This window comes from Humulus lupulus, chromosome 7 (genome assembly GCF_963169125.1).
Source record: "Humulus lupulus chromosome 7, drHumLupu1.1, whole genome shotgun sequence".
Classification (NCBI taxonomy): Eukaryota; Viridiplantae; Streptophyta; class Magnoliopsida; order Rosales; family Cannabaceae; genus Humulus; species Humulus lupulus.
Genome location: NC_084799.1, coordinates 122968 through 195056, shown reverse-complemented (window position 1 = coordinate 195056; position 72089 = coordinate 122968).

Sequence of the window (72089 nt, the reverse complement as noted above, 5' to 3'; positions counted from 1 at the left end):
CAAAAAAATTAGAGCTTGTTAGAGAGAAATATGAGTGAATTACGAAATCGCATCGGAGCCCTAGGCAGCTGCCTAGGAGATTTGGCCTGAAAGGTCAATTTTTTTGTTTGGTTGAATTAGAACCCCAATTCATGGTCAATAATAGCCCTATATAATATTATTGAGATGGGAAAAGATTCAAAAAAATTAGAGCTTGTTAGAGAGAAATATGAGTGAATTACGAAATCGCATCGGAGCCCTAGGCAGCTGCCTAGGAGATTTGGCCTGAAAGGTCAATTTTTTTGTTTGGTTGAATTAGAACCCCAATTTATGGTCAACAATAGCCCTATATAATATTATTGAGATGGGAAAATGTTCAAAAAAATTAGAGCTTGTTAGAGAGAAATATGAGTGAATTACAAAATCGCTTCGGAGCCCTAGGTAGCTGCCTAGGAGATTTGGCCTGAAAGGTCAATTTTTTCGTTTGGTTGAGTTAGGACCCCAATTCATGGTCAATAATAGCCCTATATAATAATATTGAGATGGGAAAAGGTTCAAAAAAATTAGAGCTTGTTAGAGAGAAATATGAGTGAATTACAAAATCGCTTCGGAGCCCTAGGTAGCTGCCTAGGTGATTTGGGCTGAAAGGTCAATTTTTTCGTTTGGTTGAATTAGGACCCCAATTCATGGTCAATAATAGCCCTATATAATATTATTGAGATGGGCAAAGATTCAAAAAAATTAGAGCTTGTTAGAGAGAAATATCAGTGAATTACAAAATCGCTTCGGAGTCCTAGGTAGCTGCCTAGGAGATTTGGGCTGAAAGGTCAATTTTTTCGTTTGGTTGAATTAGGACCCCAATTCATGGTCAATAATAGCCCTATATAATATTATTGAGATGGGAAAAGTTTATAAAACAATAGAGCTTGTTAGAGAGAAATATGAGTGAATTACGAAATCGATTCGGAGCCCTAGGCAACTGCCTAGGGGATTCGGCCTGAGAGGTGAATTTTTTGTTTGGTTGAATTAGGACCCCAATTCATGGTCAATAATAGCCCTATATAATATTATGGAAATGGGCGAAGATTCAAAAAAATTAGAGCTTGTTAGACTGAAATATGAGTGAATTACGAAATCGCATCGGAGCCCTAGGCAGCTGCCTAGGAGATTTGGCATGCAAGGTCAATTTTTCTGTTTGGTTGAATTAGAACCCTAATTCATGGTCAATAACAGCCCTATATAATATTATTGAGATGGGAAAAGATTCAAAAAAATTAGAGCATGTTAGAGAGAAATATGAGTGAATTACGAAATCGCATTGGAGCCCTAGGCAGCGCCTAGGAGATTTGGCCTGAAAGGTCAATTTTTTTGTTTGGTTGAATTAGCACCCCAATTCATGGTCAATAATAGACCTATATAATATTATTGAGATGGGCAAAGTTTCAAAAAAATTAGAGCTTGTTAGAGAGAAATATGAGTGAATTACGAAATCGCATCGGAGCCCTAGGCAGCTGCCTAGGAGATTTGGCCTGAAAGGTCAATTTTTTTGTTTGGTTGAATTAGGACCCCAATTCATGGTCAATACTAGCCCAATATAATATTATTGACATGGGAAAAGGTTCAAAAAAATTAGAGCTTGATAGAGAGAAATATGAGTGAATTACGAAATAGCTTCGGAGCCCTAGGCAGATGCCTAGGGGATTCGGCCTGAGAGGACAATATTTTGTTTGGTTGAATTAGGACCCCAATTCATGGTCAACAATAGCCCTATATAATATTATTGAGATGGGCAAAGATTCAAAAAAATTAGAGCTTGTTAGAGAGAAATATGAGTGAATTACGAAATCGCATCGGAGCCCTAGGCAGCTGCCTTGGAGATTTGGCCTGAAAGGTCAATTTTTTTGTTTGGTTGAATTAGAACCCCAATTCATGGTCAATAATAGCCCTATATAATATTATTGAGATGGGCAAATATTCAAAAAAATTAGAGCTTGTTAGAGAGAAATATGAGTGAATTACGAAATCGCATCGGAGCCCTAGGCAGCTGCCTAGGAGATTTGGCCTGAAAGGTCAATTTTTTTGTTTGGTTGAATTAGAACCCCAATTCATGGTCAATAATAGCCCAATATAATATTATTGACATGGGAAAAGGTTCAAAACAATTAGATCTTGATAGAGAGAAATATGAGTGAATTACGAAATAGCTTCGGAGCCCTAGGCAGATGCCTAGGGGATTCGGCCTGAGAGGACAATATTTTGTTTGGTTGAATTAGGACCCCAATTCATGGTCAACAATAGCCCTATATAATATTATTGAGATGGGCAAAGATTCAAAAAAATTAGAGCTTGTTAGAGAGAAATATCAGTGAATTACAAAATCGCTTCAGAGCCCTAGGTAGCTGCCTAGGAGATTTGGCCTGAAAGGTCAATTTTTTTGTTTGGTTGAATTAGGACCCCAATTCATGGTCAATAATAGCCCAATATAATATTATTGACATGGGAAAAGGTTCAAAAAAATTAGAGCTTGATAGAGAGAAATATGAGTGAATTACGAAATAGCTTCGGAGCCCTAGGCAGATGCCTAGGGGATTCGGCCTGAGAGGACAATATTTTGTTTGGTTGAATTAGGACCCCAATTCATGGTCAACAATAGCCCTATATAATATTATTGAGATGGGCAAAGATTCAAAAAAATTAGAGCTTGTTAGAGAGAAATATGAGTGAATTACGAAATCGCATCGGAGCCCTAGGCAGCTGCCTAGGAGATTTGGCCTGAAAGGTCAATTTTATTGTTTGGTTGAATTAGAACCCCAATTCATGGTCAATAATAGCCCTATATAATATTATTGAGATGGGCAAATATTCAAAAAAATTAGAGCTTGTTAGAGAGAAATATGAGTGAATTACGAAATCGCATCGGAGCCCTAGGCAGCTGCCTAGGAGATTTGGCCTGAAAGGTCAATTTTATTGTTTGGTTGAATTAGAACCCCAATTCATGGTCAATAATAGCCCTATATAATATTATGGAGATGGGCGAAGATTCAAAAAAATTAGAGCTTGTTAGAGTGAAATATGAGTGAATTACGAAATCGCATCGGAGCCCTAGGCAGCTGCCTAGGAGATTTGGCCTGAAAGGTCAATTTTTTTGTTTGGTTGCATTAAAACCCCAATTTATGGTCAATAATAGCCCTATATAATATTATTGAGATGGGAAAATGTTCAAAAAAATTAGAGCTTGTTAGAGAGAAATATGAGTGAATTACGAAATCGCATCGGAGCCCTAGGCAGCTGCCTAGGAGATTTGGCCTGAAAGGTCAATTTTTTAGTTTGGTTGAATTAGAACCCCAATTCATGGTCAATAATAGCCCTATATAATATTATTGAGATGGGAAAATATTCAAAAAAATTAGAGCTTGTTAGAGAGAAATATGAGTGAATTACGAAATCGCATCGGAGCCCTAGGGAGCTGCCTAGGAGATTTGGCCTGAAAGGTCAATTTTTTTGTTTGGTTGCATTAGAACCCCAATTTATGGTCAATAATAGCCCTATATAATATTATTGAGATGGGAAAATGTTCAAAAAAATTAGAGCTTGTTAGAGAGAAATATGAGTGAATTACAAAATCGCTTCGGAGCCCTAGGTAGCTGCCTAGGAGATTTGGCCTGAAAGGTCAATTTTTTCGTTTGGTTGAATTAGGACCCCAATTCATGGTCAATAATAGCCCTATATAATATTATTGAGATGGGAAAAGGTTCAAAAAAATTAGAGCTTGTTAGAGAGAAATATCAGTGAATTACAAAATCGCTTCGGAGCCCTATGTAGCTGCCTAGGAGATTTGGGCTGAAAGGTCAATTTTTTCGTTTGGTTGAATTAGGACCCCAATTCATGGTCAATAATAGCCCTATATAATATTATTGAGATGGGAAAAGTTTATAAAACAATAGAGCTTGTTAGAGAGAAATATGAGTGAATTACGAAATCGATTCGGAGTACTAGGCAACTGCCTAGGGGATTCGGCCTGAGAGGTGAATTGTTTGTTTGGTTGTATTAGGACCCCAATTCATGGTCAATAGTAGCCCTATATAATATTATGGAGATGGGCGAAGATTCAAATAAATTAGAGCTTGTTAGAGTGAAATATGAGTGAATTACGAAATCGCATCGGAGCCCTAGGCAGCTGCGTAGGAGATTTGGCATGCAAGGTCAATTTTTTTGTTTGGTTGAATTAGAACCCTAATTCATGGTCAATAACAGCCCTATATAATATTATTGAGATGGGAAAAGATTCAAAAAAATTAGAGCATGTTAGAGAGAAATATGAGTGAATTACGAAATCGCATTGGAGCCCTAGGCAGCGCCTAGGAGATTTGGCCTGAAAGGTCAATTTTTTTGTTTGGTTGAATTAGCACCCCAATTTATGGTCAATAATAGACCTATATAATATTATTGAGATGGGCAAAGTTTCAAAAAAATTAGAGCTTGTTAGAGAGAAATATGAGTGAATTACGAAATCGCATCGGAGCCCTAGGCAGCTGCCTAGGAGATTTGGCCTGAAAGGTCAATTTTTTTGTTTGGTTGAATTAGGACCCCAATTCATGGTCAATAATAGCCCAATATAATATTATTGACATGGGAAAAGGTTCAAAACAATTAGATCTTGATAGAGAGAAATATGAGTGAATTACGAAATAGCTTCGGAGCCCTAGGCATATGCCTAGGGGATTCGGCCTGAGAGGACAATATTTTGTTTGGTTGAATTAGGACCCCAATTCATGGTCAATAATAGCCCTATATAATATTATTGAGATGGGCAAAGATTCAAAAAAATTAGAGCTTGTTAGAGAGAAATATGAGTGAATTACGAAATCGCATCGGAGCCCTAGGCAGCTGCCTAGGAGATTTGGCCTGAAAGGTCAATTTTTTAGTTTGGTTGAATTAGGACCCCAATTCATGGTCAATAATAGCCCTATATAATATTATTGAGATGGGCAAAGATTCAAAAAAATTAGAGCTTGTTAGAGAGAAATATGAGTGAATTACGAAATCGCATCGGAGCCCTAGGCAGCTGCCTAGGAGATTTGGCCTGAAAGGTCAATTTTTTTGTTTGGTTGCATTAGAACCCCAATTTATGGTCAATAATAGCCCTATATAATATTATTGAGATGGGAAAATGTTCAAAAAAATTAGAGCTTGTTAGAGAGAAATATGAGTGAATTACAAAATCGCTTCGGAGCCCTAGGTAGCTGCCTAGGAGATTTGGCCTGAAAGGTCAATTTTTTCGTTTGGTTGAATTAGGACCCCAATTCATGGTCAATAATAGCCCTATATAATATTATTGAGATTGGAAAAGGTTCAAAAAAATTAGAGCTTGTTAGAGAGAAATATCAGTGAATTACAAAATCGCTTCGGAGCCCTAGGTAGCTGCCTAGGAGATTTGGGCTGAAAGGTCAATTTTTTCGTTTGGTTGAATTAGGACCCCAATTCATGGTCAATAATAGCCCTATATAATATTATTGAGATGGGAAAAGTTTATAAAACAATAGAGCTTGTTAGAGAGAAATATGAGTGAATTACGAAATCGATTCGGAGCCCTAGGCAACTGCCTAGGGGATTCGGCCTGAGAGGTGAATTGTTTGTTTGGTTGTATTAGGACCCCAATTCATGGTCAATAGTAGCCCTATATAATATTATGGAGATGGGCGAAGATTCAAATAAATTAGAGCTTGTTAGAGTGAAATATGAGTGAATTACGAAATCGCATCGGAGCCCTAGGCAGCTGCGTAGGAGATTTGGCATGCAAGGTCAATTTTTTTGTTTGGTTGAATTAGAACCCTAATTCATGGTCAATAACAGCCCTATATAATATTATTGAGATTGGAAAAGATTCAAAAAAATTAGAGCATGTTAGAGAGAAATATGAGTGAATTACGAAATCGCATTGGAGCCCTAGGCAGCGCCTAGGAGATTTGGCCTGAAAGGTCAATTTTTTTGTTTGGTTGAATTAGCACCCCAATTTATGGTCAATAATAGACCTATATAATATTATTGAGATGGGCAAAGTTTCAAAAAAATTAGAGCTTGTTAGAGAGAAATATGAGTGAATTACGAAATCGCATCGGAGCCCTAGGCAGCTGCCTAGGAGATTTGGCCTGAAAGGTCAATTTTTTTGTTTGGTTGAATTAGGACCCCAATTCATGGTCAATAATAGCCCAATATAATATTATTGACATGGGAAAAGGTTCAAAACAATTAGATCTTGATAGAGAGAAATATGAGTGAATTACGAAATAGCTTCGGAGCCCTAGGCATATGCCTAGGGGATTCGGCCTGAGAGGACAATATTTTGTTTGGTTGAATTAGGACCCCAATTCATGGTCAATAATAGCCCTATATAATATTATTGAGATGGGCAAAGATTCAAAAAAATTAGAGCTTGTTAGAGAGAAATATGAGTGAATTACGAAATCGCATCGGAGCCCTAGGCAGCTGCCTAGGAGATTTGGCCTGAAAGGTCAATTTTTTAGTTTGGTTGAATTAGGACCCCAATTCATGGTCAATAATAGCCCTATATAATATTATTGAGATGGGCAAAGATTCAAAAAAATTAGAGCTTGTTAGAGAGAAATATGAGTGAATTACGAAATCGCATCGGAGCCCTAGGCAGCTGCCTAGGAGATTTGGCCTGAAAGGTCAATTTTTTTGTTTGGTTGCATTAGAACCCCAATTCATGGTCAATAATAGCCCTATATAATATTATTGAGATGGGAAAAGGTTCAAAAAAATTAGAGCTTGTTAGTGAGAAATATCAGTGAATTACAAAATCGCTTCGGAGCCCTAGGTAGCTGCCTAGGAGATTTGGGATGAAAGGTCAATTTTTTCGTTTGGTTGAATTAGGACCCCAATTCATGGTCAATAATAGCCCTATATAATATTATTGAGATGGGAAAAGTTTATAAAACAATAGAGCTTGTTAGAGAGAAATATGAGTGAATTACGAAATCGATTCGGAGCCCTAGGCAACTGCCTAGGGGATTTGGCCTGAGAGGTGAATTTTTTGTTTGGTTGAATTAGGACCCCAATTCATGGTCAATAATAGCCCTATATAATATTATGGAGATGGGCGAAGATTCAAAAAAATTAGAGCTTGTTAGAGTGAAATATGAGTGAATTACGAAATCGCATCGGAGCCCTAGGCAGCTGCCTAGGAGATTTGGCCTGAAAGGTCAATTTTTTTGTTTGGTTGCATTAAAACCCCAATTCATGGACAATAATAGCCCTATATAATATTATTGAGATGGGAAAAGTTTATAAAACATTAGAGCTTGTTAGAGAGAAATATGAGTGAATTACGAAATCGCATCGGAGCCCTAGGCAGCTTCCTAGGGGATTTGGCCTGAGAGGTCAATTTTTTAGTTTGGTTGAATTAGAACCCCAATTCATGGTCAATAATAGCCCTATATAATATCATTGAGATGGGCAAAGATTCAAAAAAATTAGAGCTTGTTAGAGAGAAATATGAGTGAATTACGAAATCGCATCGGAGCCCTAGGCAGCTGCCTAGGAGATTTGGCATGCAAGGTCAATTTTTTTGTTTGGTTGAATTAGAACCCTCATTCATGGTCAATAACAGCCCTATATAATATAATTGAGATGGGAAAAGATTCAAAAAAATTAGATCTTGTTAGAGAGAAATATGAGTGAATTACGAAATCGCATCGGAGCCCTAGGCAGCGCCTAGGAGATTTGGCCTGAAAGGTCAATTTTTTTGTTTGGTTGAATTAGGACCCCAATTCATGGTCAATAATAGCCCAATATAATATTATTGAGATGGGCAAAGTTTCAAAAAAATTAGAGCTTGTTAGAGAGAAATACGAGTGAATTACGAAATCGCATCGGAGCCCTAGGCAGGCCTAGGAGATTTGGCCTGAAAGGTCAATTTTTTCGTTTTGTTGAATTCGGACCCCAATTCATGGACAATAATAGTCCTATATAATATTATTGAGATGGAAAAAGTTTATAAAACATTAGAGCTTGTTAGAGAGAAATATGAGTGAATTACGAAATCGATTCGGAGCCCTAGGCAGCTTCCTAGGGGATTTGGCCTGAGAGGTCAATTTTTTGTTTGGTTGAATTAGGACGCCAATTCATTGTCAATAATAGCCCTATATAATATTATTGAGATGGGCAAAGATTCAAAAAAATTAGAGCTTGTTAGAGATAAATATGAGAGAATTACAAAATCGCATCGGAGCCCTAGGCAGCTGCCTAGGAGATTTGGCCTGAAAGGTCAATTTTTTCGTTTGGTTGAGTTAGGACCCCAATTCATGGTCAATAATAGCCCTATATAATAATATTGAGATGGGAAAAGGTTCAAAAAAATTAGAGCTTGTTAGAGAGAAATATGAGTGAATTACAAAATCGCTTCGGAGCCCTAGGTAGCTGCCTAGGTGATTTGGGCTGAAAGGTCAATTTTTTCGTTTGGTTGAATTAGGACCCCAATTCATGGTCAATAATAGCCCTATATAATATTATTGAGATGGGCAAAGATTCAAAAAAATTAGAGCTTGTTAGAGAGAAATATCAGTGAATTACAAAATCGCTTCGGAGCCCTAGGTAGCTGCCTCGGAGATTTGGGCTGAAAGGTCAATTTTTTCGTTTGGTTGAATTAGGACCCCAATTCATGGTCAATAATAGCCCTATATAATATTATTGAGATGGGAAAAGTTTATAAAACAATAGAGCTTGTTAGAGAGAAATATGAGTGAATTACGAAATCGATTCGGAGCCCTAGGCAACTGCCTAGGGGATTCGGCCTGATAGGTGAATTTTTTGTTTGGTTGAATTAGGACCCCAATTCATGGTCAATAATAGCCCTATATAATATTATGGAAATGGGCGAAGATTCAAAAAAATTAGAGCTTGTTAGACTGAAATATGAGTGAATTACGAAATCGCATCGGAGCCCTAGGCAGCTGCCTAGGAGATTTGGCATGCAAGGTCAATTTTTCTGTTTGGTTGAATTAGAACCCTAATTCATGGTCAATAACAGCCCTATATAATATTATTGAGATGGGAAAAGATTCAAAAAAATTAGAGCATGTTAGAGAGAAATATGAGTGAATTACGAAATCGCATTGGAGCCCTAGGCAGCGCCTAGGAGATTTGGCCTGAAAGGTCAATTTTTTTGTTTGGTTGAATTAGCACCCCAATTCATGGTCAATAATAGACCTATATAATATTATTGAGATGGGCAAAGTTTCAAAAAAATTAGAGCTTGTTAGAGAGAAATATGAGTGAATTACGAAATCGCATCGGAGCCCTAGGCAGCTGCCTAGGAGATTTGGCCTGAAAGGTCAATTTTTTTGTTTGGTTGAATTAGGACCCCAATTCATGGTCAATACTAGCCCAATATAATATTATTGACATGGGAAAAGGTACAAAAAAATTAGAGCATGATAGAGAGAAATATGAGGGAATTACGAAATAGCTTCGGAACCCTAGGCAGATGCCTAGGGGATTCGGCCTGAGAGGACAATATTTTGTTTGGTTGAATTAGGACCCCAATTCATGGTCAACAATAGCCCTATATAATATTATTGAGATGGGCAAAGATTCAAAAAAATTAGAGCTTGTTAGAGAGAAATATGAGTGAATTACGAAATCGCATCGGAGCCCTAGGCAGCTGCCTAGGAGATTTGGCCTGAAAGGTCAATTTTTTTGTTTGGTTGAATTAGAACCCCAATTCATGGTCAATAATAGCCCTATATAATATTATTGAGATGGGCAAAGATTCAAAAAAATTAGAGCTTGTTAGAGAGAAATATGAGTGAATTACGAAATCGCATCGGAGCCCTAGGCAGCTGCCTAGGAGATTTGGCCTGAAAGGTCAATTTTTTTGTTTGGTTGAATTAGAACCCCAATTTATGGTCAACAATAGCCCTATATAATATTATTGAGATGGGAAAATGTTCAAAAAAATTAGAGCTTGTTAGAGAGAAATATGAGTGAATTACAAAATCGCTTCGGAGCCCTAGGTAGCTGCCTAGGAGATTTGGCCTGAAAGGTCAATTTTTTCGTTTGGTTGAGTTAGGACCCCAATTCATGGTCAATAATAGCCCTATATAATATTATTGAGATGGGAAAAGGTTCAAAAAAATTAGAGCTTGTTAGAGAGAAATATCAGTGAATTACAAAATCGCTTCGGAGCCCTAGGTAGCTGCCTAGGAGATTTGGCCTGAAAGGTCAATTTTTTAGTTTGGTTGAATTAGGACCCCAATTCATGGTCAATAATAGCCCAATATAATATTATTGACATGGGAAAAGGTTCAAAAAAATTAGAGCTTGATAGAGAGAAATATGAGTGAATTACGAAATAGCTTCGGAGCCCTAGGCAGATGCCTAGGGGATTCGGCCTGAGAGGACAATATTTTGTTTGGTTGAATTAGGACCCCAATTCATGGTCAACAATAGCCCTATATAATATTATTGAGATGGGCAAAGATTCAAAAAAATTAGAGCTTGTTAGAGAGAAATATGAGTGAATTACGAAATCGCATCGGAGCCCTAGGCAGCTGCCTAGGAGATTTGGCCTGAAAGGTCAATTTTTTTGTTTGGTTGAATTAGAACCCCAATTCATGGTCAATAATAGCCCTATATAATATTATTGAGATGGGCAAATATTCAAAAAAATTAGAGCTTGTTAGAGAGAAATATGAGTGAATTACGAAATCGCATCGGAGCCCTAGGCAGCTGCCTAGGAGATTTGGCCTGAAAGGTCAATTTTTTTGTTTGGTTGAATTAGAACCCCAATTTATGGTCAATAATAGCCCTATATAATATTATTGAGATGGGAAAATGTTCAAAAAAATTAGAGCTTGTTAGAGAGAAATATGAGTGAATTACAAAATCGCTTCGGAGCCCTAGGTACCTGCCTAGGAGATTTGGCCTGAAAGGTCAATTTTTTCGTTTGGTTGAGTTAGGACCCCAATTCATGGTCAATAATAGCCCTATATAATAATATTGAGATGGGAAAAGGTTCAAAAATATTAGAGCTTGTTAGAGAGAAATATCAGTGAATTACAAAATCGCTTCGGAGCCCTAGGTAGCTGCCTAGGAGATTTGGGCTGAAAGGTCAATTTTTTCGTTTGGTTGAATTAGGACCCCAATTCATGGTCAATAATAGCCCTATATAATATTATTGAGATGGGCAAAGATTCAAAAAAATTAGAGCTTGTTAGAGAGAAATATGAGTGAATTACGAAATCGCATCGGAGCCCTAGGCAGCTGCCTAGGAGATTTGGCCTGAAAGGTCAATTTTTTTGTTTGGTTGCATTAGAACCCCAATTTATGGTCAATAATAGCCCTATATAATATTATTGAGATGGGAAAATGTTCAAAAAAATTAGAGCTTGTTAGAGAGAAATATGAGTGAATTACAAAATCGCTTCGGAGCCCTAGGTAGCTGCCTAGGAGATTTGGCCTGAAAGGTCAATTTTTTCGTTTGGTTGAATTAGGACCCCAATTCATGGTCAATAATAGCCCTATATAATATTATTGAGATGGGAAAAGGTTCAAAAAAATTAGAGCTTGTTAGAGAGAAATATCAGTGAATTACAAAATCGCTTCGGAGCCCTAGGTAGCTGCCTAGGAGATTTGGGCTGAAAGGTCAATTTTTTCGTTTGGTTGAATTAGGACCCCAATTCATGGTCAATAATAGCCCTATATAATATTATTGAGATGGGAAAAGTTTATAAAACAATAGAGCTTGTTAGAGAGAAATATGAGTGAATTACGAAATCGATTCGGAGCCCTAGGCAACTGCCTAGGGGATTCGGCCTGAGAGGTGAATTGTTTGTTTGGTTGTATTAGGACCCCAATTCATGGTCAATAGTAGCCCTATATAATATTATGGAGATGGGCGAAGATTCAAATAAATTAGAGCTTGTTAGAGTGAAATATGAGTGAATTACGAAATCGCATCGGAGCCCTAGGCAGCTGCGTAGGAGATTTGGCATGCAAGGTCAATTTTTTTGTTTGGTTGAATTAGAACCCTAATTCATGGTCAATAACAGCCCTATATAATATTATTGAGATGGGAAAAGATTAAAAAAAATTAGAGCATGTTAGAGAGAAATATGAGTGAATTACGAAATCGCATTGGAGCCCTAGGCAGCGCCTAGGAGATTTGGCCTGAAAGGTCAATTTTTTTGTTTGGTTGAATTAGCACCCCAATTTATGGTCAATAATAGACCTATATAATATTATTGAGATGGGCAAAGTTTCAAAAAAATTAGAGCTTGTTAGAGAGAAATATGAGTGAATTACGAAATCGCATCGGAGCCCTAGGCAGCTGCCTAGGAGATTTGGCCTGAAAGGTCAATTTTTTTGTTTGGTTGAATTAGGACCCCAATTCATGGTCAATAATAGCCCAATATAATATTATTGACATGGGAAAAGGTTCAAAACAATTAGATCTTGATAGAGAGAAATATGAGTGAATTACGAAATAGCTTCGGAGCCCTAGGCATATGCCTAGGGGATTCGGCCTGAGAGGACAATATTTTGTTTGGTTGATTTAGGACCCCAATTCATGGTCAATAATAGCCCTATATAATATTATTGAGATGGGCAAAGATTCAAAAAAATTAGAGCTTGTTAGAGAGAAATATGAGTGAATTACGAAATCGCATCGGAGCCCTAGGCAGCTTCCTAGGAGATTTGGCCTGAAAGGTCAATTTTTTAGTTTGGTTGAATTAGGACCCCAATTCATGGTCAATAATAGCCCTATATAATATTATTGAGATGGGCAAAGATTCAAAAAAATTAGAGCTTGTTAGAGAGAAATATGAGTGAATTACGAAATCGCATCGGAGCCCTAGGCAGCTGCCTAGGAGATTTGGCCTGAAAGGTCAATTTTTTTGTTTGGTTGCATTAGAACCCCAATTCATGGTCAATAATAGCCCTATATAATATTATTGAGATGGGAAAAGGTTCAAAAAAATTAGAGCTTGTTAGTGAGAAATATCAGTGAATTACAAAATCGCTTCGGAGCCCTAGGTAGCTGCCTAGGAGATTTGGGCTGAAAGGTCAATTTTTTCGTTTGGTTGAATTAGGACCCCAATTCATGGTCAATAATAGCCCTATATAATATTATTGAGATGGGAAAAGTTTATAAAACAATAGAGCTTGTTAGAGAGAAATATGAGTGAATTACGAAATCGATTCGGAGCCCTAGGCAACTGCCTAGGGGATTTGGCCTGAGAGGTGAATTTTTTGTTTGGTTGAATTAGGACCCCAATTCATGGTCAATAATAGCCCTATATAATATTATGGAGATGGGCGAAGATTCAAAAAAATTAGAGCTTGTTAGAGTGAAATATGAGTGAATTACGAAATCGCATCGGAGCCCTAGGCAGCTGCCTAGGAGATTTGGCCTGAAAGGTCAATTTTTTTGTTTGGTTGCATTAAAACCCCAATTTATGGTCAATAATAGCCCTATATAATATTATTGAGATGGGAAAATGTTCAAAAAAATTAGAGCTTGTTAGAGAGAAATATGAGTGAATTACGAAATCGCATCGGAGCCCTAGGCAGCTGCCTAGGAGATTTGGCCTGAAAGGTCAATTTTTTAGTTTGGTTGAATTAGAACCCCAATTCATGGTCAATAATAGCCCTATATAATATCATTGAGATGGGCAAAGATTCAAAAAAATTAGAGCTTGTTAGAGAGAAATATGAGTGAATTACGAAATCGCATCGGAGCCCTAGGCAGCTGCCTAGGAGATTTGGCATGCAAGGTCAATTTTTTTGTTTGGTTGAATTAGAACCCTCATTCATGGTCAATAACAGCCCTATATAATATAATTGAGATGGGAAAAGATTCAAAAAAATTAGAGCTTGTTAGAGAGAAATATGAGTGAATTACGAAATCGCATTGGAGCCCTAGGCAGCGCCTAGGAGATTTGGCCTGAAAGGTCAATTTTTTTGTTTGGTTGAATTAGCACCCCAATTCATGGTCAATAATAGACCTATATAATATTATTGAGATGGGCAAAGTTTCAAAAAAATTAGAGCTTGTTAGAGAAAAATACGAGTGAATTACGAAATCGCATCGGAGCCCTAGGCAGGCCTAGGAGATTTGGCCTGAAAGGTCAATTTTTTTGTTTGGTTGAATTAGGACCCCAATTCATGGTCAATAATAGCCCTATATAATATTATTGACATGGGAAAAGGTTCAAAACAATTAGATCTTGATAGAGAGAAATATGAGTGAATTACGAAATAGCTTCGGAGCCCTAGGCATATGCCTAGGGGATTCGGCCTGAGAGGACAATATTTTGTTTGGTTGATTTAGGACCCCAATTCATGGTCAATAATAGCCCTATATAATATTATTGAGATGGGCAAAGATTCAAAAAAATTAGAGCTTGTTAGAGAGAAATATGAGTGAATTACGAAATCGCATCGGAGCCCTAGGCAGCTTCCTAGGAGATTTGGCCTGAAAGGTCAATTTTTTAGTTTGGTTGAATTAGGACCCCAATTCATGGTCAATAATAGCCCTATATAATATTATTGAGATGGGCAAAGATTCAAAAAAATTAGAGCTTGTTAGAGAGAAATATGAGTGAATTACGAAATCGCATCGGAGCCCTAGGCAGCTGCCTAGGAGATTTGGCCTGAAAGGTCAATTTTTTTGTTTGGTTGCATTAGAACCCCAATTCATGGTCAATAATAGCCCTATATAATATTATTGAGATGGGAAAAGGTTCAAAAAAATTAGAGCTTGTTAGTGAGAAATATCAGTGAATTACAAAATCGCTTCGGAGCCCTAGGTAGCTGCCTAGGAGATTTGGGCTGAAAGGTCAATTTTTTCGTTTGGTTGAATTAGGACCCCAATTCATGGTCAATAATAGCCCTATATAATATTATTGAGATGGGAAAAGTTTATAAAACAATAGAGCTTGTTAGAGAGAAATATGAGTGAATTACGAAATCGATTCGGAGCCCTAGGCAACTGCCTAGGGGATTTGGCCTGAGAGGTGAATTTTTTGTTTGGTTGAATTAGGACCCCAATTCATGGTCAATAATAGCCCTATATAATATTATGGAGATGGGCGAAGATTCAAAAAAATTAGAGCTTGTTAGAGTGAAATATGAGTGAATTACGAAATCGCATCGGAGCCCTAGGCAGCTGCCTAGGAGATTTGGCCTGAAAGGTCAATTTTTTTGTTTGGTTGCATTAAAACCCCAATTTATGGTCAATAATAGCCCTATATAATATTATTGAGATGGGAAAATGTTCAAAAAAATTAGAGCTTGTTAGAGAGAAATATGAGTGAATTACGAAATCGCATCGGAGCCCTAGGCAGCTGCCTAGGAGATTTGGCCTGAAAGGTCAATTTTTTAGTTTGGTTGAATTAGAACCCCAATTCATGGTCAATAATAGCCCTATATAATATCATTGAGATGGGCAAAGATTCAAAAAAATTAGAGCTTGTTAGAGAGAAATATGAGTGAATTACGAAATCGCATCGGAGCCCTAGGCAGCTGCCTAGGAGATTTGGCATGCAAGGTCAATTTTTTTGTTTGGTTGAATTAGAACCCTCATTCATGGTCAATAACAGCCCTATATAATATAATTGAGATGGGAAAAGATTCAAAAAAATTAGAGCTTGTTAGAGAGAAATATGAGTGAATTACGAAATCGCATTGGAGCCCTAGGCAGCGCCTAGGAGATTTGGCCTGAAAGGTCAATTTTTTTGTTTGGTTGAATTAGCACCCCAATTCATGGTCAATAATAGACCTATATAATATTATTGAGATGGGCAAAGTTTCAAAAAAATTAGAGCTTGTTAGAGAGAAATACGAGTGAATTACGAAATCGCATCGGAGCCCTAGGCAGGCCTAGGAGATTTGGCCTGAAAGGTCAATTTTTTTGTTTGGTTGAATTAGGACCCCAATTCATGGTCAATAATAGCCCTATATAATATTATTGACATGGGAAAAGATTAAAAAAAATTAGAGCATGTTAGAGAGAAATATGAGTGAATTACGAAATCGCATTGGAGCCCTAGGCAGCGCCTAGGAGATTTGGCCTGAAAGGTCAATTTTTTTGTTTGGTTGAATTAGCACCCCAATTTATGGTCAATAATAGACCTATATAATATTATTGAGATGGGCAAAGTTTCAAAAAAATTAGAGCTTGTTAGAGAGAAATATGAGTGAATTACGAAATCGCATCGGAGCCCTAGGCAGCTGCCTAGGAGATTTGGCCTGAAAGGTCAATTTTTTTGTTTGGTTGAATTAGGACCCCAATTCATGGTCAATAATAGCCCAATATAATATTATTGACATGGGAAAAGGTTCAAAACAATTAGATCTTGATAGAGAGAAATATGAGTGAATTACGAAATAGCTTCGGAGCCCTAGGCATATGCCTAGGGGATTCGGCCTGAGAGGACAATATTTTGTTTGGTTGATTTAGGACCCCAATTCATGGTCAATAATAGCCCTATATAATATTATTGAGATGGGCAAAGATTCAAAAAAATTAGAGCTTGTTAGAGAGAAATATGAGTGAATTACGAAATCGCATCGGAGCCCTAGGCAGCTTCCTAGGAGATTTGGCCTGAAAGGTCAATTTTTTAGTTTGGTTGAATTAGGACCCCAATTCATGGTCAATAATAGCCCTATATAATATTATTGAGATGGGCAAAGATTCAAAAAAATTAGAGCTTGTTAGAGAGAAATATGAGTGAATTACGAAATCGCATCGGAGCCCTAGGCAGCTGCCTAGGAGATTTGGCCTGAAAGGTCAATTTTTTTGTTTGGTTGCATTAGAACCCCAATTCATGGTCAATAATAGCCCTATATAATATTATTGAGATGGGAAAAGGTTCAAAAAAATTAGAGCTTGTTAGTGAGAAATATCAGTGAATTACAAAATCGCTTCGGAGCCCTAGGTAGCTGCCTAGGAGATTTGGGCTGAAAGGTCAATTTTTTCGTTTGGTTGAATTAGGACCCCAATTCATGGTCAATAATAGCCCTATATAATATTATTGAGATGGGAAAAGTTTATAAAACAATAGAGCTTGTTAGAGAGAAATATGAGTGAATTACGAAATCGATTCGGAGCCCTAGGCAACTGCCTAGGGGATTTGGCCTGAGAGGTGAATTTTTTGTTTGGTTGAATTAGGACCCCAATTCATGGTCAATAATAGCCCTATATAATATTATGGAGATGGGCGAAGATTCAAAAAAATTAGAGCTTGTTAGAGTGAAATATGAGTGAATTACGAAATCGCATCGGAGCCCTAGGCAGCTGCCTAGGAGATTTGGCCTGAAAGGTCAATTTTTTTGTTTGGTTGCATTAAAACCCCAATTTATGGTCAATAATAGCCCTATATAATATTATTGAGATGGGAAAATGTTCAAAAAAATTAGAGCTTGTTAGAGAGAAATATGAGTGAATTACGAAATCGCATCGGAGCCCTAGGCAGCTGCCTAGGAGATTTGGCCTGAAAGGTCAATTTTTTAGTTTGGTTGAATTAGAACCCCAATTCATGGTCAATAATAGCCCTATATAATATCATTGAGATGGGCAAAGATTCAAAAAAATTAGAGCTTGTTAGAGAGAAATATGAGTGAATTACGAAATCGCATCGGAGCCCTAGGCAGCTGCCTAGGAGATTTGGCATGCAAGGTCAATTTTTTTGTTTGGTTGAATTAGAACCCTCATTCATGGTCAATAACAGCCCTATATAATATAATTGAGATGGGAAAAGATTCAAAAAAATTAGAGCTTGTTAGAGAGAAATATGAGTGAATTACGAAATCGCATTGGAGCCCTAGGCAGCGCCTAGGAGATTTGGCCTGAAAGGTCAATTTTTTTGTTTGGTTGAATTAGCACCCCAATTCATGGTCAATAATAGACCTATATAATATTATTGAGATGGGCAAAGTTTCAAAAAAATTAGAGCTTGTTAGAGAGAAATACGAGTGAATTACGAAATCGCATCGGAGCCCTAGGCAGGCCTAGGAGATTTGGCCTGAAAGGTCAATTTTTTTGTTTGGTTGAATTAGGACCCCAATTCATGGTCAATAATAGCCCTATATAATATTATTGACATGGGAAAAGGTTCAAAACAATTAGATCTTGATAGAGAGAAATATGAGTGAATTACGAAATAGCTTCGGAGCCCTAGGCATATGCCTAGGGGATTCGGCCTGAGAGGACAATATTTTGTTTGGTTGATTTAGGACCCCAATTCATGGTCAATAATAGCCCTATATAATATTATTGAGATGGGCAAAGATTCAAAAAAATTAGAGCTTGTTAGAGAGAAATATGAGTGAATTACGAAATCGCATCGGAGCCCTAGGCAGCTTCCTAGGAGATTTGGCCTGAAAGGTCAATTTTTTAGTTTGGTTGAATTAGGACCCCAATTCATGGTCAATAATAGCCCTATATAATATTATTGAGATGGGCAAAGATTCAAAAAAATTAGAGCTTGTTAGAGAGAAATATGAGTGAATTACGAAATCGCATCGGAGCCCTAGGCAGCTGCCTAGGAGATTTGGCCTGAAAGGTCAATTTTTTTGTTTGGTTGCATTAGAACCCCAATTCATGGTCAATAATAGCCCTATATAATATTATTGAGATGGGAAAAGGTTCAAAAAAATTAGAGCTTGTTAGTGAGAAATATCAGTGAATTACAAAATCGCTTCGGAGCCCTAGGTAGCTGCCTAGGAGATTTGGGCTGAAAGGTCAATTTTTTCGTTTGGTTGAATTAGGACCCCAATTCATGGTCAATAATAGCCCTATATAATATTATTGAGATGGGAAAAGTTTATAAAACAATAGAGCTTGTTAGAGAGAAATATGAGTGAATTACGAAATCGATTCGGAGCCCTAGGCAACTGCCTAGGGGATTTGGCCTGAGAGGTGAATTTTTTGTTTGGTTGAATTAGGACCCCAATTCATGGTCAATAATAGCCCTATATAATATTATGGAGATGGGCGAAGATTCAAAAAAATTAGAGCTTGTTAGAGTGAAATATGAGTGAATTACGAAATCGCATCGGAGCCCTAGGCAGCTGCCTAGGAGATTTGGCCTGAAAGGTCAATTTTTTTGTTTGGTTGCATTAAAACCCCAATTTATGGTCAATAATAGCCCTATATAATATTATTGAGATGGGAAAATGTTCAAAAAAATTAGAGCTTGTTAGAGAGAAATATGAGTGAATTACGAAATCGCATCGGAGCCCTAGGCAGCTGCCTAGGAGATTTGGCCTGAAAGGTCAATTTTTTAGTTTGGTTGAATTAGAACCCCAATTCATGGTCAATAATAGCCCTATATAATATCATTGAGATGGGCAAAGATTCAAAAAAATTAGAGCTTGTTAGAGAGAAATATGAGTGAATTACGAAATCGCATCGGAGCCCTAGGCAGCTGCCTAGGAGATTTGGCATGCAAGGTCAATTTTTTTGTTTGGTTGAATTAGAACCCTCATTCATGGTCAATAACAGCCCTATATAATATAATTGAGATGGGAAAAGATTCAAAAAAATTAGAGCTTGTTAGAGAGAAATATGAGTGAATTACGAAATCGCATTGGAGCCCTAGGCAGCGCCTAGGAGATTTGGCCTGAAAGGTCAATTTTTTTGTTTGGTTGAATTAGCACCCCAATTCATGGTCAATAATAGACCTATATAATATTATTGAGATGGGCAAAGTTTCAAAAAAATTAGAGCTTGTTAGAGAGAAATACGAGTGAATTACGAAATCGCATCGGAGCCCTAGGCAGGCCTAGGAGATTTGGCCTGAAAGGTCAATTTTTTTGTTTGGTTGAATTAGGACCCCAATTCATGGTCAATAATAGCCCTATATAATATTATTGACATGGGAAAAGGTTCAAAAAAATTAGAGCTTGATAGAGAGAAATATGAGTGAATTACGAAATAGCTTCGGAGCCCTAGGCAGCCGCCTAGGGGATTCGGCCTGAAAGGTCAATTTTTTTGTTTGGTTGAATCAGGTCCCCAATTCATGGTCAAAAATAGCCCTATATAATATTATTGAGATGGGAAAAGGTTCAAAAAAGTTAGAGCTTGTTAGAGAGAAATATGAGTGAATTACGAAATCGCTTCGGAGCCCTAGGCAGCTGCCTAGGAGATTTGGCCTGAAAGGTCAATTTTTTCGTTTGGTTGAATTCGGACCCCAATTCATGGACAATAATAGCCCTATATAATATTATTGAGATGGGAAAAGTTTATAAAACATTAGAGCTTGTTAGAGAGAAATATGAGTGAATTACGAAATCGATTCGGAGCCCTAGGCAGCTTCCTAGGGGATTTGGCCTGAGAGGTCAATTTTTTGTTTGGTTGAATTAGGACGCCAATTCATTGTCAATAATAGCCCTATATAATATTATTGAGATGGGCAAAGATTCAAAAAAATTAGAGCTTGTTAGAGAGAAATATGAGAGAATTACAAAATCGCATCGGAGCCCTAGGCAGCTGCCTAGGAGATTTGGCCTGAAAGGTCAATTTTTTTGTTTGGTTGATTTAGGACCCCAATTCATGGTCAATAATAGCCCTATATAATATTATTGAGATGGGAAAAGGTTCAAAAAAATTAGATCTTGTTAGAGAGAAATATGAGTGAATTACGAAATCGCTTCGGCGCCCTAGGCAGCTACCTAGGAGATTTGGCCTGAAAGGTCAATTTTTTTGTTTGGTTGAATTAGGGCCCCAATTCATGGTCAATAATTGCCCTATATAATATTATTGAGATGGGAAAAGGTTCTAAAAAATTAGAGCTTGTTAGAGAGAAATATGAGTGAATTACGAAATCGCTTTGGAGCCCTTGGTATCTGCTTAGGAAATTTGGCCTGAAAGGTCAATTTTTTTGTTTGGTTGAATTAGGACCACAATTCAAGGTCAATAATAGCCCTATATAATATTATTGAGATGGGAAAAGGTTCAAAAAAATTAGAGCTTGTTAGAGAGAAATATGAGTGAATTACGAAATCGCATCGGAGCCCTAGGCAGCTGCCTAGAAGATTTGGCCTGAAAGGTCAATTTTTTTGTTTGGTTGAATTAGGACCACAATTCAAGGTCAATAATAGCCCTATATAATATTTTTGAGTTGGGAAATGGTTCAAAAAAATTAGAGCTTGTTAGAGAGAAATATGAGTGAATTACGAAATCGCTTCGGATTCCTAGGCAGCTGCCTAGGGGATTTGCCCTGAAAGGTCTATTTTTTTGTTTGGTAGAATTAGGACCCCAATTCTTGGTCAATAATAGCCCTATATAATATTATTGAGATGGGAAAAGGTTCTAAAAAATTAGAGCTTGTTAGAGAGAAATATGAGTGAATTACGAAATCGCTTTGGAGACCTTGGTAGCTGTCTAGGAGATTTGGCCTGATAGGTCATTTTTTTTGTTTGGTTGAATTAGGACCCCAATTCAAGGTCAATAATAGCCCTATATAATATTATTGAGATGGGAAAACGTTCAAAAAAATTAGAGCATGTTAGAGAGAAATATGAGTGAATTACGAAATCGCATCGGAGCCCTAGGCAGCTGCCTAGGAGATTTGGCCTGAAAGGTCAATTTTTTTGTTTGGTTGAATTAGGGCCCCAATTCATGGTCCATAATTGCCCTATATAATATTATTGAGTTGGGAAATAGTTCAAAAAAATTAGAGCTTGTTAGAGAGAAATATGAGTGAATTACGAAATCGCTTCGGAGCCCTAGGCAGCTGCCTAGGGGATTTGGCCTGAAAGGTCTATTTTTTTTTTGGTAGAATTAGGACCCCTATTCTTGGTCAATAATAGCCCTATATAATATTATTGAGATGGGAAAAGGTTCTAAAAAATTAGAGCTTGTTAGAGAGAAATATGAGTGAATTACGAAATCGCTTTGGAGCCCTTGGTATCTGCTTAGGAAATTTGGCCTGAAAGGTCAATTTTTTTGTTTGGTTGAATTAGGACCACAATTCAAGGTCAATAATAGCCCTATATAATATTATTGAGATGGGAAAAGGTTCAAAAAAATTAGAGCTTGTTAGAGAGAAATATGAGTGAATTACGAAATCGCATCGGAGCCCTAGGCAGCTGCCTAGAAGATTTGGCCTGAAAGGTCAATTTTTTTGTTTGGTTGAATTAGAACCCCAATTCATGGTCAATAATAGCCCTATATAATATTATTGAGATGGGTAAAGATTCAAAAAAATTATATCTTGTTAGAGAGAAATATGAGTGAATTGCGAAATCGCTTCAGCGCCCTAGGCAGCCGCCTAGGAGATTTGGCCTGAAAGGTCAATTTTTTTGTTTTGATGAATTAGGGCCCCAATTCATGGTCAATAATTGCCCTATATAATATTATTGAGTTGGGAAAAGGTTCAAAAAAATTAGAGCTTGTTAGAGAGAAATATGAGTGAATTACGAAATCGCTTCGTAGCCCTAGGCAGCTGCCTAGGGGATTTGGCCTGAAAGGTCTATTTTTTTTTTGGTAGAATTAGGACCCCTATTCTTGGTCAATAATAGCCCTATATAATATTATTGAGATGGGAAAAGGTTCTAAAAAATTAGAGCTTGTTAGAGAGAAATATGAGTGAATTACGAAATCGCTTCGGCGCCCTAGGCTGCCACCTAGGGGATTCGGCCTGAAAGGTCAATTTTTTTGTTTGGTTGATTTAGGTCCCCAATTCATGGTCAATAATAGCCCTATATAATATTATTGAGATGGGAAAAGGTTCAAAAAAGTTAGAGCTTGTTAGAAAGAAATATGAGTGAATTACGAAATCGCTTCGGAGCCCTAGGTAGCTGCCTAGGAGATTTGGCCTGAAAGGTCAATTTTTTTGTTTGGTTGAATTAGGTCCCCAATTCATGGTCAATAATAGCCCTATATAATATTATTGAGATGGGAAAAGGTTCAAAAAAGTTAGAGCTTGTTAGAAAGAAATATGAGTGAATTACGAAATCGCTTCGGAGCCCTAGGTAGCTGCCTAGGAGATTTGGCCTGAAAGGTCAATTTTTTTGTTTGGTTGAATTAGAACCCCAATTCATGTTCAATAATAGCCCTATATAATATTATTGAGATGGGAAAAGATTCAAAAAAATTAGAGCTTGTTAGAGAGAAATATGAGAGAATTACGAAATCGATTCGGTGCCCTAGGCATCTGCCTAGGGGATTTGGCCTGAGAGGTCAATTTTTTGTTTGGTTGAATTAGGACGCCAATTCATGGTCAATAATAGCCCTATATAATATTATTGAGATGGGCGAAGATTCAAAAAAATTAGAGCTTGTTAGAGAGAAATATGAGTGAATTACAAAATCGCATCGGAGCCCTAGGCAGCTGCCTAGGAGATTTGGCCTCAAAGGTCAATTTTATTGTTTGGTTGAATTAGAACCCCAATTCATGGTAAATAATAGCCCTATATAATATTATTGAGATGGGAAAAGATTCAAAAAAATTAGAGCTTGTTAGAGAGAAATATGAGTGAATTACGAAATCGCTTCGGAGCCCTAGGCAGCTGCCTAGGAGATTTGGCCTGAAAGGTCAATTTTTTTGTTTGGTTGATTTAGGACCCCAATTCTTGGTCAATAATAGCCCTATATAATATTATTGAGATGGGAAAAGGTTTTAAAAAATTAGAGCTTGTTAGAGAGAAATATGAGTGAATTACGAAATCGCTTTGGAGAACTTGGTAGCTGTCTAGGAGATTTGGCCTGAAAGGTCAATTTTTTTGTTTGGTTGAATTAGGACCCGAATTCAAGGTCAATAATAGCCCTATATTATATTATTGAGATGGGAAAAGGTTCAAAAAAATTAGAGCATGTTAGAGAGAAATATGAGTGAATTACGAAATCGCATCGGAGCCCTAGGCAGCTGCCTAGGAGATTTGGCCTGAAAGGTCAATTTTTTTCTTTGGTTGAATTAGGGCCCTAATTCATGGTCCATAATTGCCCTATATAATATTATTGAGTTGGGAAATGGTTTAAAAAAATTAGAGCTTGTTAGAGAGAAATATGAGTGAATTACGAAATCGCATCGGAGCCCTAGGCAGCTGCCTAGGGGATTTGGCCTGAAAGGTCTATTTTTTTTTTTGGTAGAATTTGGACCCCTATTCTTGGTCAATAATAGCCCTATATAATATTATTGAGATGGGAAAAGGTTCTAAAAAATTTGAGCGTGTTAGAGAGAAATATGAGTGAATTACGAAATCGCTTTGGAGCCCTTGGTAGCTGCCTAGGAGATTTGGCCTGAAAGGTCAATTTTTTTGTTTGGTTGAATTAGGACCCCAATTCAAGGTCAATAATAGCCCTATATAATATTATTGAGATGGGAAAAGGTTCAAAAAAATTAGAGCTTGTTAGAGAGAAATATGAGTGAATTACGAAATCTCATCGGAGGCCTAGGCAGCTGCCTAGGAGATTTGGCCTGAAAGGTCAATTTTTTTGTTTGGTTGAATTAAAACCCCAATTCATGGTCAATAATAGCCCTATATAATATTATTGAGATGGGAAAAGATTCAAAAAAAATTAGATCTTGTTAGAGAGAAATATGAGTGAATTGCGAAATCGCTTCAGCGCCCTAGGCAGCCGCCTAGGAGATTTGGCCTGAAAGGTCAATTTTTTTGTTTGGTTGAATTAGGGCCCCAATTCATGGTCAATAATTGCCCTATATAATATTATTGAGTTGGAAAAAGGTTCAAAAAAATTAGAGCTTGTTAGAGAGAAATATGAGTGAATTACGAAATCGCTTCGGCGCCCTAGGCAGCCGCCTAGGGGATTCGGCCTGAAAGGTCAATTTTTTTGTTTGGTTGAATTAGGTCCCCAATTCAAGGTCAATAATAGCCCTATATAATATTATTGAGATGGGAAAAGGTTCAAAAAAATTAGAGCTTGTTAGAGAGAAATATGAGTGAATTACGAAATCGCATCGGAACCCTAGGCAGCTGCCTAGGAGATTTGGCCTGAAAGGTCAATTTTTTTGTTTGGTTGAATTAAAACCCCAATTCATGGTCAATAATAGCCCTATATAATATTATTGAGATGGGAAAAGATTCAAAAAAAATTAGATCTTGTTAGAGAGAAATATGAGTGAATTGCGAAATCGCTTCAGCGCCCTAGGCAGCCGCCTAGGAGATTTGGCCTGAAAGGTCAATTTTTTTGTTTGGTTGAATTAGGGCCCCAATTCATGGTCAATAATTGCCCTATATAATATTATTGAGTTGGGAAAAGGTTCAAAAAAATTAGAGCTTGTTAGAGAGAAATATGAGTGAATTACGAAATCGCTTCGTAGCCCTAGGCAGCTGCCTAGGGGATTTGGCCTGAAAGGTCTATTTTTTTTTTGGTAGAATTAGGACCCCTATTCTTGGTCAATAATAGCCCTATATAATATTATTGAGATGGGAAAAGGTTCTAAAAAATTAGAGCTTGTTAGAGAGAAATATGAGTGAATTACGAAATCGCTTCGGCGCCCTAGGCAGCCGCCTAGGGGATTCGGCCTGAAAGGTCAATTTTTTTGTATGGTTGAATTAGGTCCCCAATTCATGGTCAATAATAGCCCTATATAATATTATTGAGATGGGAAAAGGTTCAAAAAAGTTAGAGCTTGTTAGAGAGAAATATGAGTGAATTACGAAATCGATTCGGAGCCCTAGGCAGCTGCCTAGGAGATTTGGCCAGAAAGGTCAATTTTTTTGTTTGGTTGAATTAGAACCCCAATTCATGGTAAATAATAGCCCTATATAATATTATTGAGATGGGAAAAGATTCAAAAAAATTAGAGCTTGTTAGAGAGAAATATGAGTGAATTACGAAATCGATTCGGAGCCCTAGGCAGCTGCCTAGGGGATTTGGCCTGAGAGGTCAATTTTTTGTTTGGTTGAATTAGGACGCCAATTCATGGTCAATAATAGCCCTATATAATATTATTGAGATGGGCGAAGATTCAAAAAAATTAGAGCTTGTTAGAGAGAAATATGAGTGAATTACAAAATCGCATCGGAGCCCTTGGCAGCAGCCTAGGAGATTTGGCCTCAAAGGTCAATTTTTTTGTTTGGTTGAATTAGAACCCCAATTCATGGTAAATAATAGCCCTATATAATATTATTGAGATGGGAAAAGATTCAAAAAAATAAGAGCTTGTTAGAGAGAAATATGAGTGAATTACGAAATCGCTTCGGAGCCCTAGGCAGCTGCCTAGGAGATTTGGCCTGAAAGGTCAATTTTTTTGTTTGGTTGAATTAGAACCCCAATTCATGGTCAATAATAGCCCTATATAATATTATTGAGATGGGAAAAGATTAAAAAAAATTAGAGCTTGTTAGAGAGAAATATGAGTGAATTACGAAATCGATTCGGAGCCCTAGGCAGCTGCCTAGGGGATTTGGCCTGAGAGGTCAATTTTTTGTTTGGTTGAATTAGGACGCCAATTCATGGTCAATAATAGCCCTATATAATATTATTGAGATGGGCGAAGATTCAAAAAAATTAGAGCTTGTTAGAGAGAAATATGAGTGAATTACAAAATCGCATCGGAGCCCTTGGTAGCTGCATAGGAGATTTGGCCTGAAAGGTCAATTTTTTTGTTTGGTTGAATTAGGACCCCAATTCAAGGTCAATAATAGCCCTATATAATATTATTGAGATGGCAAAAGGTTCAAAAAAATTAGAGCTTGTTAGAGAGAAATATGAGTGAATTACGAAATCGCATCGGAGCCCTAGGCTGCTGCCTAGGAGATTTGGCCTGAAAGGTCAATATTTTTGTTTGGTTGAATTAGAACCCCAATTCATGGTCAATAATAGCCCTATATAATATTATTGAGATGGGAAAAGATTCAAAAATATTAGATCTTGTTAGAGAGAAATATGAGTGAATTGCGAAATCGCTTCAGCGCCCTAGGCTGCCGCCTAGGAGATTCGGCCTGAAAGGTCAATTTTTTTGTTTGGTTGAATTAGGGCCCCAATTCATGGTCAATAATTGCCCTATATAATATTATTGAGTTGGGCAAAGGTTCAAAAAAATTAGAGCTTGTTAGAGAGAAATATGAGTGAATTACGAAATCGCTTCGGCGCCCTAGGCAGCCGCCTAGGGGATTCGGCCTGAAAGGTCAATTTTTTTGTTTGGTTGAATTAGGTCCCCAATTCATGGTCAATAATAGCCCTATATAATATTATTGAGATGGGAAAAGGTTCAAAAAAGTTAGAGCTTGTTAGAGAGAAATATGAGTGAATTACGAAATCGCTTCGGAGCCCTAGGCAACTGCCTAGGAGATTTGGCCTGAAAGGTCAATTTTTTTGTTTGGTTGAATTAGAACCCCAATTCATGGTCAATAATAGCCCTATATAATATTATTGAGATGGGAAAAGATTCAAAAAAATTAGAGCTTGTTAGAGAGAAATATGAGTGAATTACGAAATCGATTCGGAGCCCTAGGCAGCTGCCTTGGGGATTTGGCCTAAGAGGTCAATTTTTTGTTTGGTTGAATTAGGACGCCAATTCATGGTCAATAATAGCCCTATATAATATTATTGAGATGGGCGAAGATTCAAAAAAATTAGAGCTTGTTAGAGAGAAATATGAGTGAATTACAAAATCGCATCGGAGCCCTAGGCAGCTGCCTAGGAGATTTGGCCTCAAAGGTCAATTTTTTATTTGGTTGAATTAGAACCCCAATTCATGGTAAATAATAGCCCTATATAATATTATTGAGATGGGAAATGATTCAAAAAAATTAGAGCTTGTTAGAGAGAAATATGAGTGAATTACGAAATCGCTTCGGAGCCCTAGGCAGCTGCCTAAGAGATTTGGCCTGAAAGGTCAATTTTTTTGTTTGGTTGATTTAGGACCCCAATTCATGGTCAATAATAGCCCTATATAATATTATTGAGATGGGAAAAGGTTCAAAAAAATTAGATCTTGTTAGAGAGAAATATGAGTGAATTACGAAATCGCTTCGGAGCCCTAGGCAGCTGCCTAGGGGATTTGGCCTAAAAGGTCTATTTTTTTTTTTGGTAGAATTAGGACCCCTATTCTTGGTCAATAATAGCCCTATATAATATTATTGAGATGGGAAAAGGTTCTAAAAAATTAGAGCTTGTTAGAGAGAAATATGAGTGAATTACGAAATCGCTTTGGAGCCCTTGGTAGCTGCCTAGGAGATTTGGCCTGAAAGGTCAATTTTTTTGTTTGGTTGAATTAGGACCCCAATTCAAGGTCAATAATAGCCCTATATAATATTATTGAGACGGGAAAAGGTTCAAAAAAATTAGAGCTTGTTAGAGAGAAATATGAGTGAATTACGAAATCGCATCGGAGCCCTAGGCCGCTGCCTAGGAGATTTGGCCTGAAAGGTCAATTTTTTTGTTTGGTTGAATTAGAACCCCAATTCATGGTCAATAATAGCCCTATATAATATTATTGAGATGGGAAAAGATTCAAAAAAATTAGATCTTGTTAGAGAGAAATATGAGTGAATTGCGAAATCGCTTCAGCGCCCTAGGCAGCCGCCTAGGAGATTTGGCCTGAAAAGTCAATTTTTTTGTTTGGTTGAATTAGGGCCCCAATTCATGGTCAATAATTGCCCTATATAATATTATTGAGTTGGGAAAAGGTTCAAAAAAATTAGAGCTTGTTAGAGAGAAATATGAGTGAATTACGAAATCGCTTCGTAGCCCTAGGCAGCTGCCTAGGGGATTTGGCCTGAAAGGTCTATTTTTTTTTTGGTAGAATTAGGACCCCTATTCTTGGTCAATAATAGCCCTATATAATATTATTGAGATGGGAAAAGGTTCTAAAAAATTAGAGCTTGTTAGAGAGAAATATGAGGGAATTACGAAATCGCTTCGGCGCCCTAGGCAGCCGCCTAGGGGATTCGGCCTGAAAGGTCAATTTTTTTGTTTGGTTAAATTAGGTCACCAATTCATGGTCAATAATAGCCCTATATAATATTATTGAGATGGGAAAAGGTTCAAAAAAGTTAGAGCTTGTTAGAGAGAAATATGAGTGAATTACGAAATCGCTTCGGAGCCCTAGGCAGCTGCCTAGGAGATTTGGCCTGAAAGGTCAATTTTTTTGTTTGGTTGAATTAGAACCCCAATTCATGGTCAATAATAGCCCTATATAATATTATTGAGATGGGAAAAGATTCAAACAAATTAGAGCTTGTTAGAGAGAAATATGAGTGAATTACGAAATCGATTCGGAGCCCTAGGCAGCTGCCTAGGGGATTTGGCCTGAGAGGTCAATTTTTTGTTTGGTTGAATTAGGACGCCAATTCATGGTCAATAATAGCCCTATATAATATTATTGAGATGGGCGAAGATTCAAAAAAATTAGAGCTTGTTAGAGAGAAATATGAGTGAATTACAAAATCGCATCGGAGCCCTTGGCAGCAGCCTAGGAGATTTGGCCTCAAAGGTCAATTTTTTTGTTTGGTTGAATTAGAACCCCAATTCATGGTAAATAATAGCCCTATATAATATTATTGAGATGGGAAAAGATTCAAAAAAATAAGAGCTTGTTAGAGAGAAATATGAGTGAATTACGAAATCGCTTCGGAGCCCTAGGCAGCTGCCTAGGAGATTTGGCCTGAAAGGTCAATTTTTTTGTTTGGTTGAATTAGAACCCCAATTCATGGTCAATAATAGCCCTATATAATATTATTGAGATGGGAAAAGATTAAAAAAAATTAGAGCTTGTTAGAGAGAAATATGAGTGAATTACGAAATCGATTCGGAGCCCTAGGCAGCTGCCTAGGGGATTTGGCCTGAGAGGTCAATTTTTTGTTTGGTTGAATTAGGACGCCAATTCATGGTCAATAATAGCCCTATATAATATTATTGAGATGGGCGAAGATTCAAAAAAATTAGAGTTTGTTAGAGAAAAATATGAGTGAATTACAAAATCGCATCGGAGCCCTTGGTAGCTGCCTAGGAGATTTGGCCTGAAAGGTCAATTTTTTTGTTTGGTTGAATTAGGACCCCAATTCAAGGTCAATAATAGCCCTATATAATATTATTGAGACGGGAAAAGGTTCAAAAAAATTAGAGCTTGTTAGAGAGAAATATGAGTGAATTACGAAATCGCATCGGAGCCCTAGGCCGCTGCCTAGGAGATTTGGCCTGAAAGGTCAATTTTCTTGTTTGGTTGAATTAGAACCCCAATTCATGGTCAATAATAGATCTATATAATATTATTGAGATGGGAAAAGATTCAAAAAAATTAGATCTTGTTAGAGAGAAATATGAGTGAATTGCGAAATCGCTTCAGCGCCCTAGGCAGCCGCCTAGGAGATTTGGACTGAAAGGTCAATTTTTTTGTATGGTTGAATTAGGGCCCCAATTCATGGTCAATAATTGCCCTATATAATATTATTGAGTTGGGAAAAGGTTCAAAAAAATTAGAGCTTGTTAGAGAGAAATATGAGTGAATTACGAAATCGCTTCGTAGCCCTAGGCAGCTGCCTAGGGGATTTGGCCTGAAAGGTCTATTTTTTTTTTGGTAGAATTAGGACCCCTATTCTTGGTCAATAATAGCCCTATATAATATTATTGAGATGGGAAAAGGTTCTAAAAAATTAGAGCTTGTTAGAGAGAAATATGAGGGAATAACGAAATCGCTTCGGCGCCCTAGGCAGCCGCCTAGGGGATTCGGCCTGAAAGGTCAATTTTTTTGTTTGGTTGAATTAGGTCCCCAATTCATGGTCAATAATAGCCCTATATAATATTATTGAGATGGGAAAAGGTTCAAAAAAGTTAGAGCTTGTTAGAGAGAAATATGAGTGAATTACGAAATCGCTTCGGAGCCCTAGGCAGCTGCCTAGGAGATTTGGCCAGAAAGGTCAATTTTTTTGTTTGGTTGAATTAGAACCCCAATTCATGGTCAATAATAGCCCTATATAATATTATTGAGATGGGAAAAGATTCAAAAAAATTAGAGCTTGTTAGAGAGAAATATGAGTGAATTACGAAATCGATTCGGAGCCCTAGGCAGCTGCCTAGGGGATTTGGCCTGAGAGGTCAATTTTTTGTTTGGTTGAATTAGGACGCCAATTCATGGTCAATAATAGCCCTATATAATATTATTGAGATGGGCGAAGATTCAAAAAAATTAGAGCTTGTTAGAGAGAAATATGAGTGAATTACAAAATCGCATCGGAGCCCTTGGCAGCAGCCTAGGAGATTTGGCCTCAAAGGTCAATTTTTTTGTTTGGTTGAATTAGAACCCCAATTCATGGTAAATAATAGCCCTATATAATATTATTGAGATGGGAAAAGATTCAAAAAAATAAGAGCTTGTTAGAGAGAAATATGAGTGAATTACGAAATCGCTTCGGAGCCCTAGGCAGCTGCCTAGGAGATTTGGCCTGAAAGGTCAATTTTTTTGTTTGGTTGAATTAGAACCCCAATTCATGGTCAATAATAGCCCTATATAATATTATTGAGATGGGAAAAGATTAAAAAAAATTAGAGCTTGTTAGAGAGAAATATGAGTGAATTACGAAATCGATTCGGAGCCCTAGGCAGCTGCCTAGGGGATTTGGCCTGAGAGGTCAATTTTTTGTTTGGTTGAATTAGGACGCCAATTCATGGTCAATAATAGCCCTATATAATATTATTGAGATGGGCGAAGATTCAAAAAAATTAGAGCTTGTTAGAGAAAAATATGAGTGAATTACAAAATCGCATCGGAGCCCTTGGTAGCTGCCTAGGAGATTTGGCCTGAAAGGTCAATTTTTTTGTTTGGTTGAATTAGGACCCCAATTCAAGGTCAATAATAGCCCTATATAATATTATTGAGATGGGAAAAGGTTCAAAAAAATTAGAGCTTGTTAGGGAGAAATATGAGTGAATTACGAAATCGCATCGGAGCCCTAGGCAGCTGCCTAGGAGATTTGGCCTGAAAGGTCAATATTTTTGTTTGGTTGAATTAGAACCCCAATTCATGGTCAATAATAGCCCTATATAATATTATTGAGATGGGAAAAGATTCAAAAAAATTAGATCTTGTTAGAGAGAAATATGAGTGAATTGCGAAATCGCTTCAGCGCCCTAGGCTGCCGCCTAGGAGATTCGGCCTGAAAGGTCAATTTTTTTGTTTGGTTGAATTAGGGCCCCAATTCATGGTCAATAATTGCCCTATATAATATTATTGAGTTGGGATAAGGTTCAAAAAAATTAGAGCTTGTTAGAGAGAAATATGAGTGAATTACGAAATCGCTTCGTAGTCCTAGGCAGCTGCCTAGGGGATTTGGCCTGATAGGTCTATTTTTTTTTTGGTAGAATTAGGACCCCTATTCTTGGTCAATAATAGCCCTATATAATATTATTGAGATGGGAAAAGGTTCTAAAAAATTAGAGCTTGTTAGAGAGAAATATGAGTGAATTACGAAATCGCTTCGGCGCCCTAGGCAGCCGCCTAGGGGATTCGGCCTGAAAGGTCAATTTTTTTGTTTGGTTGAATTAGGTCCCCAATTCATGGTCAATAATAGCCCTATATAATATTATTGAGATGGGAAAAGGTTCAAAAAAGTTAGAGCTTGTTAGAGAGAAATATGAGTGAATTACGAAATCGCTTCGGAGCCCTAGGCAGCTGCCTAGGAGATTTGGCCTGAAAGGTCAATTTTTTTGTTTGGTTGAATTAGAACCCCAATTCATGGTCAATAATAGCCCTATATAATATTATTGAGATGGGAAAAGATTCAAAAAAATTAGAGCTTGTTAGAGAGAAATATGAGTGAATTACGAAATCGATTCGGAGCCCTAGGCAGCTGCCTTGGGGATTTGGCCTAAGAGGTCAATTTTTTGTTTGGTTGAATTAGGACGCCAATTCATGGTCAATAATAGCCCTATATAATATTATTGAGATGGGCGAAGATTCAAAAAAATTAGAGCTTGTTAGAGAGAAATATGAGTGAATTACAAAATCGCATCGGAGCCCTAGGCAGCTGCCTAGGAGATTTGGCCTCAAAGGTCAATTTTTTATTTGGTTGAATTAGAACCCCAATTCATGGTAAATAATAGCCCTATATAATATTATTGAGATGGGAAAAGATTCAAAAAAATTAGAGCTTGTTAGAGAGAAATATGAGTGAATTACGAAATCGCTTCGGAGCCCTAGGCAGCTGCCTAGGAGATTTGGCCTGAAAGGTCAATTTTTTTGTTTGGTTGATTTAGGACCCCAATTCATGGTCAATAATAGCCCTATATAATATTATTGAGATGGGAAAAGGTTCAAAAAAATTAGATCTTGTTAGAGAGAAATATGAGTGAATTACGAAATCGCTTCGGAGCCCTAGGCAGCTGCCTAGGGGATTTGGCCTGAAAGTTCTATTTTTTTTTTGGTAGAATTAGGACCCCTATTCTTGGTCAATAATAGCCCTATATAATATTATTGAGATGGGAAAAGGTTCTAAAAAATTAGAGCTTGTTAGAGAGAAATATGAGGGAATTACGAAATCGCTTCGGCGCCCTAGGCAGCCGCCTAGGGGATTCGGCCTGAAAGGTCAATTTTTTTGTTTGGTTGAATTAGGTCCCCAATTCATGGTCAATAATAGCCCTATATAATATTATTGAGATGGGAAAAGGTTCAAAAAAGTTAGAGCTTGTTAGAGAGAAATATGAGTGAATTACGAAATCGCTTCGGAGCCCTAGGCAGCTGCCTAGGGGATTTGGCCTGAGAGGTCAATTTTTTGTTTGGTTGAATTAGGACGCCAATTCATGGTCAATAATAGCCCTATATAATATTATTGAGATGGGCGAAGATTCAAAAAAATTAGAGCTTGTTAGAGAGAAATATGAGTGAATTACAAAATCGCATCGGAGCCCTAGGCAGCTGCCTAGGAGATTTGGCCTGAAAGGTCAATTTTTTTGTTGGGTTGAATTAGAACCCCAATTCATGGTAAATAATAGCCCTATATAATATTATTGAGATGGGAAAAGATTCAAAAAAATTAGAGCTTGTTAGAGAGAAATATGAGTGAATTACGAAATCGCTTCGGAGCCCTAGGCAGCTGCCTAGGGGATTTGGCCTGAGAGGTCAATTTTTTGTTTGGTTGAATTAGGACGCCAATTCATGGTCAATAATAGCCCTATATAATATTATTGAGATGGGCGAAGATTCAAAAAAATTAGAGCTTGTTAGAGAGAAATATGAGTGAATTACAAAATCGCATCAGAGCCCTAGGCAGCTGCCTAGGAAATTTGGCCTCAAAGGTCAATTTTTTTGTTTGGTTGAATTAGAACCCCAATTCATGGTAAATAATAGCCCTATATAATATTATTGAGATGGGAAAAGATTCAAAAAAATTAGAGCTTGTTAGAGAGAAATATGAGTGAATTACGAAATCGCTTCGGAGCCCTAGGCAGCTGCCTAGGAGATTTGGCCTGAAAGGTCAATTTTTTTGTTTGGTTGATTTAGGACCCCAATTCATGGTCAATAATAGCCCTATATAATATTATTGAGATGGGAAAAGGTTCAAAAAAATTAGATCTTGTTAGAGAGAAATAAGAGTGAATTACGAAATCGCTTCGGAGCCCAAGGCAGCTGCCTAGGGGATTTGGCCTGAAAGGTCTATTTTTTTTTTGGTAGAATTAGGACCCCTATTCTTGGTCAATAATAGCCCTATATAATATTAATGAGATGGGAAAAGGTTCAAAAAAGTTAGAGCTTGTTAGAGAGAAATATGAGTGAATTACGAAATCGCTTCGGAGCCCTAGGCAGCTGCCTAGGAGATTTGGCCTGAAAGGTCAATTTTTTTGTTTGGTTGAATTAGAACCCCAATTCATGGTCAATAATAGCCCTGTATAATATTATTGAGATGGGAAAAGATTCAAAAAAAATAGATCTTGTTAGAGAGAAATATGAGTGAATTGCGAAATCGCTTCAGCGCCCTAGGAAGCTGCCTAGGAGATTTGGCCTGAAAGGTCAATTTTTTGTTTGGTTGAATTAGGACGCCAATTCATGGTCAATAATAGCCCTATATAATATTATTGAGATGGGCGAAGATTCAAAAAAATTAGAGCTTGTTAGAGAGAAATATGAGTGAATTACAAAATCGCATCGGAGCCCTAGGCAGCTGCCTAGGAGATTTGGCCTCAAAGGTCAATTTTTTTGTTTGGATGAATTAGGTCCCCAATTCATGGTCAATAATAACCCTATATAATATTATTGAGATGGGAAAAGGTTCAAAAAAGTTAGAGCTTGTTAGAGAGAAATATGAGTGAATTACGAAATCGCTTCGGAGCCCTAGGCAGCTGCCTAGGAGATTTGGCCTGAAAGGTCAATTTTTTTGTTTGGTTTAATTAGAACCCCAATTCATGGTCAATAATAGCCCTATATAATATTATTGAGATGGGAAAAGATTCAAAAAAATTAGAGCTTGTTAGAGAGAAATATGAGTGAATTACGAAATCGATTCGGAGCCCTAGGCAGCTGCCTAGGGGATTTGGCCTGAGAGGTCAATTTTTTGTTTGGTTGAATTAGGACGCCAATTCATGGTCAATAATAGCCCTATATAATATTATTGAGATGGGCGAAGATTCAAAAAAATTAGAGCTTGTTAGAGAGAAATATGAGTGAATTACAAAATCGCATCGGAGCCCTAGGTAGCTGCCTAGGAGATTTGGCCTGAAAGGTCAATTTTTTTGTTTGGTTGAATTAGGACCCCAATTCATGGTCAATAATAGCCCAATATAATATTATTGACATGGGAAAAGGTTCAAAAAAATTAGAGCTTGATAGAGAGAAATATGAGTGAATTACGAAATAGCTTCGGAGCCCTAGGCAGATGCCTAGGGGATTCGGCCTGAGAGGACAATATTTTGTTTGGTTGAATTAGGACCCCAATTCATGGTCAACAATAGCCCTAGATAATATTATTGAGATGGGCAAAGATTCAAAAAAATTAGAGCTTGTTAGAGAGAAATATGAGTGAATTACGAAATCGCATCGGAGCCCTAGGCAACTGCCTAGGAGATTTGGCCTGAAAGGTCAATTTTTTTGTTTGGTTGAATTAGAACCCCAATTCATGGTCAATAATAGCCCTATATAATATTATTGAGATGGGCAAATATTCAAAAAAATTAGAGCTTGTTAGAGAGAAATATGAGTGAATTACGAAATCGCATCGGAGCCCTAGGCAGCTGCCTAGGAGATTTGGCCTGAAAGGTCAATTTTTTTGTTTGGTTGAATTAGAACCCCAATTCATGGTCAATAATAGCCCTATATAATATTATTGAGATGGGCAAATATTCAAAAAAATTAGAGCTTGTTAGAGAGAAATATGAGTGAATTACGAAATCGCATCGGAGCCCTAGGCAGCTGCCTAGGAGATTTGGCCTGAAAGTTCAATTTTTTTGTTTGGTTGAATTAGAACCCCAATTTATGGTCAATAATAGCCCTATATAATATTATTGAGATGGGAAAATTTTCAAAAAAATTAGAGCTTGTTAGAGAGAAATATGAGTGAATTACAAAATCGCTTCGGAGCCCTAGGTAGCTGCCTAGGAGATTTGGCCTGAAAGGTCAATTTTTTCGTTTGGTTGAGTTAGGACCCCAATTCATGGTCAATAATAGCCCTATATAATAATATTGAGATGGGAAAAGGTTCAAAAAAATTAGAGCTTGTTAGAGAGAAATATCAGTGAATTACAAAATCGCTTCGGAGCCCTAGGTAGCTGCCTAGGAGATTTGGCCTGAAAGGTCAATTTTTTCGTTTGGTTGAATTAGGACCCCAATTCATGGTCAATAATAGCCCTATATAATATTATTGAGATGGGAAAATGTTCAAAAAAATTAGAGCTTGTTAGAGAGAAATATGAGTGAATTACAAAATCGCTTCGGAGCCCTAGGTAGCTGCCTAGGAGATTTGGCCTGAAAGGTCAATTTTTTCGTTTGGTTGAATTAGGACCCCAATTCATGGTCAATAATAGCCCTATATAATATTATTGAGATGGGAAAAGGTTCAAAAAAATTAGAGCTTGTTAGAGAGAAATATCAGTGAATTACAAAATCGCTTCGGAGCCCTAGGTAGCTGCCTAGGAGATTTGGGCTGAAAGGTCAATTTTTTCGTTTGGTTGAATTAGGACCCCAATTCATGGTCAATAATAGCCCTATATAATATTATTGAGATGGGAAAAGTTTATAAAACAATAGAGCTTGTTAGAGAGAAATATGAGTGAATTACGAAATTGATTCGAAGCCCTAGGCAACTGCCTAGGGGATTCGGCCTGAGAGGTGAATTGTTTGTTTGGTTGAATTAGGACCCCAATTCATGGTCAATAGTAGCCCTATATAATATTATGGAGATGGGCGAAGATTCAAATAAATTAGAGCTTGTTAGAGTGAAATATGAGTGAATTACGAAATCGCATCGGAGCCCTAGGCAGCTGCGTAGGAGATTTGGCATGCAAGGTCAATTTTTTTGTTTGGTTGAATTAGAACCCTAATTCATGGTCAATAACAGCCCTATATAATATTATTGAGATGGGAAAAGATTCAAAAAAATTAGAGCATGTTAGAGAGAAATATGAGTGAATTACGAAATCGCATTGGAGCCCTAGGCAGCTGCCTAGGAGATTTGGCCTGAAAGGTCAATTTTTTTGTTTGGTTGAATTAGGACCCCAATTCATGGTCAATAATAGCCCAATATAATATTATTGACATGGGAAAAGGTTCAAAACAATTAGATCTTGATAGAGAGAAAGATGAGTGAATTACGAAATAGCTTCGGAGCCCTAGGCATATGCCTAGGGGATTCGGCCTGAGAGGACAATATTTTGTTTGGTTGAATTAGGACCCCAATTCATGGTCAATAATAGCCCTATATAATATTATTGAGATGGGCAAAGATTCAAAAAAATTAGAGCTTGTTAGAGAGAAATATGAGTGAATTACGAAATCGCATCGGAGCCCTAGGCAGCTGCCTAGGAGATTTGGCCTGAAAGGTCAATTTTTTAGTTTGGTTGAATTAGAACCCCAATTCATGGTCAATAATAGCCCTATATAATATTATTGAGATGGGCAAAGATTCAAAAAAATTAGAGCTTGTTAGAGAGAAATATGAGTGAATTACGAAATCGCATCGGAGCCCTAGGCAGCTGCCTAGGAGATTTGGCCTGAAAGGTCAATTTTTTTGTTTGGTTGCATTAGAACCCCAATTCATGGTCAATAATAGCCCTATATAATATTATTCAGATGGGAAAAGGTTCAAAAAAATTAGAGCTTGTTAGTGAGAAATATCAGTGAATTACAAAATCGCTTCGGAGCCCTAGGTAGCTGCCTAGGAGATTTGGGCTGAAAGGTCAATTTTTTCGTTTGGTTGAATTAGGACCCCAATTCAAGGTCAATAATAGCTCTATATAATATTATTGAGATGGGAAAAGTTTATAAAACAATAGAGCTTGTTAGAGAGAAATATGAGTGAATTACGAAATCGATTCGGAGCCCTAGGCAACTGCCTAGGGGATTTGGCCTGAGAGGTGAATTTTTTGTTTGGTTGAATTAGGACCCCAATTCATGGTCAATAATAGCCCTATATAATATTATGGAGATGGGCGAAGATTCAAAAAAATTAGAGCTTGTTAGAGAGAAATACGAGTGAATTACGAAATCGCATCGGAGCCCTAGGCAGCTGCCTAGGAGATTTGGCCTGAAAGGTCAATTTTTTTGTTTGGTTGAATTAGGACCCCAATTCATGGTCAATAATAGCCCTATATAATATTATTGACATGGGAAAAGGTTCAAAAAAAATTAGAGCTTGATAGAGAGAAATATGAGTGAATTACGAAATAGCTTCGGAGCCCTAGGCAGCCGCTAGGGGATTCGGCCTGAAAGGTCAATTTTTTTGTTTGGTTGAATTAGAACCCCAATTCATGGTAAATAATAGCCCTATATAATATTATTGAGATGGGAAAAGATTCAAAAAAATTAGACCTTGTTAGAGAGAAATATGAGTGAATTACGAAATCGCTTCGGAGCCCTAGGCAGCTGCCTAGGAGATTTGGCCTGAAAGGTCAATTTTTTTGTTTGGTTGATGTAGGACCCCAATTCTTGGTCAATAATAGCCCTATATAATATTATTGAGATGGGAAAAGGTTTTAAAAAATTAGAGCTTGTTAGAGAGAAATATGAGTGAATTACGAAATCGCTTTGGAGAACTTGGTAGCTGTCTAGGAGATTTGGCCTGAAAGGTCAATTTTTTTGTTTGGTTGAATTAGGACCCGAATTCAAGGTCAATAATAGCCCTATATTATATTATTGAGATGGGAAAAGGTTCAAAAAAATTAGAGCATGTTAGAGAGAAATATGAGTGAATTACGAAATCGCATCGGAGCCCTAGGCAGCTGCCTAGGAGATTTGGCCTGAAAGGTCAATTTTTTTGTTTGGTTGAATTAGGGCCCTAATTCATGGTCCATAATTGCCCTATATAATATTATTGAGTTGGGAAATGGTTCAAAAAAATTAGAGCTTGTTAGAGAGAAATATGAGTGAATTACGAAATCGCATCGGAGCCCTAGGCAGCTGCCTAGGGGATTTGGCCTGAAAGGTCTATTTTTTTTTTTGGTAGAATTAGGACCCCTATTCTTGGTCAATAATAGCCCTATATAATATTATTGAGATGGGAAAAGGTTCTAAAAAATTAGAGCGTGTTAGAGAGAAATATGAGTGAATTACGAAATCGCTTTGGTGCCCTTGGTAGCTGCCTAGGAGATTTGGCCTGAAAGGTCAATTTTTTTGTTTGGTTGAATTAGGACCCCAATTCAAGGTCAATAATAGCCCTATATAATATTATTGAGATGGGAAAAGGTTCAAAAAAATTAGAGCTTGTTAGAGAGAAATATGAGTGAATTACGAAATCGCATCGGAGCCCTAGGCAGCTGCCTAGGAGATTTGGCCTGAAAGGTCAATTTTTTTGTTTGGTTGAATTAAAACCCCAATTCATGGTCAATAATAGCCCTATATAATATTATTGAGATGGGAAAAGATTCAAAAAAAATTAGATCTTGTTAGAGAGAAATATGAGTGAATTGCGAAATCGCTTCAGCGCCCTAGGCAGCCGCCTAGGAGATTTGGCCTGAAAGGTCAATTTTTTTGTTTGGTTGAATTAGGGCCCCAATTCATGGTCAATAATTTCCCTATATAATATTATTGAGTTGGGAAAAGGTTCAAAAAAATTAGAGCTTGTTAGAGAGAAATATGAGTGAATTACGAAATCGCTTCGTAGCCCTAGGCAGCTGCCTAGGGGATTTGGCCTGAAAGGTCTATTTTTTTTTTGGTAGAATTAGGACCCCTATTCTTGGTCAATAATAGCCCTATATAATATTATTGAGATGGGAAAAGGTTCTAAAAAATTAGAGCTTGTTAGAGAGAAATATGAGTGAATTACGAAATCGCATCGGAGCCCTAGGCAGCTGCCTAGGAGATTTGGCCTGAAAGGTCAATTTTTTTGTTTGGTTGAATTAGAACCCCAATTCATGGTCAATAATAGCCCTATATAATATTATTGAGATGGGCAAATATTCAAAAAAATTAGAGCTTGTTAGAGAGAAATATGAGTGAATTACGAAATCGCATCGGAGCCCTAGGCAGCTGCCTAGGAGATTTGGCCTGAAAGGTCAATTTTTTTGTTTGGTTGAATTAGAACCCCAATTTATGGTCAATAATAGCCCTATATAATATTATTGAGATGGGAAAATTTTCAAAAAAATTAGAGCTTGTTAGAGAGAAATATGAGTGAATTACAAAATCGCTTCGGAGCCCTAGGTAGCTGCCTAGGAGATTTGGCCAGAAAGGTCAATTTTTTCGTTTGGTTGAGTTAGGACCCCAATTCATGGTCAATAATAGCCCTATATAATAATATTGAGATGGGAAAAGGTTCAAAAAAATTAGAGCTTGTTAGAGAGAAATATCAGTGAATTACAAAATCGCTTCGGAGCCCTAGGTAGCTGCCTAGGAGATTTGGCCTGAAAGGTCAATTTTTTCGTTTGGTTGAATTAGGACCCCAATTCATGGTCAATAATAGCCCTATATAATATTATTGAGATGGGCAAAGATTCAAAAAAATTAGAGCTTGTTAGAGAGAAATATGAGTGAATTACGAAATCGCATCGGAGCCCTAGGCAGCTGCCTAGGAGATTTGGCCTGAAAGGTCAATTTTTTTGTTTGGTTGCATTAGAACCCCAATTTATGGTCAATAATAGCCCTATATAATATTATTGAGATGGGAAAATGTTCAAAAAAATTAGAGCTTGTTAGAGAGAAATATGAGTGAATTACAAAATCGCTTCGGAGCCCTAGGTAGCTGCCTAGGAGATTTGGCCTGAAAGGTCAATTTTTTCGTTTGGTTGAATTAGGACCCCAATTCATGGTCAATAATAGCCCTATATAATATTATTGAGATGGGAAAAGGTTCAAAAAAATTAGAGCTTGTTAGAGAGAAATATCAGTGAATTACAAAATCGCTTCGGAGCCCTAGGTAGCTGCCTAGGAGATTTGGGCTGAAAGGTCAATTTTTTCGTTTGGTTGAATTAGGACCCCAATTCATGGTCAATAATAGCCCTATATAATATTATTGAGATGGGAAAAGTTTATAAAACAATAGAGCTTGTTAGAGAGAAATATGAGTGAATTACGAAATTGATTCGAAGCCCTAGGCAACTGCCTAGGGGATTCGGCCTGAGAGGTGAATTGTTTGTTTGGTTGAATTAGGACCCCAATTCATGGTCAATAGTAGCCCTATATAATATTATGGAGATGGGCGAAGATTCAAATAAATTAGAGCTTGTTAGAGTGAAATATGAGTGAATTACGAAATCGCATCGGAGCCCTAGGCAGCTGCGTAGGAGATTTGGCATGCAAGGTCAATTTTTTTGTTTGGTTGAATTAGAACCCTAATTCATGGTCAATAACAGCCCTATATAATATTATTGAGATGGGAAAAGATTCAAAAAAATTAGAGCATGTTAGAGAGAAATATGAGTGAATTACGAAATCGCATTGGAGCCCTAGGCAGCTGCCTAGGAGATTTGGCCTGAAAGGTCAATTTTTTTGTTTGGTTGAATTAGGACCCCAATTCATGGTCAATAATAGCCCAATATAATATTATTGACATGGGAAAAGGTTCAAAACAATTAGATCTTGATAGAGAGAAAGATGAGTGAATTACGAAATAGCTTCGGAGCCCTAGGCATATGCCTAGGGGATTCGGCCTGAGAGGACAATATTTTGTTTGGTTGAATTAGGACCCCAATTCATGGTCAATAATAGCCCTATATAATATTATTGAGATGGGCAAAGATTCAAAAAAATTAGAGCTTGTTAGAGAGAAATATGAGTGAATTACGAAATCGCATCGGAGCCCTAGGCAGCTGCCTAGGAGATTTGGCCTGAAAGGTCAATTTTTTAGTTTGGTTGAATTAGAACCCCAATTCATGGTCAATAATAGCCCTATATAATATTATTGAGATGGGCAAAGATTCAAAAAAATTAGAGCTTGTTAGAGAGAAATATGAGTGAATTACGAAATCGAATCGGAGCCCTAGGCAGCTGCCTAGGAGATTTGGCCTGAAAGGTCAATTTTTTTGTTTGGTTGCATTAGAACCCCAATTCATGGTCAATAATAGCCCTATATAATATTATTCAGATGGGAAAAGGTTCAAAAAAATTAGAGCTTGTTAGTGAGAAATATCAGTGAATTACAAAATCGCTTCGGAGCCCTAGGTAGCTGCCTAGGAGATTTGGGCTGAAAGGTCAATTTTTTCGTTTGGTTGAATTAGGACCCCAATTCAAGGTCAATAATAGCCCTATATAATATTATTGAGATGGGAAAAGTTTATAAAACAATAGAGCTTGTTAGAGAGAAATATGAGTGAATTACGAAATCGATTCGGAGCCCTAGGCAACTGCCTAGGGGATTTGGCCTGAGAGGTGAATTTTTTGTTTGGTTGAATTAGGACCCCAATTCATGGTCAATAATAGCCCTATATAATATTATGGAGATGGGCGAAGATTCAAAAAAATTAGAGCTTGTTAGAGAGAAATACGAGTGAATTACGAAATCGCATCGGAGCCCTAGGCAGCTGCCTAGGAGATTTGGCCTAAAAGGTCAATTTTTTTGTTTGGTTGAATTAGGACCCCAATTCATGGTCAATAATAGCCCTATATAATATTATTGACATGGGAAAAGGTTCAAAAAAAATTAGAGCTTGATAGAGAGAAATATGAGTGAATTACGAAATAGCTTCGGAGCCCTAGGCAGATGCCTAGGGGATTCGGCCTGAGAGGACAATATTTTGTTTGGTTGAATTAGGACCCCAATTCATGGTCAATAATAGCCCAATATAATATTATTGACATGGGAAAAGGTTCAAAACAATTAGATCTTGATAGAGAGAAAGATGAGTGAATTACGAAATAGCTTCGGAGCCCTAGGCATATGCCTAGGGGATTCGGCCTGAGAGGACAATATTTTGTTTGGTTGAATTAGGACCCCAATTCATGGTCAATAATAGCCCTATATAATATTATTGAGATGGGCAAAGATTCAAAAAAATTAGAGCTTGTTAGAGAGAAATATGAGTGAATTACGAAATCGCATCGGAGCCCTAGGCAGCTGCCTAGGAGATTTGGCCTGAAAGGTCAATTTTTTAGTTTGGTTGAATTAGAACCCCAATTCATGGTCAATAATAGCCCTATATAATATTATTGAGATGGGCAAAGATTCAAAAAAATTAGAGCTTGTTAGAGAGAAATATGAGTGAATTACGAAATCGCATCGGAGCCCTAGGCAGCTGCCTAGGAGATTTGGCCTGAAAGGTCAATTTTTTTGTTTGGTTGCATTAGAACCCCAATTCATGGTCAATAATAGCCCTATATAATATTATTCAGATGGGAAAAGGTTCAAAAAAATTAGAGCTTGTTAGTGAGAAATATCAGTGAATTACAAAATCGCTTCGGAGCCCTAGGTAGCTGCCTAGGAGATTTGGGCTGAAAGGTCAATTTTTTCGTTTGGTTGAATTAGGACCCCAATTCAAGGTCAATAATAGCCCTATATAATATTATTGAGATGGGAAAAGTTTATAAAACAATAGAGCTTGTTAGAGAGAAATATGAGTGAATTACGAAATCGATTCGGAGCCCTAGGCAACTGCCTAGGGGATTTGGCCTGAGAGGTGAATTTTTTGTTTGGTTGAATTAGGACCCCAATTCATGGTCAATAATAGCCCTATATAATATTATGGAGATGGGCGAAGATTCAAAAAAATTAGAGCTTGTTAGAGAGAAATACGAGTGAATTACGAAATCGCATCGGAGCCCTAGGCAGCTGCCTAGGAGATTTGGCCTAAAAGGTCAATTTTTTTGTTTGGTTGAATTAGGACCCCAATTCATGGTCAATAATAGCCCTATATAATATTATTGACATGGGAAAAGGTTCAAAAAAAATTAGAGCTTGATAGAGAGAAATATGAGTGAATTACGAAATAGCTTCGGAGCCCTAGGCAGCCGCTAGGGGATTCGGCCTGAAAGGTCAATTTTTTTGTTTGGTTGAATTAGAACCCCAATTCATGGTAAATAATAGCCCTATATAATATTATTGAGATGGGAAAAGATTCAAAAAAATTAGACCTTGTTAGAGAGAAATATGAGTGAATTACGAAATCGCTTCGGAGCCCTAGGCAGCTGCCTAGGAGATTTGGCCTGAAAGGTCAATTTTTTTGTTTGGTTGATGTAGGACCCCAATTCTTGGTCAATAATAGCCCTATATAATATTATTGAGATGGGAAAAGGTTTTAAAAAATTAGAGCTTGTTAGAGAGAAATATGAGTGAATTACGAAATCGCTTTGGAGAACTTGGTAGCTGTCTAGGAGATTTGGCCTGAAAGGTCAATTTTTTTGTTTGGTTGAATTAGGACCCGAATTCAAGGTCAATAATAGCCCTATATTATATTATTGAGATGGGAAAAGGGTCAAAAAAATTAGAGCATGTTAGAGAGAAATATGAGTGAATTACGAAATCGCATCGGAGCCCTAGGCAGCTGCCTAGGAGATTTGGCCTGAAAGGTCAATTTTTTTGTTTGGTTGAATTAGGGCCCTAATTCATGGTCCATAATTGCCCTATATAATATTATTGAGTTGGGAAATGGTTCAAAAAAATTAGAGCTTGTTAGAGAGAAATATGAGTGAATTACGAAATCGCATCGGAGCCCTAGGCAGCTGCCTAGGGGATTTGGCCTGAAAGGTCTATTTTTTTTTTTGGTAGAATTAGGACCCCTATTCTTGGTCAATAATAGCCCTATATAATATTATTGAGATGGGAAAAGGTTCTAAAAAATTAGAGCGTGTTAGAGAGAAATATGAGTGAATTACGAAATCGCTTTGGTGCCCTTGGTAGCTGCCTAGGAGATTTGGCCTGAAAGGTCAATTTTTTTGTTTGGTTGAATTAGGACCCCAATTCAAGGTCAATAATAGCCCTATATAATATTATTGAGATGGGTAAAGGTTCAAAAAAATTAGAGCTTGTTAGAGAGAAATATGAGTGAATTACGAAATCGCATCGGAGCCCTAGGCAGCTGCCTAGGAGATTTGGCCTGAAAGGTCAATTTTTTTGTTTGGTTGAATTAAAACCCCAATTCATGGTCAATAATAGCCCTATATAATATTATTGAGATGGGAAAAGATTCAAAAAAAATTAGATCTTGTTAGAGAGAAATATGAGTGAATTGCGAAATCGCTTCAGCGCCCTAGGCAGCCGCCTAGGAGATTTGGCCTGAAAGGTCAATTTTTTTGTTTGGTTGAATTAGGGCCCCAATTCATGGTCAATAATTTCCCTATATAATATTATTGAGTTGGGAAAAGGTTCAAAAAAATTAGAGCTTGTTAGAGAGAAATATGAGTGAATTACGAAATCGCTTCGTAGCCCTAGGCAGCTGCCTAGGGGATTTGGCCTGAAAGGTCTATTTTTTTTTTGGTAGAATTAGGACCCCTATTCTTGGTCAATAATAGCCCTATATAATATTATTGAGATGGGAAAAGGTTCTAAAAAATTAGAGCTTGTTAGAGAGAAATATGAGTGAATTACGAAATCGCTTCGGCGCCCTAGGCAGCCGCCTAGGGGATTCGGCCTGAAAGGTCAATTTTTTTGTATGGTTGAATTAGGTCCCCAATTCATGGTCAATAATAGCCCTATATAATATTATTGAGATGGGAAAAGGTTCAAAAAAGTTAGAGCTTGTTAGAGAGAAATATGAGTGAATTACGAAATCGCTTCGGAGCCCTAGGCAGCTGCCTAGGAGATTTGGCCAGAAAGGTCAATTTTTTTGTTTGGTTGAATTAGAACCCCAATTCATGGTCAATAATAGCCCTATATAATATTATTGAGATGGGAAAAGATTCAAAAAAATTAGAGCTTGTTAGAGAGAAATATGAGTGAATTACGAAATCGATTCGGAGCCCTAGGCAGCTGCCTAGGGGATTTGGCCTGAGAGGTCAATTTTTTGTTTGGTTGAATTAGGACGCCAATTCATGGTCAATAATAGCCCTATATAATATTATTGAGATGGGCGAAGATTCAAAAAAATTAGAGCTTGTTAGAGAGAAATATGAGTAAATTACAAAATCGCATTGGAGCCCTTGGCAGCAGCCTAGGAGATTTGGCCTCAAAGGTCAATTTTTTTGTTTGGTTGAATTAGAACCCCAATTCATGGTAAATAATAGCCCTATATAATATTATTGAGATGGGAAAAGATTCAAAAAAATAAGAGCTTGTTAGAGAGAAATATGAGTGAATTACGAAATCGCTTTGGAGCCCTAGGCAGCTGCCTAGGAGATTTGGCCTGAAAGGTCAATTTTTTTGTTTGGTTGAATTAGAACCCCAATTCATGGTCAATAATAGCCCTATATAATATTATTGAGATGGGAAAAGATTAAAAAAAATTAGAGCTTGTTAGAGAGAAATATGAGTGAATTACGAAATCGATTCGGAGCCCTAGGCAGCTGCCTAGGGGATTTGGCCTGAGAGGTCAATTTTTTGTTTGGTTGAATTAGGACGCCAATTCATGGTCAATAATAGCCCTATATAATATTATTGAGATGGGCGAAGATTCAAAAAAATTAGAGCTTGTTAGAGAGAAATATGAGTGAATTACAAAATCGCATCGGAGCCCTTGGCAGCTGCCTAGGAGATTTGGCCTGAAAGGTCAATTTTTTTGTTTGGTTGAATTAGGACCCCAATTCAAGGTCAATAATAGCCCTATATAATATTATTGAGATGGGAAAAGGTTCAAAAAAATTAGAGCTTGTTAGAGAGAAATATGAGTGAATTACGAAATCGCATCGGAGCCCTAGGCTGCTGCCTAGGAGATTTGGCCTGAAAGGTCAATTTTTTTGTTTGGTTGAATTAGAACCCCAATTCATGGTCAATAATAGCCCTATATAATATTATTGAGATGGGAAAAGATTAAAAAAAATTAGAGCTTGTTAGAGAGAAATATGAGTGAATTACGAAATCGATTCGGAGCCCTAGGCAGCTGCCTAGGGGATTTGGCCTGAGAGGTCAATTTTTTGTTTGGTTGAATTAGGACGCCAATTCATGGTCAATAATAGCCCTATATAATATTATTGAGTTGGGAAAAGGTTCAAAAAAATTAGAGCTTGTTAGAGAGAAATATGAGTGAATTACGAAATCGATTCGGAGCCCTAGGCAGCTGCCTAGGAAATTTGGCCTCAAAGGTCAATTTATTGGTTTGGTTGAATTAGAACCCCAATTCATGGTAAATAATAGCCCTATATAATATTATTGAGATGGGAAAATATTCAAAAAAATTAGAGCTTGTTAGAGAGAAATATGAGTGAATTACGAAATCGCTTTGGAGCCCTAGGCAGCTGCCTAGGAGATTTGGCCTGAAAGGTCAATTTTTTTGTTTGGTTGAATTAGAACCCCAATTCATGGTCAATAATAGCCCTATATAATATTATTGAGATGGGAAAAGATTAAAAAAAATTAGAGCTTGTTAGAGAGAAATATGAGTGAATTACGAAATCGATTCGGAGCCCTAGGCAGCTGCCTAGGGGATTTGGCCTGAGAGGTCAATTTTTTGTTTGGTTGAATTAGGACGCCAATTCATGGTCAATAATAGCCCTATATAATATTATTGAGATGGGCGAAGATTCAAAAAAATTAGAGCTTGTTAGAGAGAAATATGAGTGAATTACAAAATCGCATCGGAGCCCTTGGTAGCTGCCTAGGAGATTTGGCCTGAAAGGTCAATTTTTTTGTTTGGTTGAATTAGGACCCCAATTCAAGGTCAATAATAGCCCTATATAATATTATTGAGATGGGAAAAGGTTCAAAAAAATTAGAGCTTGTTAGAGAGAAATATGAGTGAATTACGAAATCGCATCGGAGCCCTAGGCTGCTGCCTAGGAGATTTGGCCTGAAAGGTCAATTTTTTTGTTTGGTTGAATTAGAACCCCAATTCATGGTCAATAATAGCCCTATATAATATTATTGAGATGGGAAAAGATTCAAAAAAATTAGATCTTGTTAGAGAGAAATATGAGTGAATTGCGAAATCGCTTCAGCGCCCTAGGCTGCCGCCTAGGAGATTCGGCCTGAAAGGTCAATTTTTTTGTTTGGTTGAATTAGGGCCCCAATTCATGGTCAATAATTGCCCTATATAATATTATTGAGTTGGGAAAAGGTTCAAAAAAATTAGAGCTTGTTAGAGAGAAATATGAGTGAATTACGAAATCGCATCGGAGCCCTAGGCAGCTGCCTAGGAGATTTGGCCTGAAAGGTCAATTTTTTTGTTTGGTTGAATTAGAACCCCAATTCATGGTCAATAATTGCCCTATATAATATTATTGAGATGGGCGAAGATTCAAAAAAATTAGAGCTTGTTAGAGAGAAATATGAGTGAATTACAAAATCGCATCGGAGCCCTAGGCAGCTGCCTAGGAGATTTGGCCTCAAAGGACAATTTTTTTGTTTGGTTGAATTAGGTCCCCAATTCATGGTCAATAATAACCCTATATAATATTATTGAGATGGGAAAAGGTTCAAAAAAGTTAGAGCTTGTTAGAGAGAAATATGAGTGAATTACGAAATCGCTTCGGAGCCCTAGGCAGCTGCCTAGGAGATTTGGCCTGAAAGGTCAATTTTTTTGTTTGGTTGAATTAGAACCCCAATTCATGGTCAATAATAGCCCTATATAATATTATTGAGATGGGAAAAGATTCAAAAAAATTAGAGCTTGTTAGAGAGAAATATGAGTGAATTACGAAATCGATTCGGAGCCCTAGGCAGCTGCCTAGGGGATTTGGCCTGAGAGGTCAATTTTTTGTTTGGCTGAATTAGGACGCCAATTCATGGTCAATAATAGCCCTATTTAATATTATTGAGATGGGCGAAGATTCAAAAAAATTAGAGCTTGTTAGAGAGAAATATGAGTGAATTACAAAATCGCATCGGAGCCCTAGGCAGCTGCCTAGGAAATTTGGCCTCAAAGGTCAATTTATTGGTTTGGTTGAATTAGAACCCCAATTCATGGTAAATAATAGCCCTATATAATATTATTGAGATGGGAAAATATTCAAAAAAATTAGAGCTTGTTAGAGAGAAATATGAGTGAATTACGAAATCGCTTCGGAGCCCTAGGCAGCTGCCTAGGAGATTTGGCCTGAAAGGTCAATTTTTTTGTTTGGTTGATTTAGGACCCCAATTCATGGTCAATAATAGCCCTATATAATATTATTGAGATGGGAAAAGGTTCTAAAAAATTAGATCTTGTTAGAGAGAAATATGAGTGAATTACGAAATCGCTTCGGAGCCCTAGGCAGCTGCCTAGGGGATTTGGCCTGAAAGGTCTATTTTTTTTTTGGTAGAATTAGGACCCCTATTCTTGGTCAATAATAGCCCTATATAATATTATTGAGATGGGAAAAGGTTCTAAAAAATTAGAGCTTGTTAGAGAGAAATATGAGTGAATTACGAAATCGTTTTGGAGCCCTTGGTAGCTGCCTAGGAGATTTGGCCTAAAAGGTCAATTTTTTTGTTTGGTTGAATTAGGACCCCAATTCAAGGTCAATAATAGCCCTATATAATATTATTGAGATGGGAAAAGGTTCAAAAAAATTAGAGCTTGTTAGAGAGAAATATGAGTGAATTACGAAATCGCATCGGAGCCCTAGGCAGCTGCCTAGGAGATTTGGCCTGAAAGGTCAATTTTTTTGTTTGGTTGAATTAGAACCCCAATTCATGGTCAATAATTGCCCTATATAATATTATTGAGATGGGAAAAGATTCAAAAAAAATAGATCTTGTTAGAGAGAAATATGAGTGAATTGCGAAATCGCTTCAGCGCCCTAGGCAGCCGCCTTGGAGATTTGGCCTGAAAGGTCAATTTTTTTGTTTGGTTGAATTAGGGCCCCAATTCATGGTCAATAATTGCCCAATATAATATTATTGAGTTGGGAAAAGGTTCAAAAAAATTAGAGCTTGTTAGAGAGAAATATGAGTGAATTACGAAATCGCTTCGTAGCCCTAGGCAGCTGCCTAGGGGATTTGGCCTGAAAGGTCTATTTTTTTTTTGGTAGAATTAGGACCCCTATTCTTGGTCAATAATAGCCCTATATAATATTATTGAGATGGGAAAAGGTTCTAAAAAATTAGAGCTTGTTAGAGAGAAATATGAGTGAATTACGAAATCGCTTCGGCGCCCTAGGCAGCCGCCTAGGGGATTCGGCCTGAAAGGTCAATTTTTTTGAATGGTTGAATTAGGTCCCCAATTCATGGTCAATAATAGCCCTATATAATATTATTGAGATGGGAAAAGGTTCAAAAAAGTTAGAGCTTGTTAGAGAGAAATATGAGTGAATTACGAAATCGCTTCGGAGCCCTAGGCAGCTGCCTAGGAGATTTGGCCTGAAAGGTCAATTTTTTTGTTTGGTTGAATTAGAACCCCAATTCATGGTCAATAATAGCCCTATATAATATTATTGAGATGGGAAAAGATTCAAAAAAATTAGAGCTTGTTAGAGAGAAATATGAGTGAATTACGAAATCGATTCGGAGCCCTAGGCAGCTGCCTAAGGGATTTGGCCTGAGAGGTCAAGTTTTTGTTTGGTTGAATTAGGACGCCAATTCATGGTCAATAATAGCCCTATATAATATTATTGAGATGGGCGAAGATTCAAAAAAATTAGAGCTTGTTAGAGAGAAATATGAGTGAATTACAAAATCGCATCGGAGCCCTTGGCAGCAGCCTAGGAGATTTGGCCTCAAAGGTCAATTTTTTTGTTTGGTTGAATTAGAACCCCAATTCATGGTAAATAATAGCCCTATATAATATTATTGAGATGGGAAAAGATTCGAAAAAATAAGAGCTTGTTAGAGAGAAATATGAGTGAATTACGAAATCGCTTTGGAGCCCTAGGCAGCTGCCTAGGAGATTTGGCCTGAAAGGTCAATTTTTTTGTTTGGTTGAATTAGAACCCCAATTCATGGTCAATAATAGCCCTATATAATATTATTGAGATGGGAAAAGATTAAAAAAAATTAGAGCTTGTTAGAGAGAAATATGAGTGAATTACGAAATCGATTCGGAGCCCTAGGCAGCTGCCTAGGGGATTTGGCCTGAGAGGTCAATTTTTTGTTTGGTTGAATTAGGACGCCAATTCATGGTCAATAATAGCCCTATATAATATTATTGAGATGGGCGAAGATTAAAAAAAATTAGAGCTTGTTAGAGAGAAATATGAGTGAATTACAAAATCGCATCGGAGCCCTTGGTAGCTGCCTAGGAGATTTGGCCTGAAAGGTCAATTTTTTTGTTTGGTTGAATTAGGACCCCAATTCAAGGTCAATAATAGCCCTATATAATATTATTGAGATGGGAAAAGGTTCAAAAAAATTAGAGCTTGTTAGAGAGAAATATGAGTGAATTACGAAATCGCATCGGAGCCCTAGGCTGCTGCCTAGGAGATTTGGCCTGAAAGGTCAATTTTTTTGTTTGGTTGAATTAGAACCCCAATTCATGGTCAATAATAGCCCTATATAATATTATTGAGATGGGAAAAGATTCAAAAAAATTAGATCTTGTTAGAGAGAAATATGAGTGAATTGCGAAATCGCTTCAGCGCCCTAGGCTGCCGTCTAGGAGATTCGGCCTGAAAGGTCAATTTTTTTGTTTGGTTGAATTAGGGCCCCAATTCATGGTCAATAATTGCCCTATATAATATTATTGAGTTGGGAAAAGGTTCAAAAAAATTAGAGCTTGTTAGAGAGAAATATGAGTGAATTACGAAATCGCTTCGTAGTCCTAGGCAGCTGCCTTGGGGATTTGGCCTAAGAGGTCAATTTTTTGTTTGGTTGAATTAGGACGCCAATTCATGGTCAATAATAGCCCTATATAATATTATTGAGATGGGCGAAGATTCAAAAAAATTAGAGCTTGTTAGAGAGAAATATGAGTGAATTACAAAATCGCATCGGAGCCCTAGGCAGCTGCCTAGGAGATTTGGCCTCAAAGGTCAATTTTTTTGTTTGGTTGAATTAGGTCCCCAATTCATGGTCAATAATAACCCTATATAATATTATTGAGATGGGAAAAGGTTCAAAAAAGTTAGAGCTTGTTAGAGAGAAATATGAGTGAATTACGAAATCGTTTCGGAGCCCTAGGCAGCTGCCTAGGAGATTTGGCCTGAAAGGTCAATTTTTTTGTTTGGTTGAATTAGAACCCCAATTCATGGTCAATAATAGCCCTATATAATATTATAGAGATGGGAAAAGATTCAAAAAAATTAGAGCTTGTTAGAGAGAAATATGAGTGAATTACGAAATCGATTCGGAGCCCTAGGCAGCTGCCTAGGGGATTTGGCCTGAGAGGTCAATTTTTTGTTTGGTTGAATTAGGACGCCAATTCATGGTCAATAATAGCCCTATATAATATTATTGAGATGGGCGAAGATTCAAAAAAATTAGAGCTTGTTAGAGAGAAATATGAGTGAATTACAAAATCGCTTCGGAGCCCTAGGCAGCTGCCTAGGAAATTTGGCCTCAAAGGTCAATTTTTTGGTTTGGTTGAATTAGAACCCCAATTCATGGTAAATAATAGCCCTATATAATATTATTGAGATGGGAAAAGATTCAAAAAAATTAGAGCTTGTTAGAGAGAAATATGAGTGAATTACGAAATCGCTTCGGAGCCCTAGGCAGCTGCCTAGGAGATTTGGCCTGAAAGGTCAATTTTTTTGTTTGGTTGATTTAGGACCCCAATTCATGGTCAATAATAGCCCTATATAATATTATTGAGATGGGAAAAGGTTCTAAAAAATTAGATCTTGTTAGAGAGAAATATGAGTGAATTACGAAATCGCTTCGGAGCCCTAGGCAGCTGCCTAGGGGATTTGGCCTGAAAGGTCTATTTTTTTTTTGGTAGAATTAGGACCCCTATTCTTGGTCAATAATAGCCCTATATAATATTATTGTGATGGGAAAAGGTTCTAAAAAATTAGAGCTTGTTAGAGAGAAATATGAGTGAATTACGAAATCGTTTTGGAGCCCTTGGTAGCTGCCTAGGAGATTTGGCCTGAAAGGTCAATTTTTTTGTTTGGTTGAATTAGGACCCCAATTCAAGGTCAATAATAGCCCTATATAATATTATTGAGATGGGAAAAGGTTCAAAAAAATTAGAGCTTGTTAGAGAGAAATATGAGTGAATTACGAAATCGCATCGGAGCCCTAGGCAGCTGCCTAGGAGATTTGGCCTGAAAGGTCAATTTTTTTGTTTGGTTGAATTAGAACCCCAATTCATGGTCAATAATTGCCCTATATAATATTATTGAGATGGGAAAAGATTCAAAAAAAATAGATCTTGTTAGAGAGAAATATGAGTGAATTGCGAAATCGCTTCAGCGCCCTAGGCAGCCGCCTAGGAGATTTGGCCTGAAAGGTCAATTTTTTTGTTTGGTTGAATTAGGGCCCCAATTCATGGTCAATAATTTCCCAATATAATATTATTGAGTTGGGAAAAGGTTGAAAAAAATTAGAGCTTGTTAGAGAGAAATATGAGTGAATTACGAAATCGCATCGGAGCCCTAGGCTGCTGCCTAGGAGATTTGGCCTGAAAGGTCAATTTTTTTGTTTGGTTGAATTAGAACCCCAATTCATGGTCAATAATAGCCCTATATAATATTATTGAGATGGGAAAAGATTCAAAAAAATTAGATCTTGTTAGAGAGAAATATGAGTGAATTGCGAAATCGCTTCAGCGCCCTAGGCTGCCGTCTAGGAGATTCGGCCTGAAAGGTCAATTTTTTTGTTTGGTTGAATTAGGGCCCCAATTCATGGTCAATAATTGCCCTATATAATATTATTGAGTTGGGAAAAGGTTCAAAAAAATTAGAGCTTGTTAGAGAGAAATATGAGTGAATTACGAAATCGCTTCGTAGTCCTAGGCAGCTGCCTTGGGGATTTGGCCTAAGAGGTCAATTTTTTGTTTGGTTGAATTAGGACGCCAATTCATGGTCAATAATAGCCCTATATAATATTATTGAGATGGGCGAAGATTCAAAAAAATTAGAGCTTGTTAGAGAGAAATATGAGTGAATTACAAAATCGCATCGGAGCCCTAGGCAGCTGCCTAGGAGATTTGGCCTCAAAGGTCAATTTTTTTGTTTGGTTGAATTAGGTCCCCAATTCATGGTCAATAATAACCCTATATAATATTATTGAGATGGGAAAAGGTTCAAAAAAGTTAGAGCTTGTTAGAGAGAAATATGAGTGAATTACGAAATCGTTTCGGAGCCCTAGGCAGCTGCCTAGGAGATTTGGCCTGAAAGGTCAATTTTTTTGTTTGGTTGAATTAGAACCCCAATTCATGGTCAATAATAGCCCTATATAATATTATAGAGATGGGAAAAGATTCAAAAAAATTAGAGCTTGTTAGAGAGAAATATGAGTGAATTACGAAATCGATTCGGAGCCCTAGGCAGCTGCCTAGGGGATTTGGCCTGAGAGGTCAATTTTTTGTTTGGTTGAATTAGGACGCCAATTCATGGTCAATAATAGCCCTATATAATATTATTGAGATGGGCGAAGATTCAAAAAAATTAGAGCTTGTTAGAGAGAAATATGAGTGAATTACAAAATCGCTTCGGAGCCCTAGGCAGCTGCCTAGGAAATTTGGCCTCAAAGGTCAATTTTTTGGTTTGGTTGAATTAGAACCCCAATTCATGGTAAATAATAGCCCTATATAATATTATTGAGATGGGAAAAGATTCAAAAAAATTAGAGCTTGTTAGAGAGAAATATGAGTGAATTACGAAATCGCTTCGGAGCCCTAGGCAGCTGCCTAGGAGATTTGGCCTGAAAGGTCAATTTTTTTGTTTGGTTGATTTAGGACCCCAATTCATGGTCAATAATAGCCCTATATAATATTATTGAGATGGGAAAAGGTTCTAAAAAATTAGATCTTGTTAGAGAGAAATATGAGTGAATTACGAAATCGCTTCGGAGCCCTAGGCAGCTGCCTAGGGGATTTGGCCTGAAAGGTCTATTTTTTTTTTGGTAGAATTAGGACCCCTATTCTTGGTCAATAATAGCCCTATATAATATTATTGTGATGGGAAAAGGTTCTAAAAAATTAGAGCTTGTTAGAGAGAAATATGAGTGAATTACGAAATCGTTTTGGAGCCCTTGGTAGCTGCCTAGGAGATTTGGCCTGAAAGGTCAATTTTTTTGTTTGGTTGAATTAGGACCCCAATTCAAGGTCAATAATAGCCCTATATAATATTATTGAGATGGGAAAAGGTTCAAAAAAATTAGAGCTTGTTAGAGAGAAATATGAGTGAATTACGAAATCGCATCGGAGCCCTAGGCAGCTGCCTAGGAGATTTGGCCTGAAAGGTCAATTTTTTTGTTTGGTTGAATTAGAACCCCAATTCATGGTCAATAATTGCCCTATATAATATTATTGAGATGGGAAAAGATTCAAAAAAAATAGATCTTGTTAGAGAGAAATATGAGTGAATTGCGAAATCGCTTCAGCGCCCTAGGCAGCCGCCTAGGAGATTTGGCCTGAAAGGTCAATTTTTTTGTTTGGTTGAATTAGGGCCCCAATTCATGGTCAATAATTTCCCAATATAATATTATTGAGTTGGGAAAAGGTTGAAAAAAATTAGAGCTTGTTAGAGAGAAATATGAGTGAATTACGAAATCGCTTCGTAGCCCTAGGCAGCTGCCTAGGGGATTTGGCCTGAAAGGTCTATTTTTTTGTTGGTAGAATTAGGACCCCTATTCTTGGTCAATAATAGCCCTATATAATATTATTGAGATGGGAAAAGGTTCTAAAAAATTAGAGCTTGTTAGAGAGAAATATGAGTGAATTACGAAATCGCTTCGGCGCCCTAGGCAGCCGCCTAGGGGATTCGGCCTGAAAGGTCAATTTTTTTGTATGGTTGAATTAGGTCCCCAATTCATGGTCAATAATAGCCCTATATAATATTATTGAGATGGGAAAAGGTTCAAAAAAGTTAGAGCTTGTTAGAGAGAAATATGAGTGAATTACGAAATCGCTTCGGAGCCCTAGGCAGCTGCCTAGGAGATTTGGCCAGAAAGGTCAATTTTTTTGTTTGGTTGAATTAGAACCCCAATTCATGGTCAATAATAGCCCTATATAATATTATTGAGATGGGAAAAGATTCAAAAAAATTAGATCTTGTTAGAGAGAAATATGAGTGAATTGCGAAATCGCTTCAGCGCCCTAGGCTGCCGTCTAGGAGATTCGGCCTGAAAGGTCAATTTTTTTGTTTGGTTGAATTAGGGCCCCAATTCATGGTCAATAATTGCCCTATATAATATTATTGAGTTGGGAAAAGGTTCAAAAAAATTAGAGCTTGTTAGAGAGAAATATGAGTGAATTACGAAATCGCTTCGTAGTCCTAGGCAGCTGCCTTGGGGATTTGGCCTAAGAGGTCAATTTTTTGTTTGGTTGAATTAGGACGCCAATTCATGGTCAATAATAGCCCTATATAATATTATTGAGATGGGCGAAGATTCAAAAAAATTAGAGCTTGTTAGAGAGAAATATGAGTGAATTACAAAATCGCATCGGAGCCCTAGGCAGCTGCCTAGGAGATTTGGCCTCAAAGGTCAATTTTTTTGTTTGGTTGAATTAGGTCCCCAATTCATGGTCAATAATAACCCTATATAATATTATTGAGATGGGAAAAGGTTCAAAAAAGTTAGAGCTTGTTAGAGAGAAATATGAGTGAATTACGAAATCGTTTCGGAGCCCTAGGCAGCTGCCTAGGAGATTTGGCCTGAAAGGTCAATTTTTTTGTTTGGTTGAATTAGAACCCCAATTCATGGTCAATAATAGCCCTATATAATATTATAGAGATGGGAAAAGATTCAAAAAAATTAGAGCTTGTTAGAGAGAAATATGAGTGAATTACGAAATCGATTCGGAGCCCTAGGCAGCTGCCTAGGGGATTTGGCCTGAGAGGTCAATTTTTTGTTTGGTTGAATTAGGACGCCAATTCATGGTCAATAATAGCCCTATATAATATTATTGAGATGGGCGAAGATTCAAAAAAATTAGAGCTTGTTAGAGAGAAATATGAGTGAATTACAAAATCGCTTCGGAGCCCTAGGCAGCTGCCTAGGAAATTTGGCCTCAAAGGTCAATTTTTTGGTTTGGTTGAATTAGAACCCCAATTCATGGTAAATAATAGCCCTATATAATATTATTGAGATGGGAAAAGATTCAAAAAAATTAGAGCTTGTTAGAGAGAAATATGAGTGAATTACGAAATCGCTTCGGAGCCCTAGGCAGCTGCCTAGGAGATTTGGCCTGAAAGGTCAATTTTTTTGTTTGGTTGATTTAGGACCCCAATTCATGGTCAATAATAGCCCTATATAATATTATTGAGATGGGAAAAGGTTCTAAAAAATTAGATCTTGTTAGAGAGAAATATGAGTGAATTACGAAATCGCTTCGGAGCCCTAGGCAGCTGCCTAGGGGATTTGGCCTGAAAGGTCTATTTTTTTTTTGGTAGAATTAGGACCCCTATTCTTGGTCAATAATAGCCCTATATAATATTATTGTGATGGGAAAAGGTTCTAAAAAATTAGAGCTTGTTAGAGAGAAATATGAGTGAATTACGAAATCGTTTTGGAGCCCTTGGTAGCTGCCTAGGAGATTTGGCCTGAAAGGTCAATTTTTTTGTTTGGTTGAATTAGGACCCCAATTCAAGGTCAATAATAGCCCTATATAATATTATTGAGATGGGAAAAGGTTCAAAAAAATTAGAGCTTGTTAGAGAGAAATATGAGTGAATTACGAAATCGCATCGGAGCCCTAGGCAGCTGCCTAGGAGATTTGGCCTGAAAGGTCAATTTTTTTGTTTGGTTGAATTAGAACCCCAATTCATGGTCAATAATTGCCCTATATAATATTATTGAGATGGGAAAAGATTCAAAAAAAATAGATCTTGTTAGAGAGAAATATGAGTGAATTGCGAAATCGCTTCAGCGCCCTAGGCAGCCGCCTAGGAGATTTGGCCTGAAAGGTCAATTTTTTTGTTTGGTTGAATTAGGGCCCCAATTCATGGTCAATAATTGCCCAATATAATATTATTGAGTTGGGAAAAGGTTGAAAAAAATTAGAGCTTGTTAGAGAGAAATATGAGTGAATTACGAAATCGCTTCGTAGCCCTAGGCAGCTGCCTAGGGGATTTGGCCTGAAAGGTCTATTTTTTTGTTGGTAGAATTAGGACCCCTATTCTTGGTCAATAATAGCCCTATATAATATTATTGAGATGGGAAAAGGTTCTAAAAAATTAGAGCTTGTTAGAGAGAAATATGAGTGAATTACGAAATCGCTTCGGCGCCCTAGGCAGCCGCCTAGGGGATTCGGCCTGAAAGGTCAATTTTTTTGTATGGTTGAATTAGGTCCCCAATTCATGGTCAATAATAGCCCTATATAATATTATTGAGATGGGAAAAGGTTCAAAAAAGTTAGAGCTTGTTAGAGAGAAATATGAGTGAATTACGAAATCGCTTCGGAGCCCTAGGCAGCTGCCTAGGAGATTTGGCCAGAAAGGTCAATTTTTTTGTTTGGTTGAATTAGAACCCCAATTCATGGTCAATAATAGCCCTATATAATATTATTGAGATGGGAAAAGATTCAAAAAAATTAGATCTTGTTAGAGAGAAATATGAGTGAATTGCGAAATCGCTTCAGCGCCCTAGGCTGCCGTCTAGGAGATTCGGCCTGAAAGGTCAATTTTTTTGTTTGGTTGAATTAGGGCCCCAATTCATGGTCAATAATTGCCCTATATAATATTATTGAGTTGGGAAAAGGTTCAAAAAAATTAGAGCTTGTTAGAGAGAAATATGAGTGAATTACGAAATCGCTTCGTAGTCCTAGGCAGCTGCCTTGGGGATTTGGCCTAAGAGGTCAATTTTTTGTTTGGTTGAATTAGGACGCCAATTCATGGTCAATAATAGCCCTATATAATATTATTGAGATGGGCGAAGATTCAAAAAAATTAGAGCTTGTTAGAGAGAAATATGAGTGAATTACAAAATCGCATCGGAGCCCTAGGCAGCTGCCTAGGAGATTTGGCCTCAAAGGTCAATTTTTTTGTTTGGTTGAATTAGGTCCCCAATTCATGGTCAATAATAACCCTATATAATATTATTGAGATGGGAAAAGGTTCAAAAAAGTTAGAGCTTGTTAGAGAGAAATATGAGTGAATTACGAAATCGTTTCGGAGCCCTAGGCAGCTGGCTAGGAGATTTGGCCTGAAAGGTCAATTTTTTTGTTTGGTTGAATTAGAACCCCAATTCATGGTCAATAATAGCCCTATATAATATTATAGAGATGGGAAAAGAATCAAAAAAATTAGAGCTTGTTAGAGAGAAATATGAGTGAATTACGAAATCGATTCGGAGCCCTAGGCAGCTGCCTAGGGGATTTGGCCTGAGAGGTCAATTTTTTGTTTGGTTGAATTAGGACGCCTATTCAAGGTCAATAATAGCCCTATATAATATTATTGAGATGGGAAAAGGTTCAAAAAAAATAGAGCTTGTTAGAGAGAAATATGAGTGAATTACGAAATCGCATCGGAGCCCTAGACAGCTGCCTAGGAGATTTGGCCTGAAAGGTCAATTTTTTTGTTTGGTTGAATTAGAACCCCAATTCATGGTCAATAATTGCCCTATATAATATTATTGAGATGGGAAAAGATTCAAAAAAAATAGATCTTGTTAGAGAGAAATATGAGTGAATTGCGAAATCGCTTCAGCGCCCTAGGCAGCCGCCTAGGAGATTTGGCCTGAAAGGTCAATTTTTTTGTTTGGTTGAATTAGGGCCCCAATTCATGGTCAATAATTGCCCAATATAATATTATTGAGTTGGGAAAAGGTTGAAAAAAATTAGAGCTTGTTAGAGAGAAATATGAGTGAATTACGAAATCGCTTCGTAGCCCTAGGCAGCTGCCTAGGGGATTTGGCCTGAAAGGTCTATTTTTTTTTTGGTAGAATTAGGACCCCTATTCTTGGTCAATAATAGCCCTATATAATATTATTGAGATGGGAAAAGGTTCTAAAAAATTAGAGCTTGTTAGAGAGAAATATGAGTGAATTACGAAATCGCTTCGGCGCCCTAGGCAGCCGCCTAGGGGATTCGGCCTGAAAGGTCAATTTTTTTGTATGGTTGAATTAGGTCCCCAATTCATGGTCAATAATAGCCCTATATAATATTATTGAGATGGGAAAAGGTTCAAAAAAGTTAGAGCTTGTTAGAGAGAAATATGAGTGAATTACGAAATCGCTTCGGAGCCCTAGGCAGCTGCCTAGGAGATTTGGCCAGAAAGGTCAATTTTTTTGTTTGGTTGAATTAGAACCCCAATTCATGGTCAATAATAGCCCTATATAATATTATTGAGATGGGAAAAGATTCAAAAAAATTAGAGCTTGTTAGAGAGAAATATGAGTGAATTACGAAATCGATTCGGAGCCCTAGGCAGCTGCCTAGGGGATTTGGCCTGAGAGGTCAATTTTTTGTTTGGTTGAATTAGGACGCCAATTCATGGTCAATAATAGCCCTATATAATATTATTGAGATGGGCGAAGATTCAAAAAAATTAGAGCTTGTTAGAGAGAAATATGAGTGAATTACAAAATCGAATCGGAGCCCTTGGCAGTAGCCTAGGAGATTTGGCCTCAAAGGTCAATTTTTTTGTTTGGTTGAATTAGAACCCCAATTCATGGTAAATAATAGCCCTATATAATATTATTGAGATGGGAAAAGATTCAAAAAAATAAGAGCTTGTTAGAGAGAAATATGAGTGAATTACGAAATCGCTTTGGAGCCCTAGGCAGCTGCCTAGGAGATTTGGCCTGAAAGGTCAATTTTTTTGTTTGGTTGAATTAGAACCCCAATTCATGGTCAATAATAGCCCTATATAATATTATTGAGATGGGAAAAGATTAAAAAAAATTAGAGCTTGTTAGAGAGAAATATGAGTGAATTACGAAATCGATTCGGAGCCCTAGGCAGCTGCCTAGGGGATTTGGCCTGAGAGGTCAATTTTTTGTTTGGTTGAATTAGGACGCCAATTCATGGTCAATAATAGCCCTATATAATATTATTGAGATGGGCGAAGATTCAAAAATATTAGAGCTTGTTAGAGAGAAATATGAGTGAATTACAAATTCGCATCGGAGCCCTTGGTAGCTGCCTAGGAGATTTGGCCTGAAAGGTCAATTTTTTTGTTTGGTTGAATTAGGACCCCAATTCAAGGTCAATAATAGCCCTATATAATATTATTGAGATGGGAAAAGGTTCAAAAAAATTAGAGCTTGTTAGAGAGAAATATGAGTGAATTACGAAATCGCATCGGAGCCCTAGGCTGCTGCCTAGGAGATTTGGCCTGAAAGGTCAATTTTTTTGTTTGGTTGAATTAGAACCCCAATTCATGGTCAATAATAGCCCTATATAATATTATTGAGATGGGAAAAGATTCAAAAAAATTAGAGCTTGTTAGAGAGAAATATGAGTGAATTACGAAATCGATTCGGAGCCCTAGGCAGCTGCCTAGGGGATTTGGCCTGAGAGGTCAATTTTTTGTTTGGTTGAATTAGGACGCCAATTCATGGTCAATAATAGCCCTATATAATATTATTGAGATGGGCGAAGATTCAAAAAAATTAGAGCTTGTTAGAGAGAAATATGAGTGAATTACAAAATCGCATCGGAGCCCTAGGCAGCTGCCTAGGAAATTTGGCCTCAAAGGTCAATTTTTTGGTTTGGTTGAATTAGAACCCCAATTCATGGTAAATAATAGCCCTATATAATATTATTGAGATGGGAAAAGATTCAAAAAAATTAGAGCTTGTTAGAGAGAAATATGAGTGAATTACGAAATCGCTTCGGAGCCCTAGGCAGCTGCCTAGGAGATTTGGCCTGAAAGGTCAATTTTTTTGTTTGGTTGATTTAGGACCCCAATTCATGGTCAATAATAGCCCTATATAATATTATTGAGATGGGAAAAGGTTCTAAAAAATTAGATCTTGTTAGAGAGAAATATGAGTGAATTACGAAATCGCTTCGGAGCCCTAGGCAGCTGCCTAGGGGATTTGGCCTGAAAGGTCTATTTTTTTTTTGGTAGAATTAGGACCCCTATTCTTGGTCAATAATAGCCCTATATAATATTATTGAGATGGGAAAAGGTTCTAAAAAATTAGAGCTTGTTAGAGAGAAATATGAGTGAATTACGAAATCGTTTTGGAGCCCTTGGTAGCTGCCTAGGAGATTTGGCCTGAAAGGTCAATTTTTTTGTTTGGTTGAATTAGGACCCCAATTCAAGGTCAATAATAGCCCTATATAATATTATTGAGATGGGAAAAGGTTCAAAAAAATTAGAGCTTGTTAGAGAGAAATATGAGTGAATTACGAAATCGCATCGGAGCCCTAGGCAGCTGCCAAGGAGATTTGGCCTGAAAGGTCAATTTTTTTGTTTGGTTGAATTAGGGCCCACATTCATGGTCAATAATTGCCCAATATAATATTATTGAGTTGGGAAAAGGTTCAAAAAAATTAGAGCTTGTTAGAGAGAAATATGAGTGAATTACGAAATCGCTTCGTAGCCCTAGGCAGCTGCCTAGGGGATTTGGCCTGAAAGGTCTATTTTTTTTTTGGTAGAATTAGGACCCCTATTCTTGGTCAATAATAGCCCTATATAATATTATTGAGATGGGAAAAGGTTCTAAAAAATTAGAGCTTGTTAGAGAGAAATATGAGTGAATTACGAAATCGCTTCGGCGCCCTAGGCTGCTGCCTAGGAGATTTGGCCTGAAAGGTCAATTTTTTTGTTTGGTTGAATTAGAACCCCAATTCATGGTCAATAATAGCCCTATATAATATTATTGAGATGGGAAAAGATTCGAAAAAATTAGAGCTTGTTAGAGAGAAATATGAGTGAATTACGAAATCGATTCGGAGCCCTAGGCAGCTGCCTAGGGGATTTGGCCTGAGAGGTCAATTTTTTGTTTGGTTGAATTAGGACGCCAATTCATGGTCAATAATAGCCCTATATAATATTATTGAGATGGGCGAAGATTCAAAAAAATTAGAGCTTGTTAGAGAGAAATATGAGTGAATTACAAAATCGCATCGGAGCCCTAGGCAGCTGCCTAGGAAATTTGGCCTCAAAGGTCAATTTTTTGTTTTGGTTGAATTAGAACCCCAATTCATGGTAAATAATAGCCCTATATAATATTATTGAGATGGGAAAAGATTCAAAAAAATTAGAGCTTGTTAGAGAGAAATATGAGTGAATTACGAAATCGCTTCGGAGCCCTAGGCAGCTGCCTAGGAGATTTGGCCTGAAAGGTCAATTTTTTTGTTTGGTTGATTTAGGACCCCCATTCATGGTCAATAATAGCCCTATATAATATTATTGAGATGGGAAAAGGTTCTAAAAAATTAGAGCTTGTTAGAGAGAAATATGAGTGAATTAAGAAATCGTTTTGGAGCCCTTGGTAGCTGCCTAGGAGATTTGGCCTGAAAGGTCAATTTTTTTGTTTGGTTGAATTAGGACCCCAATTCAAGGTCAATAATAGCCCTATATAATATTATTGAGATGGGAAAAGGTTCAAAAAAATTAGAGCTTGTTAGAGAGAAATATGAGTGAATTACGAAATCGCATCGGAGCCCTAGGCAGCTGCCTAGGAGATTTGGCCTGAAAGGTCAATTTTTTTGTTTGGTTGAATTAGAACCCCAATTCATGGTCAATAATTGCCCTATATAATATTATTGAGATGGGAAAAGATTCAAAAAAAATAGATCTTGTTAGAGAGAAATATGAGTGAATTGCGAAATCGCTTCAGCGCCCTAGGCAGCCGCCTAGGAGATTTGGCCTGAAAGGTCAATTTTTTTGTTTGGTTGAATTAGGGCCCCAATTCATGGTCAATAATTGCCCAATATAATATTATTGAGTTGGGAAAAGGTTCAAAAAAATTAGAGCTTGTTAGAGAGAAATATGAGTGAATTACGAAATCGCTTCGTAGCCCTAGGCAGCTGCCTAGGGGATTTGGCCTGAAAGGTCTATTTTTTTTTTGGTAGAATTAGGACCCCTATTCTTGGTCAATAATAGCCCTATATAATATTATTGAGATGGGAAAAGGTTCTAAAAAATTAGAGCTTGTTAGAGAGAAATATGAGTGAATTACGAAATCGCTTCGGCGCCCTAGGCAGCCGCCTAGGGGATTCGGCCTGAGAGGTCAATTTTTTTGTATGGTTGAATTAGGTCCCCAATTCATGGTCAATAATAGCCCTATATAATATTATTGAGATGGGAAAAGGTTCAAAAAAGTTAGAGCTTGTTAGAGAGAAATATGAGTGAATTACGAAATCGCTTCGGAGCCCTAGGCAGTTGCCTAGGAGATTTGGCCAGAAAGGTCAATTTTTTTGTTTGGTTGAATTAGAACCCCAATTCATGGTCAATAATAGCCCTATATAATATTATTGAGATGGGAAAAGATTCAAAAAAATTAGAGCTTGTTAGAGAGAAATATGAGTGAATTACGAAATCGATTCGGAGCCCTAGGCAGCTGCCTAGGGGATTTGGCCTGAGAAGTCAATTTTTTGTTTGGTTGAATTAGGACGCCAATTCATGGTCAATAATAGCCCTATATAATATTATTGAGATGGGAAAAGGTTCTAAAAAATTAGATCTTGTTAGAGAGAAATATGAGTGAATTACGAAATCGCTTCGGAGCCCTAGGCAGCTGCCTATGGGATTTGGCCTGAAAGGTCTATTTTTTTTTTGGTAGAATTAGGACCCCTATTCTTGGTCAATAATAGCCCTATATAATATTATTGAGATGGGAAAAGGTTCTAAAAAATTAGAGCTTGTTAGAGAGAAATATGAGTGAATTACGAAATCGTTTTGGAGCCCTTGGTAGCTGCCTAGGAGATTTGGCCTGAAAGGTCAATTTTTTTGTTTGGTTGAATTAGGACCCCAATTCAAGGTCAATAATAGCCCTATATAATATTATTGAGATGGGAAAAGGTTCAAAAAAATTAGAGCTTGTTAGAGAGAAATATGAGTGAATTACGAAATCGCATCGGAGCCCTAGGCAGCTGCCTAGGAGATTTGGCCTGAAAGGTCAATTTTTTTGTTTGGTTGAATTAGAACCCCAATTCATGGTCAATAATTGCCCTATATAATATTATTGAGATGGGAAAAGATTCAAAAAAAATAGATCTTGTTAGAGAGAAATATGAGTGAATTGCGAAATCGCTTCAGCGCCCTAGGCAGCCGCCTAGGAGATTTGGCCTGAAAGGTCAATTTTTTTGTTTGGTTGAATTAGGGCCCCAATTCATGGTCAATAATTGCCCAATATAATATTATTGAGTTGGGAAAAGGTTCAAAAAAATTAGAGCTTGTTAGAGAGAAATATGAGTGAATTACGAAATCGCTTCGTAGCCCTAGGCAGCTGCCTAGGGGATTTGGCCTGAAAGGTCTATTTTTTTTTTGGTAGAATTAGGACCCCTATTCTTGGTCAATAATAGCCCTATATAATATTATTGAGATGGGAAAAGGTTCTAAAAAATTAGAGCTTGTTAGAGAGAAATATGAGTGAATTACGAAATCGCTTCGGCGCCCTAGGCAGCCGCCTAGGGGATTCGGCCTGAAAGGTTAATTTTTTTGTATGGTTGAATTAGGTCCCCAATTCATGGTCAATAATAGCCCTATATAATATTATTGAGATGGGAAAAAGTTCAAAAAAGTTAGAGCTTGTTAGAGAGAAATATGAGTGAATTACGAAATCGCTTCGGAGCCCTAGGCAGCTGCCTAGGAGATTTGGCCAGAAAGGTCAATTTTTTTGTTTGGTTGAATTAGAACCCCAATTAATGGTCAATAATAGCCCTATATAATATTATTGAGATGGGAAAAGATTCAAAAAAATTAGAGCTTGTTAGAGAGAAATATGAGTGAATTACGAAATCGATTCGGAGCCCTAGGCAGCTGCCTAGGGGATATGGCCTGAGAGGTCAATTTTTTGTTTGGTTGAATTAGGACGCCAATTCATGGTCAATAATAGCCCTATATAATATTATTGAGATGGGAAAAGGTTCTAAAAAATTAGATCTTGTTAGAGAGAAATATGAGTGAATTACGAAATCGCTTCGGAGCCCTAGGCAGCTGCCTAGGGGATTTGGCCTGAAAGGTCTATTTTTTTTTTGGTAGAATTAGGACCCCTATTCTTGGTCAATAATAGCCCTATATAATATTATTGAGATGGGAAAAGGTTCTAAAAAATTAGAGCTTGTTAGAGAGAAATATGAGTGAATTACGAAATCGTTTTGGAGCCCTTGGTAGCTGCCTAGGAGATTTGGCCTGAAAGGTCAATTTTTTTGTTTGGTTGAATTAGGACCCCAATTCAAGGTCAATAATAGCCCTATATAATATTATTGAGATGGGAAAAGGTTCAAAAAAATTAGAGCTTGTTAGAGAGAAATATGAGTGAATTACGAAATCGCGTCGGAGCCCTAGGCAGCTGCCTAGGAGATTTGGCCTGAAAGGTCAATTTTTTTGTTTGGTTGAATTAGAACCCCAATTCATGGTCAATAATTGCCCTATATAATATTATTGAGATGGGAAAAGATTCAAAAAAAATAGATCTTGTTAGAGAGAAATATGAGTGAATTGCGAAATCGCTTCAGCGCCCTAGGCAGCCGCCTAGGAGATTTGGCCTGAAAGGTCAATTTTTTTGTTTGGTTGAATTAGGGCCCCAATTCATGGTCAATAATTGCCCAATATAATATTATTGAGTTGGGAAAAGGTTCAAAAAAATTAGAGCTTGTTAGAGAGAAATATGAGTGAATTACGAAATCGCTTCGTAGCCCTAGGCAGCTGCCTAGGGGATTTGGCCTGAAAGGTCTATTTTTTTTTTGGTAGAATTAGGACCCCTATTCTTGGTCAATAATAGCCCTATATAATATTATTGAGATGGGAAAAGGTTCTAAAAAATTAGAGCTTGTTAGAGAGAAATATGAGTGAATTACGAAATCGCTTCGGCGCCCTAGGCAGCCGCCTAAGGGATTCGGCCTGAAAGGTCAATTTTTTTGTATGGTTGAATTAGGTCCCCAATTCATGGTCAATAATAGCCCTATATAATATTATTGAGATGGGAAAAGGTTCAAAAAAGTTAGAGCTTGTTAGAGAGAAATATGAGTGAATTACGAAATCGCTTCGGAGCCCTAGGCAGCTGCGTAGGAGATTTGGCCAGAAAGGTCAATTTTTTTGTTTGGTTGAATTAGAACCCCAATTCATGGTCAATAATAGCCCTATATAATATTATTGAGATGGGAAAAGATTCAAAAAAATTAGAGCTTGTTAGAGAGAAATATGAGTGAATTACGAAATCGATTCGGAGCCCTAGGCAGCTGCCTAGGGGATTTGGCCTGAGAGGTCAATTTTTTGTTTGGTTGAATTAGGACGCCAATTCATGGTCAATAATAGCCCTATATAATATTATTGAGATGGGCGAAGATTCAAAAAAATTAGAGCTTGTTAGAGAGAAATATGAGTGAATTACAAAATCGCATCGGAGCCCTTGGCAGCAGCCTAGGAGATTTGGCCTCAAAGGTCAATTTTTTTGTTTGGTTGAATTAGAACCCCAATTCATGGTAAATAATAGCCCTATATAATATTATTGAGATGGGAAAAGATTCAAAAAAATAAGAGCTTGTTAGAGAGAAATATGAGTGAATTACGAAATCGCTTTGGAGCCCTAGGCAGCTGCCTAGGAGATTTGGCCTGAAAGGTCAATTTTTTTGTTTGGTTGAATTAGAACCCCAATTCATGGTCAATAATAGCCCTATATAATATTATTGAGATGGGAAAAGATTAAAAAAAATTAGAGCTTGTTAGAGAGAAATATGACTGAATTACGAAATCGATTCGGAGCCCTAGGCAGCTGCCTAGGGGATTTGGCCTGAGAGGTCAATTTTTTGTTTGGTTGAATTAGGACGCCAATTCATGGTCAATAATAGCCCTATATAATATTATTGAGATGGGCGAAGATTCAAAAAAATTAGAGCTTGTTAGAGAGAAATATGAGTGAATTACAAAATCGCATCGGAGCCCTTGGTAGCTGCCTAGGAGATTTGGCCTGAAAGGTCAATTTTTTTGTTTGGTTGAATTAGGACCCCAATTCAAGGTCAATAATAGCCCTATATAATATTATTGAGATGGGAAAAGGTTCAAAAAAATTTGAGCTTGTTAGAGAGAAATATGAGTGAATTACGAAATCGCATCGGAGCCCTAGGCTGCTGCCTAGGAGATTTGGCCTGAAAGGTCAATTTTTTTGTTTTGTTGAATTAGAACCCCAATTCATGGTCAATAATAGCCCTATATAATATTATTGAGATGGGAAAAGATTCAAAAAAATTAGATCTTGTTAGAGAGAAATATGAGTGAATTGCGAAATCGCTTCAGCGCCCTAGGCTGCCGCCTAGGAGATTCGGCCTGAAAGGTCAATTTTTTTGTTTGGTTGAATTAGGGCCCCAATTCATGGTCAGTAATTGCCCTATATAATATTATTGAGTTGGGAAAAGGTTCAAAAAAATTAGAGCTTGTTAGAGAGAAATATGAGTGAATTACGAAATCGCTTCGTAGTCCTAGGCAGCTGCCTAGGGGATTTGGCCTGAAAGGTCTATTTTTTTTTTGGTAGAATTAGGACCCCTATTCTTGGTCAATAATAGCCCTATATAATATTATTGAGATGGGAAAAGGTTCTAAAAAATTAGAGCTTGTTAGAGAGAAATATGAGTGAATTACGAAATCAGTTCGGCGCCCTAGGCAGCCGCCTAGGGGATTCGGCCTGAAAGGTCAATTTTTTTGTTTGGTTGAATTAGGTCCCCAATTCATGGTCCATAATAGCCCTATATAATATTATTGAGATGGGAAAAGGTTCTAAAAAATTAGAGCTTGTTAGAGAGAAATATGAGTGAATTACGAAATCGCTTCGGCGCCCTAGGCAGCCGCCTAGGGGATTCGGCCTGAAAGGTCAATTTTTTTGTATGGTTGAATTAGGTCCCCAATTCATGGTCAATAATAGCCCTATATAATATTATTGAGATGGGAAAAGGTTCAAAAAAGTTAGAGCTTGTTAGAGAGAAATATGAGTGAATTACGAAATCGCTTCGGAGCCCTAGGCAGCTGCCTAGGAGATTTGGCCAGAAAGGTCAATTTTTTTGTTTGGTTGAATTAGAACCCCAATTCATGGTCAATAATAGCCCTATATAATATTATTGAGATGGGAAAAGATTCAAAAAAATTAGAGCTTGTTAGAGAGAAATATGAGTGAATTACGAAATCGATTCGGAGCCCTAGGCAGCTGCCTAGGGGATTTGGCCTGAGAGGTCAATTTTTTGTTTGGTTGAATTAGGACGCCAATTCATGGTCAATAATAGCCCTATATAATATTATTGAGATGGGCGAAGATTCAAAAAAATTAGAGCTTGTTAGAGAGAAATATGAGTGAATTACAAAATCGCATCGGAGCCCTTGGCAGCAGCCTAGGAGATTTGGCCTCAAAGGTCAATTTTTTTGTTTGGTTGAATTAGAACCCCAATTCATGGTAAATAATAGCCCTATATAATATTATTGAGATGGGAAAAGATTCAAAAAAATAAGAGCTTGTTAGAGAGAAATATGAGTGAATTACGAAATCGCTTTGGAGCCCTAGGCAGCTGCCTAGGAGATTTGGCCTGAAAGGTCAATTTTTTTGTTTGGTTGAATTAGAACCCCAATTCATGGTCAATAATAGCCCTATATAATATTATTGAGATGGGAAAAGATTAAAAAAAATTAGAGCTTGTTAGAGAGAAATATGACTGAATTACGAAATCGATTCGGAGGCCTAGGCAGCTGCCTAGGGGATTTGGCCTGAGAGGTCAATTTTTTGTTTGGTTGAATTATGACGCCAATTCATGGTCAATAATAGCCCTATATAATATTATTGAGATGGGCGAAGATTCAAAAAAATTAGAGCTTGTTAGAGAGAAATATGAGTGAATTACAAAATCGCATCGAAGCCCTTGGTAGCTGCATAGGAGATTTGGCCTGAAAGGTCAATTTTTTTGTTTGGTTGAATTAGGACCCCAATTCAAGGTCAATAATAGCCCTATATAATATTATTGAGATGGGAAAAGGTTCAAAAAAATTTGAGCTTGTTAGAGAGAAATATGAGTGAATTACGAAATCGCATCGGAGCCCTAGGCTGCTGCCTAGGAGATTTGGCCTGAAAAGTCAATTTTTTTGTTTTGTTGAATTAGAACCCCAATTCATGGTCAATAATAGCCCTATATAATATTATTGAGATGGGAAAAGATTAAAAAAAATTAGATCTTGTTAGAGAGAAATATGAGTGAATTGCGAAATCGCTTCAGCGCCCTAGGCTGCCGCCTAGGAGATTCGGCCTGAAAGGTCAATTTTTTTGTTTGGTTGAATTAGGGCCCCAATTCATGGTCAGTAATTGCCCTATATAATATTATTGAGTTGGGAAAAGGTTCAAAAAAATTAGAGCTTGTTAGAGAGAAATATGAGTGAATTACGAAATCGCTTCGTAGTCCTAGGCAGCTGCCTAGGGGATTTGGCCTGAAAGGTCTATTTTTTTTTTGGTAGAATTAGGACCCCTATTCTTGGTCAATAATAGCCCTATATAATATTATTGAGATGGGAAAAGGTTCTAAAAAATTAGAGCTTGTTAGAGAGAAATATGAGTGAATTACGAAATCAGTTCGGCGCCCTAGGCAGCCGCCTAGGGGATTCGGCCTGAAAGGTCAATTTTTTTGTTTGGTTGAATTAGGTCCCCAATTCATGGTCCATAATAGCCCTATATAATATTATTGAGATGGGAAAAGGTTCAAAAAAGTTAGAGCTTGTTAGAGAGAAATATGAGTGAATTACGAAATCGCTTCGGAGCCCTAGGCAGCTGCCTAGGAGATTTGGCCTGAAAGGTCAATTTTTTTGTTTGGTTGAATTAGAACCCCAATTCATGGTCAATAATAGCCCTATATAATATTATTGAGATGGGAAAAGATTCAAAAAAATTAGATCTTGTTAGAGAGAAATATGAGTGAATTGCGAAATCGCTTCAGCGCCCTAGGCTGCCGCCTAGGAGATTCGGCCAGAAAGGTCAATTTTTTTGTTTGGTTGAATTAGGGCCCCAATTCATGGTCAGTAATTGCCCTATATAATATTATTGAGTTGGGAAAAGGCTCAAAAAAATTAGAGCTTGTTAGAGAGAAATATGAGTGAATTACGAAATCGCTTCGTAGTCCTAGGCAGCTGCCTAGGGGATTTGGCCTGAAAGGTCTATTTTTTTTTTGGTAGAATTAGGACCCCTATTCTTGGTCAATAATAGCCCTATATAATATTATTGAGATGGGAAAAGGTTCTAAAAAATTAGAGCTTGTTAGAGAGAAATATGAGTGAATTACGAAATCGCTTCGGCGCCCTAGGCAGCCGCCTTGGGGATTCGGCCTGAAAGGTCAATTTTTTTGTTTGGTTGAA